Source organism: Neofelis nebulosa, chromosome 12 (assembly GCF_028018385.1).
Source record: "Neofelis nebulosa isolate mNeoNeb1 chromosome 12, mNeoNeb1.pri, whole genome shotgun sequence".
NCBI lineage: Eukaryota > Metazoa > Chordata > Mammalia > Carnivora > Felidae > Neofelis > Neofelis nebulosa.
This window is the reverse complement of record NC_080793.1, coordinates 12,974,495-13,046,583: the sequence shown is the minus strand read 5'-3', so window position 1 is coordinate 13,046,583 and position 72,089 is coordinate 12,974,495. Positions and strand designations below refer to the sequence as shown.

Below are 72,089 nucleotides of genomic sequence, written 5' to 3'. Positions count from 1 at the left end.
TTGTGAATTATCCATCCAGGAGAAAGAAATGGAAAATCTGAAGATGCCGGACACTGATCCATGCTCTCACAGGTGAGAATCTACAAGGGGCAGGACACACACACACACACACACACACACACACACACTTCCCAACACAACAACTAAGCAGAAGTTTCCTGGGTAGATGAGCTGACTCTCCACCTAAGATCAGAAGTCACTCTACGAACCAAAGAACAAATACAGGATTAATTATTCACAGAAACGTCTAAGGCCGTAGTTTTTACAAGGCCAATATGGAATGAGCTCTCACACCAGCTCTCTCTAAATCCCAGGGGAGCAGAACAGAGTGGCTACTTTTCAAGCCCAGAGAACCAGAGCCTGATTCCTTCCATCTTCCTTCCTCTGATGAAAAGTAAATATTGGAGAAATATGGTACAATTGTAGGGGTAAAGGCACAGGCTCTGGAGTCAGGCACACCTGCATTTGAATGTCATTTACTAGCTATCTGATCTTGAATACATCAAATATCTCTGAAGCTCAGTGTCATCATTTACAAGGATAGTGGCACCTATGTCATGGCCCTATGAAGAATAAAAGAATGCCATGAAGATGTCTGGTATTTAACCAGTCTCTACAAATAGGAGCTGATCATGATGAGAGGCCAGGAGAACTGAAATATCAGTTCCTAGAGTGAATACAGGTACAAAGAAGCAGAAGAGGAAGAGGACAGTGACAAAGAAGAGACAGTGATCATGGGGTGGGTGTGGCCCCCTTCCTGTTTGTGGAGAGGAGGAGATGCGGTAGATGGGACATCACAGATACTCACTGCCCTTAGCCCACATACCCTGTGGCCCCAGTTAGGGAAGGGCATAGGGAGGGGAGCTAAATGGTGCAGTCAAGTTCTAGGGATTGGGGAGGCTAGTAGAGAGGCGGCCATTTTGTCTAATTGGTGAGTGTGTGTGTGTGTGTGTGTGTGTGTGTGTGTGTGTGTGTGTGTTGGGGGAGAGGCATCAAAGGAAATTATCAATCACTAAACATTAATGACTTTCCCAATCATGCCTTCAAGGATATGCTCAATTCTTAGCTCCTCCAATAGCCTACACTGACTTCTTTAGTCAAACTGATCTCTTCCCTGGACACCATTTAAACCAAAAGCACAATCTGCATTTGTATGGATATTATCTTGCCTGTTTCTATGTCTTGTGGGTATTTTCTTACATGTCCAATGAGATCCAAGATTCTCATTGTCAAGGTCCATTTATCCTCCTTTTTTCCCCAATATAGTTCTGGCTACACAGATACATCTGTGGTTGATCTAATAATTAAATACTAACAGAGGGAATATCTGAACAGATAACAAGAACTACAGGGATGGGAAAACCAAGCAGAGTGAACCAAACTGCTATTTCAGACTTCTTCCCTCTAGGACTCTCTGAGCAGCCAGGGGAGCAACCTCTCCTATTTGGCATTTTTCTGGGTGTGTACCTGTTCACCATGACAGGGAACCTCATCATCCTGGTCATCATCCTGGTCATCAGCTCTGACGCACACCTTCATACTCCCATGTACTTCTTCCTGGCAAACTTATCATTAACTGATGCCTGTTTCACCTCTGCTTCAATACCCAAAATGCTGGCCAACATTCATACCCAGAGTTGGACCATCTCCCATTCTGGTTGCCTTGCACAGCTGTATCTCCTCCTTGTGTTTGGTGGCCTCGACAACTGCCTTCTGGCTGTGATGGCATATGACCACTATGTGGTCTACTGTCAGCTACTCCATTACAGCACAGCTATGAGTCCCCAACTTTGTTCACTAATGCTGGGTGCTAACCAACTGCCCATGTGCTGGGTGCTAACCAACTGCCCTGCCCTGGTGAACACACTGCCTCTGACCCGTGTGGCCTTCTGTGCCCACAAAGCCATCCCTCACTTCTACTGTGATCCCAGTGCTCTACTGAAGCTTGCCTGCTCAGATACCCGCATTAATGAGCTGATGATCATCACCATGGGCCTGATGTTCCTCACAGTTCCCCTCATGCTGATTGTCCTCTCCTATGTCCACATTTCCTGGGCTATGTTTGGCATCTCATCTCCTGGAGGGTGCTAGAAAGCCTTCTCTACCTGTGGTTCTCACCTCACAGTGGTTCTGCTGTTCTATGGATCTCTTATGGGTGTTTATTTATTTCCTCCATCAACTCACTCTGCAGAGAGTCAAAGCAGGGATGCCATTCTCTATGGTGATTATCCCCATGCTAAATCCATTCATCTATAGCTTGAGGAACAGAGACATGAAGGAGGCCTTGTGTAAACTATTTGGCAATTGAAAAACATTCCTCTCACCATGACGGTGATGCCTGGTCCTGGTATCCTGAGCAACCCTGCCCTCCATCATTTTGGTAATTTCACCACTCTCAGACTGATTTTTAAGGGAAGGTTATCAGGTAACTCCGGGCTAGGGATACAACAAAAAGGAGATTCTCACTCATTTATTTGGCTTTAGAATGAGATGTTCTGTCTCAGGCTCTCTCTGGATCTCAGTGCTAAGGGAAGGCAAGACACCATTCTCCCTTCTCATCTCTAAAACCAGAGTATTGGGGCGCCTGGGTGGCGCAGCCGGTTAAGCGTCCGACTTCAGCCAGGTCACGATCTCGCGGTCCGTGAGTTCGAGCCCCGCGTCGGGCTCTGGGCAGATGGCTCGGAGCCTGGAGCCTGTTTCCGATTCTGTGTCTCCCTCTCTCTCTGCCCCTCCCCCGTTCATGCTCTGTCTCTCTCTGTCCCAAAAATAAATAAAAAACGTTGAAAAAAAAATTAAAAAAAAAAAAATAAATAAATAAAACCAGAGTATTAGCCAGAGTGAACTAAAGTATATGACATATGCTCTGGATTCAAGTACCCCTACTCCTGGGTACTATGGCACAGGGTGAAGGTATGAGAATACAAACATGTATTGAGTATTTACAAGGTTCCTCATTGTTCTTCACATCAGTTCTTTGAGGCAGGGTTGTGAAAAGTATGACTCAGAATGTAAATAACTTCCCCAAACCAGGTAAGTTTGATTCTAATACTCATCCTCTTTCTACTATACCACATTGTGGAGATCATGATAAATATTGAAGGATTGTCATAGGAGATGAAGAATTAAATTAATATATATTTTATGGTATTTCCTTAGTATTTCATTTCTTTAACTCAAGAACACTCCTTTCTGTTATTTTAATGGCTGATGAAACAGAGTCAATATTTATGTATTCCTACTGTGTGCCAACTTTGTACTAAAGTATCCAGTTTATTTTCTGGGTTCTTTAATAAAATATCCAAAATGCAAACACAAAACTATAAATCATGTGTGCTGGAAATTTTAGAGCAATAATTTGAGGAAAGGTAGTCTGGTGGAAATGGGTGTCCTGAGAAGTCACAAGCTTGACAGAGGTTATATTTTTGCAGTGGGGTTACAGGTTACTATTTTTTTTTATATCCACATGTTTCAAATGAGGGTATTTTTAGAACTAGGAATGAAATTTGAGAGTTGGCAAAAAAAAAATATTACAATGATTAGAAAGTCACCCCAGAGAGATAAAGAAGCACCTAAAAACAGGGCTCTCCAAAGACTCAAAGTCCAGTTCATCCTTGATCAAGTTTTTTAAAAAGGAGGGTGTGACTTTTTGATGTCTTCTACAACAGATCGTGCTTTGAAAGGAAGACGATTATACAAGAAGATTGCACCTCTGTGCGTTTCCCTTTGGCCATCCTCCCTTCTCTCCATCCCTTCTTCTTAGATAGAAGAGGTGGAAATAACATGACAACCAGGGAAACCAGACCAGACCATCCTGGCCTTGAAGTAGGTTACGTGCCCTGACCACAGCAATCTACTACTGCAATTTCTAGTAGGAAAGCAGAGGTTTAAAAAATCAACCTTTGGGGCACCTGGGTGGCTCAGTCGGTTGAGTGTCCGACTTCGGCTCAGGTCATGATATCACAGCTGTTGAGTTCCAGCCCCGCGTCAGGCTCTGTGCTGACAGCTTGGAGCCTGGGGCCTGCTTCTGATTCTGTATCTCCCTCTCTCTCTCTGCCCCTGACACACTCACATTCTGTCTCCGTCTCTCTCAAGAGTGAATAAACATTAAAAAAAAATTTTTTTTAATCAACCTTTGTGTTTGTCGGTAATATCCCTTTTTTTCTGAGCCAATTTCTTACCTGTAATATCACCACCTCTGCCCTCCAGGCACCCAAATACACCATACTGTTTACTATCTATTCAGTCTGTTCTCTGCCCTGTATTAATAGGCTATCCTAGCAATCAAACTCCCATTCCTGGAGAGTTAAACCAAATATCATTATATCTCTTAAAAGACATGCACTCAATTGGCGAGTAAGGTTCACTCTTCCACAGGACCATTTACACTTTTGAAGGTGATCTTCTTAAACCAAAAGGACTCAAATGGATAGGATATTTCTGGAGATATTTCTGAGTCCAGAAATTTTAGGTGCAGGTATATAGGTGAATATATATGGTTATAACTTATCTGTTTCTCCCAGTCTCATGTTCTCAACTGTATTTGCCCCTTATAAGACTCAGAAAATAACCAGAATATTGTTTAGGCAGGGGTAGTGACTTGGTAAAGGACAGCATAAATATTGTAAATAAAGACTCCATAAATTAAAAAGTCACTGGTGCTTTACTTTTTTTCAGAAGGTATATTTGCTTTATTTGTCATTTTAAAACCTATATTCAAACTTTAATATATTTTAATTAGGTAAAGTATTTCTTTTGTATACAAAAATTTAGAGATTTTATGTCATATCTAAGAATCCCACTATATATCCTGTGGGATATAGATAGCTAATTACAACTAATAAAATTCTGAGAATGGAAATAGTCCTTTACATAGTACAGAATCACAATGTAAAAATTTTAGAAATAATGTCATCCCAAATTTATATTGTAAAATACTGTTAGATATTATAATTGTGTTGTTTTAATGACAATAATTGATGCTGTATAAAAGCAGGTGAGGGAGATATATTCTGAAATGCTACTGGTAATTGGAATACAAATTGGTATAGACTTCCAGGAAATAAGTTGATAATATATATTTAGAGCATAATAAATATTTGTACCAGGGCACCTGGGTGGCTCAGTAAGTTAAGCATCTGACTTCAGCTCAGGTCATGATCTCACAGTCTGTGAGTTCAAGCCCCGTGTTGGGCTCTGTGCTAACAGCTCAGAGCCTGGAGCCTGCTTTGGATTCTGTGCCTCCCTCTCTCTCTGCCCCTCCCCTGCTCATGCTCTGTCTCTCTCTGTCTCAAAAATAAATAAAACATTAAAAAAAATTTGTACCTTATGACCTACTCTTTCACTTCCAGGAGTTTGATCAAGGAAATAGTAAAACAATATTATTTATAACTTTGCTCTTAGTATTCAAGAGTCTCTTATGGTTTGCCTCCCTCCCTCTCTGTAACTTTGTTTTCCCCTTCCCCTCCCCTGTGGTCTTCTGTTAAGTTTCTGAAGACCCACATATGAGTGAAAACATATGGTATCTGTCTTTCTCTGACTGACTTATTTCACTTAGCATAATACCTTCCAGTTCCATCCATGTTGCTGCAAATGGCCAGATTTCATTCTTTCCCATTGCCAAGTAGTACTCCATTGTATATATAAACCACATCTTCTTTACCCATTCATCAGTAATAACTTTGATATAAAGATATTACTCATAAGAGAAACAGAAAGCTCTCAAATTTTAGTCATTGTGGCTAATTATGCTATGTTGATATGATGGAGTAGTGTGTGAGCTTTCCAATATTTGATAACACATCACTATACTGAACTCATTATGAATTCATTATTCATAATACTTGTCTAAAAAAAACTTGAATATACCAAAATATTAAAAGGTACTATCCCAAGGTGATGGAGTTATGTATGATTGTTCTTGTCTCTCTTCCATATCCACTTTCCACTTGTATTTTCCATAGTAAAATCTTACTTTGATAAACATAAATAGAAATATCTTTAAAATTTTATATCAATTCTTCTTGGCCAATATGTATACTCTGGTTGTCTGGAGTTTGCTGTGGAAATAAAATTAATATTTCTCTTGTTTAAGAGAGAATTTCTAGAAAATTCTGTTTTCCACAAAGAGATGCTAGATGAGGTTATTATATACAGATCTTCCTTGACTCACAATGGAATATGTCCTGATGAACCCACCATAAGTTGACAATATCCTGAAGTGAGAATGCATTTCATACACCTCACCTACTGAACATCACAGCATAGCCCAGCCTACCTTACATGTGCTCAGGATGCTTACATTAGCCTACAGGTGCACAAAATCATCTAACACAAAGTCTATTTTATAACTGTTGGATAACTCATGCACTTTATTGAATACCATACGGAAAGTGACAATGGAGATGGGTGTATGGGACAGAATGGTTGCAAGTGTATTGGTTTTTTACCCCCCCTGATCACATGGCTGACTGGAAGCTGTTGCTGTTGCTGCCGGCATCCCAAGAGAGCATCATGATATGTGCCATATATTGCTAGCTCAGGAAAAGATCAAAATTCAAAGTACTGTTTGTACTGAATGCATATCACTTTTGCACTATTATACAGTTGAAAATTCATTAAGTCGAATCATCAACCATCTGTATTCTGCTACAAGGGAGAGAGACAGAGGCTTTTTTAAAGAAAATTAAGTATTTTAAAAAATAGAAGAAAAGGTTCATCTGTCTTAAAAATAAGTTATGATGTCATTTTCATTTGAGACTGAAAGGGTTTTCTGTCTATCCACATAAGCATCAGGGGCCCGACATCACAATTACCCTAGGGTTAAGTCTACATTTCTTTATCTATTTTATTCATCAACATTCCGGGTAGGCAAAAGAAACCACCATTGGTATTTTAAGCAAAAATTAAGTTAATTCAAGGAATTGGGTCCTTACAAAGTCACTTACAGTGTCATAGAATCACAGGCTCTAGAGTGAGTCGCTAGGAACAAATGTGAGGACAAGAATAATGAGACCAACATGGAGTACTTCTACCTCTTATGTCATCAGGAAGGTGGGGAATCAGAAGGTCGCCATTGGAACTATGAATTCAGGAGCATATCCGTGCAGCTATAACCCAGATATCAGGGATTAACATAAAGAATACATGTTTATTCCCCCTAAACTGATGACTGGACCCAGAAAAGTGGAATCCAACTGCCATTCTCAATGCAACTGCCTGTCAGCATCTATGTACCTGCTGATTGGACGCTGAAATTCCACTACGGAAAAAAAATGCTCCATTAATACATCTGACAGTAGAAAAGGCAAAAATAAACAAAAACAAAAACCCCAAATGCGCTTCATCTCATTTCACTATTCCAAATTTCACAAAAGTACATCTATTCAATAGAACCTAATTCATATCCAGGACCTGACCCGCAAAGGAGTCTGGGGAAAGTATTCCTTTCTTCTTTCCAGCTTTTCAAGTGTAGGAAGGTACAGTAGAACAAAGTCAGAATGGATGGAGAGTGCCAACTGATCATTTCTCAAACAGTTACTAATAAAACCATTGAATGATAACTTTTTTCTTTTCCTAAATTGATATGCCTGATTTACAGTAATTTAAGTTCCCATATTGTCAAGGCAGAGGAACAACAGTACTAAAATATTTAGTATGGTCTGGATCTTTCAGGGAATATAGATTAATGCTGAAGATCATAGAATGCCAGGGGCACTCACAAGAATTATGGAAAAGGAATTCTCAGAAAAAGGGTAAATGTTTCAATGGCCAAGCTAATGACCATGCTCTGAGTGTGCTGATTTAAGTATGTCATAAAAGTATATGAAAAGATGCTCAACATCATTAGTCATTAGAGAAATACACTTCAAAACCACAGAGAGATTTCACTCTACATCCACTAAGACGACTAAAATAAAACAACAGCAACAACAACAACAACAACAGACAATAGCAAGTGTTGATGAGAATGTGGATAAACTGGTGGGATAAACTAGTGGGATAAACTGGTGGGATAACTTTGCCAGTAGGAAGGTGAAATGGCACAGGCACCTTGGGAACTAGTTTTCAGTTTCTCTGAAATTAAGCATAACTTTGCTGTATGATCCAGCAATCCCACTCTGAAGTATATATACAAAAGAACCGAACACATGTCCACACAAAAACTTGTACATTCATGTTCATAGCAGCATTATTCACAACAGCCAAAAAGTGGAAACAACTCAAATGTCCATCAACGGATGAGTGGATAAACAAAAGTGGTAGATCCATATAATGGAATATTATTCAGCAATAAAAAGGAATGAAGTACTAATTCATGCCGCAAAATGAACAGATCTTGAAAATATTAAGCAAAATTCAAGCCAATCAAAAAGGGCTTCATATTATATCAGTCCATTTATATGAAATGTCCAGAATAGGAAAATCCAGAGAGAGAAGGTAGGTTGGTGGTTTCTAAGGGCTAGGAGAAAGGGGAAATAAGGACTGAATGCTAGGGATACAATAACACAGTTTATAACTGTACAAAAATTAAGAAATATATAGATATGATCTTAACAAAATACGTGTATACTAGTACATTAAAAACTCTAAAACATTCATGAGTAAAATTAAAGCAGACTCAAATACATAGAGATCTACCATGCACATGGACTGAATAACTCAGTATTGTTATGGTGCCAGGTTTCCTCCCAAAATGATCTATAGATTCAATGTGGTTAAAGCACATTGACTACTAAAGCAGACTACTTTTAGAAGCTAATGCTTAATTTTATATAGAAATAAAAAGAAATCAGAATAGCCAAAACAATTTAAAAATGAGAAACCTGGCAGACTTACTCTGTGTAATTTCAACACTTTTTATAAATCCATAGCAATGAAAATAATAATTGCATGAAAATAGGAATATAGATCAATGAACAGAGTAAATAATCCTGAAATAGACCAATATGTATATGATCAATTAATATTTTATGACTGTGCCAACATAACTCAATGTAGAAAAGATATTGTTTCCACAAATTGTGCCAGCATCATTCAATATCTATCTACATACCTATCTATCTTTATATGTATTTCAATATATATTAAATGAACAAAGACTCTTATGTTGTACCATATACAAAACGGAGCCTGAAATGGGTCAAATGTGTAAGAACTATAACTATAAAACCTTGAGCAGAAAACACTGAACAAAATCCTGGTAAACATGGGGTAGGCAAAAGTTTCTTAGGTGGGACACAGAAGTCTAGAAAAATTTATAATTTAGATTTCTTAAAAATAAAATGTATTTGCTCTTTAAAAGAGACTCTTTATAAAATATAATTAAAAACCCACAAGCCTCACACTGGCAGAAAATATTTGCAGAACATATTTCTAATAACGACTTGAATCCAGAATACATACAGAGGACAAGCAACCCAATTATTTGAAAAAAGCACACACAAAAGACTTGAAAAGATATTTCACCAAAGGCGATACATAGCAAATCAGCTTGTGTAAAGAAACTCAACATCGTTAGTCTTTAGATAACAGGAAATGAAAGGCACAAGAAGATACTACGATGAACTCGCTAAAATGGCTAAAATTCAAAGAACTGACCACACCTCGTGGTACTGAGGATGTTAGAAAGTAGAATTTTCTCATACATTGTTGGTAGTAATGCAGAGTGCAGAGCCATGTGGGGAAACGGTTGGGCAGCTTCACATAAAGTTTAAACATACACTTGACCCAACAATTCCACTTGCAAGTACTTACCTGAGAGAAAGGAAAACTTCATACAGGGATCTGTATGCATGGCTATCCATGTATACACATGTATGGGGCAAAGGTGATCCTGCAGTGAGTGACAGTGATATGCAGTGAAGAAAGGATGGCCCATCCAACAAATGGTGCCAAAGTAACTGAATGTCTCTTCAGAAGAAAGATGAAGTGCAACTCATGGTAATAAAAAAAATTACTTCCGGAAGGATGATAGATCTAACTATAAAAGGTAAAAACAAACAAACAAACAAACAAACAAACAAAAGCTGTTTGGAAATAACATGGAGAGTATCTCTATATATTTGGCCAGATTACAACAAAACACAAAAAGTACTCATCATACAGGAACAAATAGATTAACTGAACTACATTAAATTTATGATTTGTTATTCATCAAAATATATTATTTATACCATTTAGATAATGTAAAGGCAACGCAGAGATTATTGATTGATCAATCGATTGATCAGTCGATCTATCAATCCATATATCCATCTATCTTCACCAGATAAGTCAAATTCAGAATATATGAAAGGTTCTTCAATACAATAAGAAAAAAGAAAAAAAATGCAGTATAAAAATAAGCACAAGATTTAACTAGCTACTTCACACAAGAAGATACCCAAATGAAAAATGCCTATATTAAAAGGTGTTTGGGGCCCCTGGGTGGCTCAGTCGGTTGAGTGTCCAACTTTGGCTCAGGTCACGGTTTCTCAGTTTGTGAGTTTGAGTCCTGCGTCCGGCTCTGTGCTGGCAGCTCAGAGCCTGGAACTGTTTCAGATTCTTGTCTCCCTCTCTCTGCCCTCCCCCTTCACTCTCTGTCTCTGTATCTCTCTCTCAAATATAAACATTAAAAAAATGTTAAAAGATGCTCAAATTAAGTTAATATCAAATACAAATTAAAACCACAATAAGGTACTATTACACACCCATCAGCACTGCTAACACTCAAAAGACTAGCAATCTGGGTCTTACTAGAGCAACTAAAACCTTGTGCTACAAATGGAGGTTTATATTAGTATAAACCCCTGGAGTGCCATTAGGTATTACCTATAAATGTACGCCCCATGACACAGCATTTCCATTCCTATGTACATACTCCAGCAAACTGCATGTATATGCTTATTTATAAGATATTTACAAGATATCCATGGCAGCTCTATTCATAATAGTCTCAAACTAGAAAAAACCTAATTGCCCATCTACATTATAATTGACTAAAAATGGCAGTATAATCACATACTGGAATTCTCAACAAAATCAGAATAAACCAAAAACACACTAAATGTTGATGTAGCTCACAAATGGTAAATGAAATAAATCATTGCAAACTGAAAAATTGGTCTACATTATCAATTTCTCAATTTATCAATTTCTGCTCTACAAAAGACACCTTAGTTGCACTTTATGAGGAGAATAAGACACAGAAGGGTCAGAATACTGGCCATGATACTTGGGTCAAGACGATCTCAAGTTGGGATGAAAAACCAGATGCCTGCACCTTTTACCCAAGCTTCCTTCTGTGTTACAGATTGCAGTGACTGGGGTGACAGTAGCAAGCCCAGAGCAGTGCCTCTCAAGTAGATGGATGGGGGAACACCCTCTAAGGGTGCGCAGGTAGAACAGGAATCCCACTTGAAAGCAGCGATGCACCTTCTCCCCTTCGGGATTCAGAGGTAATTAGTCCTCTGTTCCCACTAATGAGAATGCTGGAGCCTCCAAATCTGATAAATATTCCCACCATGGGCCCCCTCAGGCCCTCTCAGTTCCATTAATTGAGACTCCACAAATCTACCCTGCAGTTACCCACCACACTAGATTTCCTTTCCACTCCATAAGGGGTACAGGCTGAGTCTCCAGATGGGGCTGTGATGCGACTTTGCATTGTCCAAGGAGAAAGTGTTTTGGCCACAGAACCCCGCTGTTCAAAAACGTGTGAGATTGGCTGAGTGATGGTTAAGTGATGAATCAGACAGACCAGAGTTCAAGTCTGGGTTTTACTACTTACCAGCTGCTTCATTTGGGACAAATTCCTTCACCTCAGTTTCCTTATCTGAAAAACAGAGAATTCATCTTATAAGATAGTGAAAACGCAGTGAGGTAAGTAAAGTCATTTTAGCACAGTGTGTCGCAGATAAGCCAATTCTCATTAATTCTTCATACTATTGTGATCACTGAGACGTTTTGTAATTTACCCATAACTAAGAGATGACCCAGGTAGTTTTTTACACCCAGATCCATACTCTTAAGCACTGAGTCATTCTGCCCCCTGTTATGGGGAAAAAGACTCTAGAGAATGAATTGCACGAGAAAATTGGGAGGCAGCTACTCTATGTCTTTCTGAAATGCTATGCCTCCTGACTGCTCTTTTCTCCAAGTTTGTTCCAATGTTCCCTCTGCAGATCCATCTCCATTTCTGGTCCACTGTAACAAAGGTTTGTTTGCACACGGTGCGGTGGCCAGGATGCTGCTTCTTTTCCTAATTCTACAGGAACTTCAATTTCTGTATGTATTTATGTCTTCAGATCCCAAACTAACTGGCTAAACTCTATACCACTAACTCCAAGTTTTTGAAAAGACAACTCAATTGACTCTGCTTGATTCAGGGGACTCCATGGTTCCATCATCCGTGGCCAGAGAGCCTGGGACATGTATTATGTAACTCTTCTTGCTCACTCTTCTCCTGCCACGTGGGTTCTCCCACACTCAGGCCCTTTACCACCTTTGGACTTTCACATGTGCTAGGAGGTTTACTATCCTCCTGTTCTTTCTTCTGCCCCTGATAGAGCTCATTACTAGTTCAGGTCCCCAATTATACTTAACTTTCTTAAAGCAATTCTCCCTGACCTCTTATCTAAATTAGGTCCTCCAATTATACTTTCCCAGTGATATTACCACACTTCTCCTTTTCAGTACTAATCAGAGTTTCTAACTACATATTCACTTGTTTAATTATTTATTGTCAGTCTCTCCAATTAGCCTGCAAGGCCAGGGACTGTGCCTATTCTGATTAACCTTAAATATCCAGTGCCCACAGGCATTTCTGGCATAAGGTAGGCAACCAGGAGGTATTTGAATAGATGAAATATTGCAAACATGGCTCCCTAGACCCACTGTAGAGGCACTCTAAAGGATGAGTCTACTCCACATGGTTACACTCCCAAAGTAGTGGGAAAACCCAAAGTACTCCCAAAGTTGACAAATATCTGTAGTGCCCATGAGAAAGTAAAGATCTTCCTATCTTAGGAAGCAGAGTTGTATAATGGACTGACTTCCAGGTTTGGCAGAAAAGAGATCTTGGTTTGAATACTCACTTGTCCTCTTAGTAGCCATATGATCTTAGGCTGGTCAGTTAGCCTCTCTGATCTGAAAATGTAAGGTAAACATACTTAGTACATGGGTGGTATAGATTAAAGGATAGAAGTCATTGGCACACAGTAAACATATCATAAATAGCTTTTATACCTATGATTTTGTGAACGGGCCCTGAAAGCCTTTGCCTTTTTCATTCTCTCCCCTTCTGGGAATAACAGAGTTAGCCACATCTCTGGCACCTCCCTCCTAGTTTTCTGATGTTTCCAGGACATTACAGGGATTCTGCCTAATTTAAGAAATATTTTAGAGGAAAAAAAAAAAAGAGGTTAGAGTGGGAGAGAGCCAAAGCATAAGAGACTGTTAAAAACTGAGAACAAACTGAGGGTTGATGGGGGGTGGGAGGGAGGGGAGGGTGGGTGATGGGTATTGAGGAGGGCACCTTTTGGGATGAGCACTGGGTGTTGTATGGAAACCAATTTGACAATAAATTTCATATATTAAAAAAAATAATAAAAATTAAAAAAAAAGAAATATTTTAGAAATCATTTCTCTGATTCTTCTGGCTGTACAGTTTTTAAATAGCCCCTGAGGGTAAAAGAAATCAGCTTCATTCTTTTCTGTTCATTTTAGATACTTTTACTATTTGTACCTCTAGGGTACAGGTGCAGCCAGAGAAGTGAAAAGCCTTTTGCTACACATCAGATCCATCACTTGTGGTTCCTTGAGAAAAGTCCCCTAAACTTTCTAAAGTGGAGCCCAAATCCATCCACTTCACTCTATTTCCCCAGCTACTTTTCTGGGTCCCTCATGTGTTTCCTTACAGGCCTCCCCATTGGCATTCTGGCCCCTACAATCTTCTGCACAGCAGTGGAATACTCTTTCCATATTGTAGGTCAGATTATGGCTTCTGCTGCTTAAACACCCCCCATGCCCATGGCTCTCTGATGGTTCTGAGAATCTGCACTCTCTGGTCATTCCTGATCGTGCCCACCTCCTCACCCACCTCTCCTGCCACTTGCCTTGGCTCACTACACTTGACCCCACTTGCCTTCTTCCTGCGTCCCCAAATACATGTGCTCTTCCCACGTTTGCACTTATTGTTTCTTATCGGAAATACACTTCCCCCAATTCTTCACTTGGCCGGGCCTTTCTTATCCATTCCGCCTTGAGCCTTTTGTTGACATGAAATTTAAAGGGATCTGATAGTCATTGCTACATTTTGTTTTCACTTTAACACCTATTTTCTTTTTTTAAAAAATTTTAACATTTATTTATTATGGAGAGACAGAGAGAGACAGAGCATGAGCAGGGGAGGGACAGAGAGAGCGGGAGACACAGAATCCTAAGCAGACTCCAGGTTCTGAGCTGTCAGCACAGAGCCTGACGCGGGGCTCGCACTCACAAACCGCGAGATCATGACCTGAGCTGAAGACGGACGTTTAAACCGACTGAGCCACCCAGGCGCCCCAACACCTATTTTCTTGTTTACTTAAGTGTTTGTTACATGGCTCCTCTGACTAGAATACTAACTACAAGAGGGCAGGAACCCTGCTGGATTCCTTACCATTGTTTTTCTGGTACTTGAGAGCAGGGACTGACACACAGTAAGTACTTGTTGAATGTGGAATGAATAAATAAGTTAGTCCTGGGTGCCTTATCAAAGGCAGACTGGTAAAGAGGTTTTTTTGTGTTTGTTTTTTTTATAAATTAAATTGAAGTTAGTTAACGTACAGTGTTGTCTTGGCTTCAGGAGTAGAACTCAGTGATTCATCTCTTACATATGACATTCAGTGCTCATCAGGAAAAGTGCTCTCCTTAATGCCCATCACACATTTTTTTTATTTTTTTTATTTTTTTTCAATATATGAAATTTATTGTCAAATTGGTTTCCATACAACACCCAGTGCTCATCCCAAAAGGTGCCCTCCTCAATATCCATCACCCCCCCTCCCCTCCCTCCCACCCCCCATCAACCCTCAGTTTGTTCTCAGTTTTTAACAGTCTCTTATGCTTTGGCTCTCTCCCACTCTAACCTCTTTTTTTTTTCCTTCCCCTCCTCCATGGGTTTCTGTTAAGTTTCTCAGGATCCACATATGAGTGAAAACATATGGTATCTGTCTTTCTCTGTATGGCTTATTTCACTTAGCATCACACTCTCCAGTTCCATCCACGTTGCTACAAAGGGCCATATTTCGTTCTTTCTCATTGCCATGTAGTACTCCATTGTGTATGTAACCACAATTTCTTCATCCATTCATCAGTTGATGGACATTTAGGCTCTTTCCATAATTTGGCTATTGTTGAGAGTGCTGCTATAAACATTGGGGTACAAGTGCCCCTATGCATCAGTACTCCTGTATCCCTTGGGTAAATTCCTAGCAGTGCTATTCCTGGGTCATGGGGTAGGTCTATTTTTAATTTTCTGAGGAACCTCCACACTGCTTTCCAGAGTGGCTGCACCAATTTGCATTCCCACCAACAGTGCAAGAGGGTTCCCGTTTCTCCACATCCTCGCCAGCATCTATAGTCTCCTGATTTGTTCATTTTGGCCACTCTGACTGGCGTGAGGTGATATCTGAGTGTGGTTTTGATTTGTATTTCCCTGATGAGGAGCGACGTTGAGCATCTTTTCATGTGCCTGTTGGCCATCCGGATGTCTTCTTTAGAGAAGTGTCTATTCATGCTTTCTGCCCATTTCTTCACTGGGTTATTTGTTTTTCGGGTGTGGAGTTTGGGGAGTTCTTATAGATTTTGGATACTAGCCCTTTGTCCGATATGTCATTTGCAAATATCTTTTCCCATTCCATTGGTTGCCTTTTAGTTTTGTTGGTTGTTTCCTTTGCTGTGCAGAAGCTTTTTATCTTCATAAGGTCCCAGTAGTTCATTTTTGCTTTTAATTCCCTTGCCTTTGGGGATGTGTCGAGTAAGAGATTGCTACGGCTGAGGTCAGAGAGGTTCTTTTCCTACTTTCTCCTCTAGGGTTTTGATGGTTTCCTGTCTCACATTCAGGTCCTTTATCCATTTTGAGTTTATTTTTGTGAATGGTGTGAGAAAATGGTCTAGTTTCAACCTTCTGCATGTTGCTGTCCAGTTCTCCCAGCACCATTTGTTAAAGAGACTGTCTTTTTTCCATTGGATGTTCTTTCCTGCTTTGTCAAAGATGAGTTGGCCATACGTTTGTGGGTCTAGTTCTGGGGTTTCTATTCTATTCCATTGGTCTATGTGTCTGTTTTTTTGTCAATACCATGCTGTCTTGATGATTACAGCTTTGTAGTAGAGGCTAAAGTCTGGGATTGTGATGCCTCCTGCTTTGGTCTTCTTCAAAATTACTTTGGCTATTCGGGGCCTTTTGTGGTTCCATATGAATTTTAGGATTGCTTGTTCTAGTTTCGAGAAGAATGCTGGTGAAATTTTGATTGGGATTGCATTGAATGTGTAGATAGCTTTGGGTAGTATTGACATTTTGACAATATTTATTCTTCCAATCCATGAGCAGGGAATGTCTTTCCATTTCTTTATATCTTCTTCAATTTCCTTCATAAGCTTTCTATAGTTTTCAGCATACAGATCTTTTACATCTTTGGTTAGATTTATTCCTAGGTATTTTATGCTTCTTGGTGCAATTGTGAATGGGATCAGTTTCTTTATTTGTCTTTCTGTTGCTTCATTGTTAGTGTATAAGAATGCAACTGATTTCTGTACATTGAGTTTGTATCCTGCAACTTTGCTGAATTCATGTATCAGTTCTAGCAGACTTTTGGTGGAGTCTATCGGATTTTCCATGTATAATATCATGTCATCTGCAAAAAGTGAAAGCTTGACTTCATCTTTGCCAATTTTGATGGCTTTGATTTCCTTTTGTTGTCTGATTGCTGATGCTAGAACTTCCAACACAATGTTAAACAATAGCGGTGAGAGTGGGCATCCCTGTCGTGTTCCTGATCTCAGGGAAAAAGCTCTCAGTTTTTCCCCATTGAGGATGATGTTAGCTGTGGGCTTTTCATAAATGGCTTCGATGATGTTTAAGTATGTTCCTTCTATCCCGACTTTCTCAAGGGTTTTTATTAAGAAAGGTGCTGGATATTGTCAAAGGCCTTTTCTGCATCGATTGACAGGATCATATGGTTCTTATCTTTTATTAATGTGATGCATCACGTTGATTGATTTGCAAATGTTGAACCAGCCCTGCATCCCAGGAATGAATCCCACTTGATCATGGTGAATAATTCTTTTTATATGCTGTTGAATTTGATTTGCTAGTATCTTATTGAGAATTTTTGCATCCATATTCATCAGGGATATTGGTCTGTAGTTCTCTTTTTTACTGGGTCTCTGTCTGGTTTAGGAACCAAAGTAATACTGGCTTCATAGAATGAGTCTGGAAGTTTTCCTTCCCTTTCTATTTCTTGGAATAGCTTGAGAAGGATAGGTATTATCTCTGCTTTAAACGTCTGGTAGAACTCCCCTGGGAAGCCATCTGGTCCTGGACTCTTATTTGTTGGGAGATTTTTGATAACCGATTCAATTTCTTCGCTGGTTATGGGTCTGTTCAAGCTTTCTATTTCCTCCTGATTGAGTTTTGGAAGAGTGTGGGTGTTTAGGAATTTGTCCATTTCTTCCAGGCTGTCCAATTTGTTGGCATATAATTTTTCATAGTATTCCCTGATAATTGTTTGTATCTCTGAGGGATTGGTTGTAATAATTCCATTTTCATTCATGATTTTATCTATTTGGGTCATCTCCCTTTTCTTTTTTGAGAAGCCTGGCTAGAGGTTTGTCACTTTTGTTAATTTTTTCAAAAAAACAACTCTTGGTTTCATTGATCTGCTCTCCAGTTTTTTTAGATTCTATATTGTTTATTTCTGCTCTGATCTTTATTATTTCTCTTCTTCTGCTGGGTTTAGACTGCCTTTGCTGTTCTGCTTCTATTTCCTTTAGGTGTGCTGTTAGATTTTGTATTTGGGATTTTTCTTGTTTCTTGAGATAGGCCTGGATTGCGATGTATTTTCCTCTCAGGACTGCCTTCGCTGCATCCCAAAGCGTTTGGATTGTTGTATTTTCATTTTCGTTTGTTTCCATATATTTTTTAATTTCTTCTCTAATTGCCTGGTTGACCCATTCATTCTTTAGTAGGGTGTTCTTTAACCTCCATGCTTTTGGAGGTTTTCCAGACTTTTTCCTGTGGTTGATTTCAAGCTTCATAGCATTGTGGTCTGAAAGTATGCATGGTATAATTTCAATTCTTGTATACTTATGAGGGGCTGTTTTGTGACCCAGTATATGATCTATCTTGGAGAATGTTCCATGTGCACTCAAGAAGAAAGTATATTCTGTTGCTTTGGGAAGCAGAGTTCTAAATATATCTGTCAAGTCCATCTGATCCAATGTGTCATTCAGGGCCCTTGTTTCTTTATTGACCATGTGTCTAGATGATCTATCCATTTCTGTAAGTGGAGTGTTAAAGTCCCCTGTAATGACCACATTCTTATCAATAAGGTTGCTTATGTTTATGAGTAATTGTTTTATATATTTGGGGGCTCCGGTATTCGGCGCATAGACATTTATAATTGTTAGCTCTTCCTGATGGATAGATCCTGTAATTATTATATAATTCCCTTCTTCATCTCTTGTTACAGCCTTTAATTTAAAGTCTAGTTTGTCTGATATAAGTATGGCTACTCCAGCTTTCTTTTGGCTTCCAGTAGCATGATAAATAGTTCTCCATCCCCTCACTCTCAATCTAAAGGTGTCCTCAGATCTAAAATGAGTCTCTTGTAGACAGCAAATAGATGGGTCTTGTTTTTTTATCCATTCTGATACCCTATGTCTTTTGGTTGGCGCATTTAATCCATTTACATTCACTGTTATTATAGAAAGATACGGGTTTAGAGTCATTGTGATGTCTGTATGTTTTATGCTTGTAGCGATGTCTCTGGTACTTTGTCTCAAAGGATCCCCCTTAGGATCTCTTGTAGGGCTGGTTTAGTGGTGACAAATTCCTTCAGTTTTTGTTTGTTTGGGAAGACCTTTATCTCTCCTTCTATTCTAAATGACAGACTTGCTGGATAAAGGATTCTCGGCTGCATATTTTTCCTGTTCAGCACATTAAAGATTTCGTGCCAATTCTTTCTGGCCCGCCAAGTTTCAAAAGAGAGATCAGTCACGAGTCTTATAGGTCTCCCTTTATATGTGAGGGCACGTTTACCCCTTGCTGCTTTCAGAATTTTCTCTTTATCCTTGTATTTTGCCAGTTTCACGATGATATGTTGTGCAGAAGATCGATTCAAGTTACGTCTGAAGGGAGTTCTCTGTGCCTCTTGGATTTCAATGCCTTTTTCCTTCCCCAGTTCAGGGAAGTTCTCAGCTATTATTTCTTCAAGTACCCCTTCAGCACCTTTCCCTCTCTCTTCCTCCTCTGGGGTACCAATTATGCATATATTATTTCTTTTTAGTGTATCACTTAGTTCTCTAATTTTCCCCTCATACTCCTGGATTTTTTTTATCTCTCTTTTTCTCAGCTTCCTCTTTTTCCATAACTTTATCTTCTAGTTCACCTATTCTCTCCTCTGCCTCTTCAATCCGAGCCGTGGTCGTTTCCATTTTGTTTTGCATTTCGTTGAAAGCGTTTTTCAGCTCCTCCTGACTGTTCCTTAGTCCCTTGATCTCTGTAGCAAGAGATTCTCTGCTGTCCTCTATACTGTTTTCAAGCCCAGTGATTAATTTTATGACTATTATTCTAAATTCACTTTCTGTTATATTATTTAAATCCTTTTTGATCAGTTCATTGGCTATTGTTATTTCCTGGAGATTCTTCTGAGGGGAATTCTTTCGTTTGGTCATTTTGGATAGTCCCTGGAGTGGTGCGGACCTGCAGGGCACTTCCCCTGTGCTGTGGTGTATAACTGGAGTTGGTGGGCGGGGCAGCAGTCAGCCCTGATGTCTGCCCCCAGCCCACCACTGGGGCCACAGTCAGACTGGTGTGTGCCTTCTCTTCCCCTCTCCTAGGGGTGGGATTCACTGTGGGGTGGCGTGGCCCGTCTGGGCTACTTGTACACTGCCAGGCTTGTGGTGCTGTGGATCTGGCGTATTAGCTGGGATGGGTAGGCAAGGTGCACAGGGGCAGGAGGGGCAGGCTTAGCTCGCTTCTCCTTAGGTGATCCACCTCAGGAGGGAACCTGTGGCAGCGGTAGGGAGTCAGACCCGCTGCCGGAGGTATGGCTCCGCAGAAGCACAGCGTTGGGTATTTGTGCGGAGCAAGCAAGTTCCCTGGCAGGAACTGGTTCCCTTTGGGATTTTGGCTGGGGGATGGGCGAGGAAGATGGGGCTGGCGAGCGCCTTTGTTCCCCGCCAAATAGCTCTGTTGTCTCCGGACTCAGCAACTCTCCCTCCCTTTGTCCTCCGGCCTTCCCGCTTTCCGAGCAGAGCTGTTAACTTATGACCTCCCAGATGCTAAGTCGCGCTTGCTGTCGGAACACACTCCAACTGTCCCCTCTGCTTTTGCAAGCCAGACTCAGGGGCTCTGCTTGGCCGGCAGGCTGCCCCTCCGCCCCGGCTCCCTCCCGCCAGTCCGTGTAGCGCGCACCACCTCTCCGCCCTTCCTACCCTCTTCCGTGGGCCTCTCGTCTGCACTTGGCTCTGGAGAATCCATCCTGCTAGTCTTCTGGCAGTTTTCTGGGTTATTTAGGCAGGTGTAGGTGGAATGTGAGTGATCAGCAGGATGCGCGGTGAGCCCAGCGTCCTCTTATGCCGCCATCTTCCTCTCCGCCCATTACCCATTTAATGCCCATCACCCACCTCCCCTCCAGCAACCCTCAGTTTGCTCTCTGTATTGAGTCTCTTATGGTTTGCCCCCCCCCCCGTTTTTACGTTATTTTCCCTTCTCTTTCCCTATGTTCATCTGTTGTGTTTCTCAAATTCCACATATGAGTGAAATTATATGTTATCTGTCTTTCTCTAACTTATTTTACTAAGCATAATACCCTATAGCTCCATCCATGTTGTTGCAAATGGCAAGATTTCATTCTTTTTGATCGTCTAGTAGTATTCCATTGTATATACACATACCACATCTTCTGGATCCATTGATTAGTCGATGGACATTTTGGGCTCTTTCCATATTTTGGCTATTATTGATAGCACTGCTACAAAAATTGGGGTGCATGTGCCCCTTTGAATCAGCAGTTTTGTATTCTTTGGATACATTCCTGGCAGTGTAATTGCTGGGTTGTAGTGTAGTTTTATTTTAAATTTTTTGAGGAAACTCCATATTGTTTTCTAGAGTGGCCACACCAGTTTGCATTCCCACCAGCAGTGCAAAAGGATTCCCCTTTCTCCACATCCTCATCAACATCTGTCCTTTCCTGAGTTGTTAATTTTAGCCATTCTGACAGGTGCAAGGTGGTATCTCGTAGTGGTTTTGATTTGTATTTCCCTGATGATGAGTGATGTAGAGCATCTTTTCACGTGTCTGTTAGCCATCTGAATGTCTTCTTTGGAAAAGGGTCTATTCATGTCTTCTGCCCATTTCTTAAGTGGATTATTTGGTTTTTGAGTGTTGAGTTTGGTAAGTTCTTTTTTTTTTCCAGTGAAGCAATGATATTTTTATTTTTATTATTTATTTTTATTCTTATTATTTTTAAATTTAAATTCAAGTTAGTTAAATACAGTGTAGCCTTGGCTTCAGAAATAGTACCCAGTGATTCATCTCTTACATATGATAGCCAGTGCACCTTCCCAAAAGTGCCCTCCTTAATATCCATCACCCGTTTGACCCATCCCTTCACCCACCTGCCCTCAATTTGTTCTCTGTATTTAAGAGTCTCTTAGTTCTTTATAGATTTTGGATATTGACCCTTTATTGGATATGTCATTTGCAAATGTCTTCTCCCATTCTGTTGGTTGCCTTTTAGCTTTGTTGTTTTCCTTCACTGTGCAGAAGCTTTTTATCCTGATGAGGATAGTTCATTTTTGCTTTTTTTTCCCTTGCCTCTGGAGACATGTCAAGGAAGAAGTTGCTGTGGCCGAGATCAAAGAGGCTGCTACCTGTTTTCTCCCATAGGATTTTGATGGTTTCCTCTCTCATATTTAGGTCTTTCATCCATTTTGAATTAACTTTTGTGTATGGTGTAAATAAGTGGTCCAATTTCATTCTTCTGCATGTCACTGTCCAGTTTTTCCAACATCATCTGCTGAAAAGACTGCCTTTTTCCCATTGGATACTCTTTCCTGCTTTGTCAAATATTAGTTGGCCAGATATTCGTGGATCCATTCTGGGTTCTCTGTCCTACTCCATTGATCTGTGTGTGTGTGTGTGTGTGTGTGTGTGTGTGTGTGTGTGTGTATGCCAGTACCATACTGTCTTTGATGATTACAGCTTTGTAATACAGCTTAAAGTCTGGAATTGTGATGCCTCCAGCTTTGGTTTTCTTTTCTGACATTGTTTTGTCTACTTATGGTCTTTTGGGTTCCATACAAATTTTAGGACTGCTTTGATCAGAGACTCTAAAGTCAGAATTACCAGATTTAAACTTTAAACCTCCATCTTTTTCTAGGTGACTCAATTTCTTAATCAATAAAATGGGCCTAACCATGACTTTCTCATAGAGCTCTTTTGGATCTCAGTGAGATACTGCACGTCTATTAATATTCTGATTCCATCTTTATTTATGTCTTTGTTTCCACCTAGACAATCTCAGGGCAGGAAAAGTTTCTGAAGTGTCATCCTCCATTTTCTCCTTAGTTACACCAACAACATGAAACCAGGAAACCACACATTGAGTGCTTCTGAATTCCTCCTCCTGGGCCTGTGTGAGCAGCAGGAACAGCAGCCTCTCGTCTTTGGCATTTTCCTGAGCATGTACCTGCTCACTGTGCTGGGGAACACTGTCATCATATTGGCCATTGTCTCTGATCCACACCTCCACACCCCCATGTACTTCTTCCTGGCCAACTTCTCCCTCACTGATCTGTGTTTAGCATCTACCACAGTCCCCAGGATGCTGGTGAACATCCATGCCCATAGGAATACCATCACCTATGCTGGATGCCTATCTCAGATCTACTTCTTCCTATGGTTCATCGGTCTAGATGTTTTCCTCCTGGCAGTGATGGCATATGACCGGCTTGTGGCTATCTGTCATCCCCTTCGCTACACCTTGGTCATGACTCCCAGATATTGTACTGGTCTGTTGGTCATGTCCCTAACCCTCACTCAGTCATACTCTCTGACCCACACCAGTCTCCTGACTCAGTTATCCTTCTGCACTGACAACATCATTCCCCACTTCTTTTGTGAACTTCTCCCCCTGATGAAGCTCTCTTGTTCCAATACTTATGCCAACCAGTGTGTGCTGATGTACTGGGGAGGGGCATTGACCATCTTGATCCCCTTGCTAATTATCATCTCTTATGTCCGCATTGTGGCTGCTATTGTGAGAGTCCCATCAGCTAGTGGGAAGTGGAAGGCCTTCTCCACCTGTGGCTCTCACCTCTCAGCAGTTTGCTTGTTCTATGTGTCTGCTATTGGGGTGTACTTCATTCCCTCCTCTGCTGATTCAGCCAGCAAGGACAGGGTTGCAGCAGTGATGTATGCTGTGGTGACCCCCATGCTGAACCCATTCATCTATAGCCTGAGAAACAAAGACATGAAGAGTGCCTTGGGGAGACTCCTGAGCGGAAGGGCACTGCGATCTCCATGAGGCCAAGGATGTCATTCTGGGAATGCAGGGGAGATCAACTTAGAGAGTTATCCAAATTCTGCATCGGCCTCTTGCTAATTTTTCAACCTATGGCAAATTAAGTAACCTCAGTGAGCCACAGTTTGCCTGCTCATAAAAGGAGGTAATTAAATATTCTCTATCATGTTAACTACACTAAAATAAAAAATAATTTAAAATATATTCTCTATCATGCAGTGTTTCTGGAAGAATTAGGAGAAAAATATGTAAATTTTCTCATTCTGGGTCTTATGCTTAGATTTTTATTACTTTTAATAATATTCAACATATTCCCTTGAGGTAAATATTTGCATTTTACAGAAAAGAAAACAAAGGCTCAAAAACAGTGTGTGTGTGTGTGTGGGGGGGGTTAAGTTAAATTACTTATTTGAAGTTACACAGCTAATATATGGCAGAGCCAGAATTTGAACCCAGATATCTGATTCCAAAATGCATACCTTAATGGTTACATGATGGCTAAATGGACATGAAATCCACATATTTCTCTCAATTACTAGTTTGCTTTCTTTTCTTGCTTCCCTCACATCATTCACATACACAGTTCCAATCAACAACTTCTCTCTATACTAGCAAATGACTTGAGGTTGGGGCAAGGCAAATCAGAAACTAGGATGGAAGAATGAACACTCTCAGAGATCCTGATACTTCGCCAAGGGAGCACACCCCCTGCTGGAGCATAAGTCTCTAGTTAGATATTCTGAAATAATCTATGAATAAAGCCACATGATCAGAGAGAAGGGTACTTGGACCACATTATGTGGGGCTGTCACCGAGTTTCTTTTATGGGGCCATTATTCTTCTGCACAGTACCAACAATCTATGTTCAGATCTATTTTAAAATATATCAGTTTTATTATTGTATCTCCCTTAGGGATGCTGCTAAGGATTTATCCTCACAAGGGGATAAAGATTTTTCAATAATCCACAGGATAAATTTTGGAAACTTCAATACATTCCATCCATTTCTTCCATGCATAATTGGAACTCTGAGATCCCACTGACAAACTCAGATTTTTAAAATAATTTTTAAGTGAAAATAAGACTTACACTAGAATCAGAAATACCTGGTTTATGTATCAGTTCCACTATTCACTGCTTGTATGTCTTCTAGTTACCAACGCCCCTCTGTCTCAGTTTCCAAACATAAACAAGTGAGTAGTAATAGTAACTATAGTAACTATCATCTAAGGCTGTTGTGAGAAATAAAAAAGATAACACATGTAAACTGCTTAGCACAGTGCTTGACACATATGCTACAATCTTCAAGTTCTGCTTAAAACACAGCTCAAATGCAATTTTCTCTTCTCCCTCTGGATAGGTGAATCTAGAGGACTTCACTGAGGATGTAACATTTGTGATGGGTCTTAAAGTATGGGTATGTCATTGCAAAATAGAAAAGAGAAGTTTTTCAAGGCAGGAGGAACAGAATACAGAAAGGTATAAATTTATATAAAGAAAGGAAAACGAGAAGCTATAGCTCTGTAGGTGAGTTGAGATGGGGATGTAATGCTCCCAATCTTGGGATGTCCAATCATTTCCTGATGTAGTCAACTTTACAATGTATGCAGACTGGGTACTGCCACCTAAAATGGTCTCTGGCCATTAGTTCATTGGTCAGTGTATGCTTATGATTCAACTGATCTTCAAACACTAGAAGGCAAGAAGGATGGTGACATCAATATCTGGCTAGACGTCAGGTAGCAGGAAAAGTCAGGGATTTGCTGCTGGTATTGTAACCCTAGTTGGCATCACTAGAATGCGTGGGTAGTAGCAGAGAATTGCAGGAGCATACCTCATTTAAGGAGAAGGTGGTCCAGAGCCATGAGATAGCCTTATTACTGAGACATATCTCCAATATCTTTTTAAAGCTGGAGGCTATTTTTCCTGTACCAGAAATTCACTCACTACGACTAGCTGCCAATCTCCTGAAGTTGCCTCGCCCAGTTGATGGGCTGCTGACTACAGACACATTAGTGAGCCTACCCAAAACCACTAAAAGTATTACCCAGCTGAGCCAAATCTGAAGTGTTAACCCAAAGAAATGTAAACAAAGTAAATGGTTGTTGCTCTAAACACTAAGTCTGGGGAGCCTTTGTTACGTAGCACTTGGTAATTGATAAAGCTCTGCTTGAGGAAGATGATATACAAGATGGAAGTTGCTTTCTTTAGAATGTCTGCCTCCCTCATTTTCTCTAGACTAATAACTTGGAACAGATTTCAGCACAGCCCCAACATGAAATAACAGTCCCGGTTACAGGAACATTTACTTGATTCATCAAAAGGGGAGTAGGATTTAGCAACACATACCACTCATAAGTGGAGGGATACAAATCGCTGGACAAGAAAGTTATGAAACATTTTCCTGGGTGGGGTCAAAGTGCACAATGCATGAGGACTCTCCTATGACCCAGGAGACAGGAACACCTGGAACAAGTTCTCACAGGCTGTTGGGATCATTGATAGGCTTGGACATGATGGCACTCACAGCAAATGGAATGTAGATGCTAGTACACCTTGTTAAAATACTGAGGGAGAGGTCTGAATCTCAAAGATATGGCCATGTTAGAACGTATTTATAAGACCAGAGAACACACCAGGCAACTATGTGCCCAAGACAGGACAGGAGATACTCCTTTCACTAAAGCAAGAAAGAACACACTAGTGAGGAGGACAACAGAATCACTGAGAAGTTGATTGGGGGCTCTTTCTCTTGGGACAGAATGAATAGAAAATGCTAACATGGAGCTTGGCTCCCTGGTATCAACAGGTCCAGGTGGCAGCACTTAACCATAAGAAGTAATATGAATGAAAATACCAAATATCAAAATCCATGGCAAGGCCATATCTCCTATAGGGATTTGTTGAAGTAGCTAATAAATGGCTCTGTTTTTAGGGCTGAAGTAGAGGGGAAGCCAAAGAGGGTATTGCTTAAATTATAAATAAATAAATAAATAAATAAATAAATAAATAAATAAATCTATGTAGACACTGATGGTAGTTTTACAATAAAGAATCATAGTCCCTCACCCAGTTATAAGACTTAAGACAGGGTGCAAGGGTCCAGCAGCAAGCCATCATACACGGGAAATGCTCTATTTGGGATTAGGGGCAAGCAGGTCCAGAAAGCACAAGCAAACAGGGATGGTCAGCACAGATCCCCATGTTCTCCACCTTTTTTTCAGTTTCTTTTCACTCCATACACATCATTAGTCACTGGGGTGGAAAACACTTGAACCTGGTTCATGGACAAAATCATAATACATTGTAATGAGCTGAAAATGGATGGATGTATACTGCCTGGAATGTACACTGTCATAGACAACCCCACCCAGGAGTGACTCTAAGGAAGGGAGGCAAGGAAAAATCCAGTGGGCACAGCATCCACTTGCTTATCATTTTTGCACAAGAATAGAAGCCAAAGATAAGAATATAAACAGCCTCTTTGGAAGTGATGAATCCCTTACTCTGATAATATTGTTAGTATAATTTAAAATCATGTGTCAAAGTAAACTAAACATTATTCAGAGATAGAACTATACATAGTATGTAGCAGGTCCAGAAGGACTTTTATGGAAAGGTAGCAAATTACAGCAAATAATAAAAAAAAAATGAGTAAGGTATACAAGGATTCAACCAGGGATAAGTATTCAGGAACTTCTTGCTGCTGTCAATATGCTCGATACCTCAATGATTTTTACCTTGATAGGGTAAATAATGAACTAAGTATTTTTATACCTTATTTTATCTGTCCTTTTGCTGCCATGAAGGATGTTCCACAATGGTATTCGCAAATTCGGTTGCACTAGGATCACCTGTTTTGTTTTGTTTTGTGTTGTGTTGTTTTGTTTTTACAAAAAATATGAGGGTCCCTTCTCTAGAGAGTTCTAAAGCTCCAGGAAATACTAATTTGCAGCTAGAATTCAAAAGCACTGACAATGACAGAAAGCTACAAAGAGTAGAAGTGAGCAAGAGATGTTATGGAAACAGAACTGGGAAAGAAAAGTCAAGACCCATATTTAGAGAGACCACTACGAAACATTACCAAGGTTGGGCTGGCTTGGTTCCAACTACTTGCATGACCTCTATTCTAAATAGCCTGTCCCTGTAGAATCTTCACTTTTCTTTCTCCACCAGTTCAAGTGAGCTCACACATTAAGGCTCAATAAAATGTCATATGATGGGTAAAACTACCTGACCACCGTTGTGCAGATTATTTTTCTTCCTTCTGTGGTCCAACATTTGTCATGGCAGCTATCACCATCTTATTTGATTAATGCTAACTTGAACACATGACTCTGCCATGTATAGACAATATGGACAATATCTTATTTATTTTTACATTTTACCAATAGTGCATAGCACAGTACCTGGCACATGGTAGGTATCAACATATACATTCTAGCTTAATGTGACCATGTTTCTTGCCACAACCATTAGCATTAAAATCAGGATACAAAAGCATGCAACAGTTTGGACTCCAGAGTCAGACTAGAAATAAATTTCAATCCTTCTTTCCCCACTTACTAGCTATAGTCTCAATCTGTAAAAGGTGATAATTATAGTATTTAACCCAAGATCTTTACAATTGGAGAACTAAATGGCATAATACATTTAGAGTGTTAAGAACATGGAATAAAATAGATATTAAGCTTTATGGAGAAATCATGATGACTGGACCTGTGTTACAGTTAATTGCATATATGTGCAACTACATACCATATGGAATTCTCTAAGATGAATTCCATAAAGGCATGGAATCAGTACCTCCTCTCCCTCACACAGTATCTGGCAAATGGAAGATTAATGAATTTGGTTGAATTGTAGGTTAAAAAAAGATTCACACCTTAGAATGACAGCAAACAAAAGAAGTTCTAATTGACCTTGCCCCTGTGTGGCTTAGCATCACCCTACACAAACACCAGGGAAATATTCACATTTATAGGACAGGACAACTTCTTTCTGAAATACACCAACCACATACATTATTAGATCTAAAGCTTAAGAGAATGATTCTGGGTCATTTTTTTAAAACCTAAGCAAATATGATAAGGGATGATATTGCTTCATAAACACATGGGTTCTCCAGGGCGTAACTTCAAAATATGAATATAGGATCAAATTCTGTGAGAAGAGAATGTATGAATTCCAAAAATCTTACTGAGTGCAGTCTTCATATCATTGTTCCTGAGGCTGTATATGAAGGGGTTCAACATAGGAGTCACAACAGTGTAAAATACAGCTGCAATCCTGTCTTTAACCCCAGAGTGTGATGAAGGGGGAAACAGATAGACACCAATAGCTGTGCCATAAAACAAGAAGACAATGGTGAGATGGGAGCCACAAGTGGAGAAGGCCTTCTGCCTGCCAGGGGCAGATGAGACTCCAAGGATGGTGGAGATGATGTATGCATATGACAAAATGATCAGGGAGAGAGGACCAGTGAGTATCATGGAGCCCACAGTGAACAGGGTTACCTGGTTGGTGCTGGTGTCTGAGCATGACAGCTGCAGCAGAGGGACCACATCACAGAAGAAGTGATGGATGCTGTTGCCTGCACAGAAAGAAAGTCTAGCCATAAGCAAGGTATGTAGGAGGGCAGCAAGGTTGGTGAGGACCCAGCATGCTGCCAGAAGGACCACACAGACAAGAGGACTCATGAGCTTGGAGTAGTGAAGAGGCCTGCAGATGGCCACATAGCGGTCATAGGCCATCACCCCCAAGAGGAAGTCATCCAGTGCTCCAAACGTCATGAAGAAATGCATCTGGGCCAAACACCCTTCATACGGTATGGTGTGACTATGTGTCTGGATGTTCACCAACATCTTGGGGACTGTAGTGGAAGAAAAGCAGGCATCAGCAAAAGAGAGGTTGGCCAGGAAGAAATACATGGGGGTGTGGAGGTGTGAGTCAAAGCCAATGGCCAGGATGATGAGCAGGTTTCCCATGACAGTGACCAGGTACATGCCCATGAAGATGCCAAATAGGAGAGGCTGCTGCTCTGGCCTCTCGGAAAGACCCAACAGAAGAAACTCAGTGACACTGGACTGGTTGATTCTGTCCATGCCACTACTCTTCCTGGAGGAAGAGAAGAGATAAGTCAAAAAGTGTTTTAAAAAAAAAGTTGGTGCTTCTGTCCTTCTCTAAAAGAAACACCCTCACCCAATTCACATATGTCTTTACTCCAAGTTCCTGGACCTTCCCTCCAAGGTCTGCACATCATTCCTTACTCCTCAATCCACCCAAGAAAGGAGGGCAAGCAGGCAGAGAGATTAAAATTCAAAAGAAAGGTGGAAATATGAGTTTCACGATACTTCCATCAATGCTACATGTTCACTAAGATCCAAATACCCCGGCTTCCATGTCCTAAGCCCATCTAATTTGCAAGCAGTAAGAGCTGACACTTTGAACTGTAAGCACTACACAATGTGGCATCTAATTGAAAACCCATACATTTTATTACATATACTTCACAAATGAGTTTTTGAAATTCAGTGAAATTAAGTCACTTGCATAATATCACAAAGAAGGTAGTAGATACAGCATGGGGGGGGGCCTGAAGCCATTTCTGGTGCCCTTAAACACCCTGAATCAAGGCTACCTTTACTTAAACTCTTCCTCTGCAGGAGGCAGACATAGGGGACTCTCTCTAAGGGAGTAGTTTCTACTGCCCATCTCAGGACTGGCAGAAACAGGAGGCAGGGGCTCCACCTGGGATCTTTTGTGGATCTCAGAGGGAAAAACATAACTGCCTTTTTTTGGGAGCACTCACCTCATTTATCTAGCTCAGACAGAATTCACCATCAGAGATAAAACTCCCTGCACCTGTGTTCTCCCTTTTGGTGTCACAGGACCTTGATTTAGCCATGCAGGCTCTTCTTAGCCATAGCAAATGATAAATCAGAGGCCCCAGGGCTGTTAGGTATGTTGGGCCAGCCAGAGAGCAGCAACCTAGACTACAGCAGTGGAGGTGGGATGAGCCTTGTGCATGCTGTCACAAAAGTATTTCTGGGTTCTGGGTCCCAGGAGTAGGATTTTCCAGGCTGATCCCCAGGGACAAATATGAAGTAATTGCTCTACCTTCATGCTTCATCTCCCTAGGCCAACACTCACCAAGGAGTGTGGGCAGAGAGAATGCACAGCACATAGATAGATGGTTTTGCATGTGATAAGCTTTGTCCCCAGGGATATGTGTGGATCCCTATTCTTCATGCACATATACCCACAGAAAATAACAATGACAAATCCCAGAGAAAAAGGAAATTTTAATTTCCAGAGTTACCATACCACAATATTCAAAATATCCGCTTTTTAGCAAAAAGGTTCAGGCATGCAAAGAAACAAAGATGTATTGCTGATTCAAGGGAAGACAGAAATGAACAGACACTGTCCCTCAGTTAAGTGCAGACTTTGGAGTTTCTAGACAAAGATTTTAAATCAACTGCCTTTAAAGAAATATACTCAAAGAGCTAAAGGGATGCAGGAAGCAATATCTCAACAAATAGAGAATGTCTAAAGAATGATGAAAGTTTAAAAAGAAACCAAACAGAAATGATAAAGCTGGAAAGCACAGGAATCAAAGTGATCAATTTATGAGAGGGGTTCAAGATCAGAGTAAAGCAAGCAGAAGAAAGAATCAGCAAACTTGAAGATAGATCACATGAAATCATCCAGTCTGAGGATCAGAAAGAGAAAAGACTGAAAAATAAATAAGCAGACCCTAAAAGACCTATAAGACACCAGCAAGCATGCTGACATATGAATATTGGGAGTTCAAGGACAGAAGACAGAGAAAAAGGAATAAAGAATATTTCAAGAAATAAAGTTCAAAAACATCCCAGACATGATAAAAGTCATAAATCTACACATCTAAGAAGTTCAATAATCTTCAGTTGGATAAACTCAGAGAAAGCCACATTGAGACACATTATAATCAAACTGTTGAAATACAAAGACAAAGAGAAAATCTTAAAAGTGGGAAGAGAGAAGCTAACCAGTATGTAAAATCAATCCTTGATAAAATTAACAGTTGATTTCTCATCAGAAACCATGGAGACCAGAAAGCACTGAGATAATACATCTAAAGTGCTGAAAGAAAAAAATTATCAACCAAGACTTCTATATCTGGCAAAAAAAAAAGTGAAGGAGAAATTTAAATATTTTCAAATAAAAAAAATAAGGAATTTGTTCAGATAGAACTTCCCTATATGAAATGCTAAAAGGAGTCCTCCAGGCTGAAATAAAATGATCAAGAAAAACATCATATGATTTCACTCATATGTGGAACTTAAGACACAAAACAAATGATCATAGGGGGGAAAGGTGGGGAAGGGATGGTTTAAATAGGTGATAAGTACTGGGTTTTGTATGGAAGTGTTGAATCACTAAACTGTACAACTGAAGCTAATATTACATTATATGTTTACTATTTGGAATTTAAATAAAAACAAAATGAAAATAAAATTTTAAATGACTCAAAAAATAAAATAAAATAAAATAATACCAAAAAAATAAAGAGTAATTAGAAAAGAAAGATAGAAAGATAGAATGAATGGATGAACAAATGAAAGAAAGAAAGAAAGAAAGAAAGAAAGAAAGAAAGAAAGAAAGAAAGAAAGAAAGAAAGAAAAAGAAAGAGGAAGGAAGGAAGGAAAAAAGAAAGGAAGAGATATTTTCCAAAGAAAACATCCAAATGGCCAATTAACACAGGAAAAGATGCTCATTAGTCATTAGGAAAAGGCAGATGAGAAGGAAGGAAGGAGAGGAGAAAGGGAGGAAGGGGGAAGAAGAAAGGAAAAAAGAAAGATCCTAGATGGTAACTCACCACCATATAAAGACATAAAGGCCACTGGTAAACGCAACTACATAGGTAAATATAAAAGCAAGTATTCTTGAACTTTTTTGCAACTCTTCTTTTAGTTTGCTATATGATTGAAAAACAGATTCATACAACAATAACTATAAATCTATGTCAATGGGCATATGATGTATAAAGATGTCATTTGTGAAGATAACAATATAAAGGGGGAGGGATAAAGATATATAAGACCAGAATTTTTGTATGCTATTGATACCAATTCAAACTAGATTGAGTTTAAGATGATAATTGTAATCTTCAAGGTAACTACTGAGAAAATGAGTGATATATACAGAAAAAAGAAATTAAAGGAAAATCAAAAAGATAACACTAAAAAAATTAAACACAAAGAAAGGCAGTAATGGAAATTTTAGGAATAAAAAAATATATAAAGCATATACAAACCAAACTGTAAAATGGTAGAAATGAGTTCTTCCTTACCAGTAACTATTATAAGTGTAAATGGATTACAATCTTGAATTAAAAGGTAGAGGTTGGCAATTTAGACGTAAAATAAAGCATGATCCATCTGTATACTGTCTATGAAACTAACTTTAAATCCAATGACACAAGGGAAAATAAAAGAATGGAAATAGATATTCCATACAAACAGTAGCCAAGCAAAATTTGACAGAACTACAAGACAAACTACCCCAATTAAAAAATGGCCAAAAGACTTGAATAGATATTTTGCAAAGAAGACATTCAAATGGCCAATTAACACATGAAAAGATGCTCAACATCATTAGTGTTTAGAAAAACACAGATCAGAAACTACTATGAAAATACAAATCAAAATCATCATTTCATAACCACTAGGATGGCCATAATTTTTTTTTTAATGGAAGGTGACAAGTGTTGAAAGGGACATGGAGAAACTGGGACCCTCGTATATTGCTGGTGGGATGCAACTGGAGTGGTCACTGCGGAAAATAGTTTGGTTCTTCCTCAATGACTTAAACAGAGGATTACCATATGATCTATCAGTTCCACTTCTAGGTATATATCCAAAATAATTTAAAACAGATAATAGAACAAATATTTGTACAAAAATGTAGCAACTCCATTCACAGTGGTCATACTGTGGAAATAATCTCAATGTCCACCAACAGATAAATGGATAAACAAAATGTAGTATATATGTACAGTGGAATATTATATGGCCACATAAGGGAATGAAGTACTGATTCATGCTATACAACATAGATGAACCTTGAAAATATCATGCCTGGTGAAAGAAGGCAGACACAGAAGGCCACATATCGTATGATTCTGCTTATATTAAATATCCTGAATAAGCAAATCTATGGTGATGGAAGAAGATTAATGGTTGTCATAGACTGTGGAGAGGAGGGAATGGGGAATGACTTCTTAATGAGCACATGGTTTCTGTTTGGGGGGGTGAAAAAGTTCTGGGACCAGACAGTCATGATGGCTGCACAACATAATGAATGTACATAACATCACTAAATGGTATACTTTAAAATAATAAAAATGGTAACCATTTTATGTGTATATTTCAGCTATAAGTAAAATAAAACGAAGAGGAAATAATAAAATGTACATAGATATCTGCTCATTTGAACATAAAGAACTACAAGAATAATAAATCAGAAATAAATGAGTTTGAAATTGACTCCCCACCCCATTCTTTTCAGTAGGTTCCCTAATCTCTTGACTCAATGATGACTGAGGAACCTCTCCTAACCTTCCTACTCTTTCCTTGTCCATCAGGCGTTTAGTTACAAATCAGAGAAGCTGATTCTAGCAGATGTGGGCATTTCTTCAAATATAGAAAGTATTTAAAAGATGATGGGTCTAAACCTCTGGGACACAGCAAAGGCAGTCATAAGAGGGAAGCATATAGCAATCCAGGCCTTCCTAAAGAAGGAAGAAAGGTCTCAGATACACAACATAACATTATACCTCAAAGAGCTGGAAAAAGAACAGCAAATAAAATCCCAAACCAGCAGAAGACAGAAAATAATAACAATTAGAGCATAAATCAATGCTATCAAAACCAAACCAAACAAAACAAAACAAAAAAAAAAAACAGAATAGGTCAACGAAACTAGGAGCTGGTTCTCTGAAAAAATTAACAAAATTGATAAACACCTACCCAGTTTGATCAACAAGAAAAAGGAAAGGACCCAAAGAAATAAAATCAAGAATGAAAGAGGAGAGATCACAACCAACACTGCAGAAATACAAACAATAATAAGAGAATATTATGAGCAGTTATATGCCAATAAAATGGGCAATCTGGATGAAATGGACAAATTCCTAGAAACATATACACTACCAAAACTGAAACAGGAAGAAATAGAAAATTTGAACAGACCCATAACCAGTAAAGAAATCAAATTAGTAATCAGAAATCTCCCAAGAAAACAAAAGTCCAGGGGCAGATAACTTTACAGGGGAATTCTACTACACATTTAAAGGAAGAGTTAACACCTATTCTTTTGAAGCTGTTCCAAAATATAGATATGGAAGGAAAACTTCCAAACTCTTTCTATGAAGCCAATGTTATCTTGATTCCAAAACAAGACAAAGACCCCACTTAAAAGGAGAACTATAAACCAATTTCCCTGATGAACATGTATGCAAAAATCCTCAACAAGATACTAGCCAACCGGATCCAACAATACATTAAAAAAATTATTCACCACGACCAAGTGGGATTTATATCTGGGATGCAGGGCTGGTTCAATATCCACAAAACAATCCATGTGATTTCATCACATCAGTAAAAGAAAGGACAAGAACCACATGATCCTCTCAATAGACGCAGAGAAAGCATTTGACAAAATACAGCATCTTTCTTGATAGAACCCTTAAGAAGGTAGGGATAGAAGGATCATATCTCAAGATCATAAAAGCATATATGAAAGACCCACTGCTAATATCATTCTCAATGGGGAAAAACTGAGAGCTTTCCCCCTAAGGTCAGGAACATGACAGGGATGTCCACTCTCACCACTGCTACTCAACATAGTATCAGAAGTCCTCAGCAATCAGACAACACAAAGAAATAAAAGGCATCCAAATCAGCCAGGAGGAAGTCAAACTTTCACTCTTCACAGATGACATGATACTCTATATGGAAAACCCAAAAGATTCCAGCAAAAAACTGTAAGAACTAATACATGAATATGACAAATATCATATGACTTCACTTATATGAAGAAATCAAGATACAAAACAGATAAACATAAGGGAAGCAAAAATAATATAAAAACAGGGAGGGGGACAAGACATAAAAGACTCTTAAATATAGAGAAAAAACAGCGTTTCTGGAGGGGTTGTGGGAGGGGGATGGTCTACAAGGGGCATTAAGGAATCTACTCCTGAAATCATTGTTGTACCATATCTAACTAACTTGGATGTAAATTAAACAAATTTCAAAAAAAAAGATGATGCATCTAAACTCAATGTGCTATCCTGAATTGGATCCTAGAACAAAAAAAGGGCATTAATGGAAAAACTGGTAAATTTATCAATGTTAATGTCTTAGTTGTGCTGATGTACCATGGATGTGTAAGATATTAACAACAGGAGAAGCTGGGAAAAGCACATAGGAAGTCTCTGTACTACTTCTGTAACTTTTCTGGTATCTAAGATTATTCCGCAACAAAATGTTTACTAAAAATAACAAACTAATGAGTTTGGTTAGCTACAATGGGTGGGTGGGAATGAGGTGGGAAAGTTGAGAAGATGAGCACACCTATTTGTATAGTTTTTACTGTGTTATCTTTCAATTTCTCAAATAAATAAGCAGGAATGAACAAAGCAAAGCGGAGTGAAAATAAAACAATCTAACATTTCAAATGACATGATCAGACAGAAAGGGAAGATCAAATAACTCAGGTAATTCTAGATACAAGCCCATTGGGTGGTTGCTCATGAATGAGCCATCATTTTTAAAGACAGGGAGAGAGGGAGAGAGGGAGAGAGGGAGAGAGGGGGAGAGAGAGAGAGAGAGAGAGAGAGAGAGAGAGAGAGAGAGAGAGAGAGAGAGAGAGAGAGAAATAACAGCCATTGTATGGTGTATGAGGTCTGCATTCCCAAGAACAGTCAGGATATCTCACCAGATCCTTATATACCACTGCCACTGCTGCTTTCCATGCCTCGGTGGCAACATCGTGTCCTGTGGCACAAATAATTACAAAAAGTGGTCCTGAAGGCTTCTTACCTATGCCCAGATCTCGTTTCTCAAAATACATGCCAGGCCATTATTGAAAGGGCAATGGACGCCTAACGTAAGGATGCATGCAACAAGTCTCTCTGGAATTATTTTATCTCCAAATGATGCCAATACAGTAGCATCTTTTCTGGATCATTGAGTCCCTCATCTTTCAACTATATTTATACATTTCTGTGAATCCCCAACCAACAAGGTTTTATGCCTTGAAGTTCTAACGTCAGCCCAAGATTATTGTAAACCTAGTGATATCCATGATCTCACCCTCAACCAACACCATGACAGCCTGAAGGACCATCAGGTGACATCAGACCCACAACTGGACTCATTACTGATGATGGCATCAGACATACAGCTGGGCTTACCTGTGATGGTGACCTTGATCTACCCACTGGACTCATCCAGTTCTCATGTCCCTTGTAAATCTCCTATCCAATGTTCCCTTCACCTTCTAAACACTCTCCTGCTTTTCATATCCTTTCTTTCCCAGTTCAACCCCAACCATCACAGGCTACTCCCTTCCCCTTCCATCTTTGCATTTTCTGCTCCTTCCTCAGATGTCTGCACTTCTAGCCCCCATCTCTGATATACAACCAGCACTGAAGGATGCGTTATAAAATAATTGTTATGTAAACCTTACTGAGCAAATAGCCATGTTTTAAAGGATATGAATTGTTGGGTATGCCATAAGGCACCCTCTCAACTGCCTGGCCATGCTGTAGCCTATCAAAATGATCTTAAAGAAACCTTCACAATAACACAACCCAGCCCCTATATATCTGATGGTCCACATCTCTGAAACTAAACCTTGTTTTTCTCCTGGTCTTTCCTTTAAAATACTAACTCCAACTATCCAGAATAGCCCCATATTATGTCTTGATTAAAATGCTTACTGGAAATTTAGTAGTTCTTCATTGCCCATGCCAAATTCTCAGTCTAAGCTTCTAGTCCATGAGGGATATTCTCTTCTTCTCCACTATCCCTTACTCCTGCGCTAATTTATTCCTCTCTAACCCTGGCTTCTCTTCATAATTTGACTTGTACTGTCTGCATTTTGGACTCATACTCCAAAACAAAACCCACCAATTTTATTCTCACCACCAAGTATGTTATATTCTTGTCAACTGCCCTCATTCTGCTGACCACAATGGAAGTCACTGGTGCTGCCTTGGAGGCCACCATATTATGCAACATAATGAAAGAATTATGCCAGTTAGGAAATGTCTAAAATAATATCCATATATATGATTCAAGCTGCCACAGCCCTGGGAGCGCTGAATGAAACACAATGATCCCTGGCAACAATGATTGCTAATAATTGCCTGGCCTTAGATTATCTGATGACCAGCCAAGGGGACATTTTTTCCCATAAGGGCACTTATTGTTGAATGCTGACAAATAATACAGGCAAAATTTCTCAGATAGCACAATACATAGTCTGTTTCTTCAGCAGAAACTTTTCTCCACTCCCACCCCTTTACCACTACAAATTCCCAAATCCATTCTCTCTGCTTTGTCCAAGCCAACTTGTAGCTTGTACCCACCCAGATTCCTCAAGAATCCTTTGTGCCTCATTCTTTCTTTTAAATTCTCTTCCTATGTGAAGTGTCATCAGCCTTGACTTCTGAACCAAAGCATATGCCTCCTGATAATATGCACTGTCGTAGGCTTATGAAAGATCTATAGTTAGAATCTTCAATATGCACACACATACACACACATGCACACACGTGTGTGCACACACAAACATGGTAAAATGTTAGCTTTTGTAAAAGAGTATGGGTCAAGGGCATAAGAGAATTTATTCTATCATCTTTACAACTTTTTTCTAAGCATTAAGTCATTTTTAAAAATAAATTTTAAAAAGTTGAATCCCAGCTGGAACCAAGCCCCAAAAATATTTGAGCTTGGAACTGTGCCCAAGAAGAAACAAGTCCAAGACATCCCTGGCATTGGAGACACTGTCCCTTGTGACTCCAGTCCCCTCTGGCTCCTGGACATGATGTTCTCCCTATGGCAGGAAGAAATTGGCCAGTTAACCCACAGTGGCTCCTCCTTTACTATGAAGAGAAGCTGAGAATTTGGCAACAGTCTGGAAGAAGTGTCTGAACTCACGGATGACGAACACAGGTCAGAAGGAGCTGGAAATCTGCATGTGGCAATGGATCTGCCTATATACTTGTGGGTTTGTGTATGAGCATCTCTGTGTTCATGAGTGTGTGTGTGTGTGTGTGTGTGTGTGTGTGTGTGTGTGTCTGCATGCATTGTATATGCTTGTATACCTGTTGTTTGGTAGTTGGCTGTGTGTGTACTACGTAACTGATTCACAGCCTGATTTTTTTCTTCAGTTAGTTAGACCCAATCTGGGCTGTGTTTTAGTGCGTAAGTTATCAGCCTCCAACATGTGATTAGGGACTTCTGATTCATATCTGTGATCTTCAATATTTGCCTCTATTGTTATGACAGTGGCATTCTCCCAATGGGGTGATGGGCATCACAGCTGAGTGATGAGAACTCAGCATTAGGAGTAAGACTGTTGTCTCCACTGCTGGGGAAAGGATATCCAACCTCTTCAAGGAACCAAGGTTAGAAGGGGCCCAAATCTGTCCTCAGCAGCATGTGCTAGTGTGCATGCAAGATGTTTGTGAGTGACAACTTGTATGTAAGAGCAGGAATGTGTATTGTTTCCTTTTGTCTGTGTGTCTGTTACCATGTGTATGTTGCCATGTGTATGGGTTGTTGGTGGTGGTTTAATGATGGTGCCTGCCACTGAATAGACTTAATTTCCCCATGATGACTGACTGCCTTCACTGGGAAGGGGCCATCACTTCAGTGATGGGCGTGGGCATGCTGCTGGTAGAGAGTGACTAAGTGTGCATGTGTTGTTGGTGCATGTTTCTCGTGAGATTTTGAAATTGTGTATGGCCTTGTGTGTTTTTGGTGATGTGTATGTATAGTGATGAGTTATGCATCTCATCTCAGTGAGTTGTGTATTTTACCAGGTATGACATGTTTGTATGTTAATGGTGCATTGTGAATGTATTTGTGGGTGATACATAATTGCATATTATGTACATCCTGCCTTGTGTGTTATTCGTGACTTGTATGTATATTAGTATTTATGAAATAAACCACATACTGGCTATCTTTCTCTTACAATGGGACTCAGACATAGGTGACTGAAATCTTCAAATCAGCAGTGTGTGTGTCTGTGTATCTGTGTGTGTGTGCGTGTGGTGTTTGTATGTGTGTTTGGGGACTTCTGATTTGCACTCATGACTTCAATTAGTTCCTTAAGTGACCTCCTTCTCATGGACGTAACCACTGCTCTAAGTGACTATTTCCTAAAAAGGGTCTGTTATCATTTTCATATACCTGTGTGAGTCAGTGGCTCAGAGGTTTGTAACCCTTGCACATTCACTTAATGTCCCAGGCAAAGGAATGTTAGGCGTGTTGCTGAGTGAAGTTAGAGCACAGAGTCTCACCAAATGGCGGCAAGACCTTGGGAGAATCACTCAACTATTTGGCCTCGGTTTACATATCTAGAAAATGGAGGCTTACAGGCCTTCTGTAAGTATTTATGGCTTGAATAGAAGTTAATGTATGTGAGAGTCTTTTGTCAACTGGAAAATATATAAATATAAATGACAGACAGGCACCAAGAAAATTTTGGACAACTTCAGTCTCCTTGCAACCCTAAAATAACATACTGTCTCTGGCACTCACAACCAGTGAAAAGAGAGATTTCCATGTTAAAAGCATAAGTGATGATCACACAATATTAAGTTGAACTATATGAGGTAACCAATATTTGATCTATAGAAAATGGCAATTATAGAAGTAGAACAATAGTTCAATATATATATTTATTTATAGGGATATATATATGTACTGTATTCATATATATCCATACATATGGTGTGTATACATATATATATATATATACATATATAAACACACACACATACATATATATATATATATATATATATATATATATATATACATACACACACACACACATAGAGTTGACCTTTAAACAACATGGGTTTGAACTGCACAAGTTCACTTACACATGGATTTTTTTGATAAATACAGTACAATACTATAAATGTGCTTTCTCTTCCTTATGATTTTCTTAATAACATTTTCTTTTCTCTAGCTTACTTTATTGTAAGAATACAGTATATAATACACATACAAAGTATGTGTTAATCAACTATTTGTTATTGGTAAGGCTTCTGGTCAACAGTAGGCTATCTATTAGTAATTAAGTTTGGGGGGAGTCAAAAGTTATATGACTGTGCATGGGAGTCAGCACCCCAACCCTCATGTTATTTAAGGGTTGACTATATATCTCATATATATGTGTATGTGTGTGCGTGTGTGTGTGTATGTGTATATATATATTCCCATATGTATGTCTACATATATTCCATCTGAGTATATGTATATGCATAGATGGAATGTAGAGATAGATGGAATATATATGTATACAAACACTCCCATCTGTGTGTGTGTGTGTGTGTGTGTGTGTGTGTGTGTGTGTATGTATCCCCTTATGTATATATGGACATACATGTATCCTATTTCTAACAGCAACTTGTTGCCTATGGAACAATTTCTTAATGGCTTAAATGAGAAAATTACCCTAATTTTTAGTGAAACAGCAAAGATTTTATCTGATAATGGAAGGCTGATGTGTGTATTTAATTAGGAAACATGAGTAAAGCCTTTAAGTATAGTGCCTGGCACATAGTATAACCCCCCAAATGTTCACCATTATTATGGAAGATTGTTTGAGAGGCATTCTGGTTTAGGAGTTGTTCTGGCATTCAGGTGGGGTTTGAATGATCCCCCATTTCTAGAGTGCTGGTGAGCTTACAGCTGTAGATGAGTGTGATCCAGCCAGGTTCACAGGAGAAATGTGACAACACTCCAACAAGGCCACCTCAGTGATGGCATCGCATGTCACTTTAAGGCAGAAACAACTGATACTAGTTTGCCAAGGACCATCTACTACTTCTGCCACAGTGAACTGTTTTTGTTTGGCTCTGTCTCGGTGTCATAAATTAACCCAGTATATGGGACCTTGCTTTTCTTGTCCACCACTACATTCTCAGTACTTAGTAGAGGGCCAGGTTCAATCTCAACGTTCAGTAAATAATGGTCAAATGAAACAGTGAATGCTCTCTTGTTGCTGTGCAATGAGGTCTTGTTGGCTGCTTTTGGTTATAATGTTTTCCTAGAGCCAGACCAGGACAGAGTGAAGATGCATGCATCCACAGGTGTGAGAAATTAATAGGAATGTAGTTTAAAATGCATTGTCTTCTCAGAATATTACAGTATGGAATGTGTCCCCATCATTCTTCCTGATATTTCCAACCCTCCTTTATCCCCAGCATGTAAAAGCACAGCATGAGGCCTGAGAACCAGAGCAGTGAGTTCCTCCTCCTGGGGCTCCCCATCCAGCCAGAGCAGCAGGCCATGTTCTTCACCCTGTTCCTGGGCATGTACCTGACCACAGTGCTGGGGAACCTGCTCATCATCCTGCTCATCAGGCTGGACTCTCGCCTTCACACCCCCATGTACTTCTTCCTCAGCCACTTGGCCTTCTCTGACATTTCCCTTTCATCTGTCACAGTTCCAAAGATGCTCATGAACATGCAGACTCAGCAACAATCCATCCCCTATATGGGGTGCATTTCACAGGTGTATTTCTTTATATTTTTTGGTTGCCTTGACAACTTTCTTCTCACAGTGATGGCATATGACAGGTATGTGGCCATTTGTCACCCTCTCCACTACACCACCACCATGAGGGAGGAGCTGTGTATCATCCTAGTGGCTGGATCCTGGTTCTTCTCTTGCATCCAAGCTCTTTTGCACACCCTCCTCGTGGACCAGTTGTCCTTCTGTGCAGGGACTGTCATCCCACACTTCTTTTGTGATCTTGCTGCTGTGCTCAAGTCTTCCTGCTCAGACACCTCTTTCAATGAGCTGCTTATCCTCACTGAAGGAGGATTGATCCTCATTCTACCATTGAGTGGTATCTTGGGCTCGTATATCCATATGGCAGGTATCGTTCTGAAGGTCCCTTCCTTCAAAAGAATCTCCAAAGCCTTGTCTACATGTGGCTCCCATCTCTTTGTGGTGTGTTTATATTATGGGACAATTGCAGGTGTTTACTTTTTCTCTTCATCAGGCAACTCCAAAGACAAGGACATAATTGCTTCTGTAATGTACATGGTGGTCACCCCTATGCTGAACCCCTGCATCTACAGCCTGAGGAATAAGGACATGAAACATGCTCTTCAGAAAATTTTTAGAGTCAAGGACCCTCTTTGGTATGGTTAATTTAACCCCGTTGTCATGAGCACTCATTGGGCTATAAACATGTCTCCTTTAAAAGTTGTGACTTGGACAGTTCTTACTGCTGACACCATTCTTCAACTGATCTCATTTTATGTTTCCTCTCATCTTTTTCTTCACCTGATTTTTCCCTTACCTGTTCTCTGAATTCTGTGTATTAATGTTTCTATAGGGAAATCCCAAGTCCTCCTATGATGTTCACTGCAAGGTTGTGAGACTTTTGAGCCCACTTCACTGGGCTTTAAGAGCTTTTCTTATCTCCCATCTTTTTCTTCAATAACTCTCTTTATCTGGTACTGATATTAACATATATTTATGTGAATTTTCTTAATACCACCAAACTTCATTTATTTCATGTGTGAAGAATTCAGAAGTTACCAAACTGTTTTGCCTATTGAATGGTGTCCATCACAGCTGGCGTTAATTAAGCATTTAAATGTATATTTTATTTAATCCTCAGTACAAGCCTCTTATGAGGGTACTAATATTTTATGTAGAGAGCAAACCAAAACCTAGAAAGATCAAGTAAATTGCTGCCCTAAGACCTAATCTCAGACATGCATGGCTTTAAAACCATGTCTTTAGCCAGATTACTTTATTGCCATTATCTCGGTCTGTACCACTGACCAGTTTGGACATTTTTGATCCTTATATATAGCATACAATAAGTACTGTTTTGTATTCCACTTTTTATTCAGTATAGTTATGGTTAAATCATTCTCAAGAATTTATAATTTTCAAATGTGTCTACACATCTTAATATATTCATCCATTCTAGTTTTGACTGACATTTGGGCTGTTTCCAGTTTGGGACCTCTATATACTAGAGAATGGGATTTGGGGGCCACAATGTATGTGTATTTTCAGCATTAATAGATAATACCAGAAAGTTAGATAAAGTGCTTACACCAGTTACACTCATTTCTGTAACATATGGAAAAATGTGGTCCACTTCCTCACCAACACTTATACTATCCATCTTTTCCACTGTACACATTTTTATGGGTTTATAGAAACAGTGTGCTGTGGCTTTAATTTGCACTTGTCTGGTAACTCGTGTAGTTTATCCCTTTTGCCTATACTTACTGATCACTCTGATAGTTTCTCTTGTAAAGGACCTGTTCCCAATCCTTTGCTGCTGTTTTATTGGGTAGTCTGCTTTTTAACATTAATTTGTAAAAAATCTTTGTATATTCTACATTTTAGTCCTTTGCCAAATATACATATTGAGGATTTTTTTTCATTATGTGGCTTCCTTTTTCAATATATTAATGGTCTATTTTGAGTTAATTTTGTGTGACTAATGCACAAAAAGGCTTCAATGTCATTCTTCTGCATGTAGATATCCAGTTTTCCCAGAGTCATTTATTTAAAAGATATTTCTTTCCCCCATTGATTTGTCTTGGCACCTTATAAAAATTCAGCTGGATACAAATTTGAGGGATTACTTCTGGACTTTCGGCTCTGTTCTATTGGCCTATATCTATCTTCATGACTATATCACACTAGCTTGATTACTGTAGTTTTGTAGTAAGATTTGAAATCAGGACATATGGATCCTGAAACTTTGTTCTATTCCTTTGAGATTACTTTTGTTAGTTGGGATCCCTTGAATTTATATAGGTAGTTTAAAATCAGCTTGTTAACGTCCGACTTCAGCCAGGTCACGATCTCGCGGTCCGTGAGTTCGAGCCCCGCGTCAGGCTCTGGGCTGATGGCTCGGAGCCTGGAGCCTGTTTCCGATTCTGTGTCTCCCTCTCTCTCTGCCCCTCCCCCGTTCATGCTCTGTCTCTCTCTGTCCCAAAAATAAATAAAAAACATTAAAAAAAAAATTTAAAATCAGCTTGTTAATTTCTGCAAAGAAAACAGCTTGGATTTTGGTAGTAATTATGCTGAATATATAAATCAATTTGGAAAGTACTGTTATCTTAACAGTATGAAGTATCTCAAGCCATGAACATGGGACGTATTTCCATTCATTTACATCTGTAATTTCTTTCAACAATATTTTGTTGTTTCAGACTATGAATTTTCCACTTATTTAGATGAATTTATTCTTAAGTATGCTATTCTTCTTGATGTTATTGTAAGTAGAATTGTTCATTTCATTTTCAGATTGTTCCTTCCTAGTGGGTAGAAATGCCATTGATTTTTGTGTATTGACCTTGTACTTTGCCATCTTTGAACCCATTTGTTCATTCTAGTAGTTTATTTTTTTATTCCTTAGTATCTTTTACAGTGGATCCTTGAACAATGCAGATGTTAGGGGGCACTGACCCCCCCACACACACATGCAGTTGAAAATCCATGTATAACTTTTGATTCCCCCAAAACTTAACATACTAATAGCCTATTGTCAGGCTTAGGTTATTGTTACTGTTACCAATGACATAAACAGTTGATTAAAACGTATTTTGGGGGGCATCTGGGTAGCTCAGTGGGTTAAGCGTCTGACTTTGGCTCAGGTCATGATCTCGCAGTTCATGAGTTCGAGCCCGGCTCCAGGCTCTGTCACTGACAGCTCGTGAGTCCGGAGCCTGCTTTGGATTCTGTGTCTGCCTCTCTCTCTACCCCCCTTCTGCTTGCTCTCTGTCTCTCTGTCTCTCTGTCTCTCTCTCTCAACAATAATAAACATTAAAAAAAATTTAAACGTATTTTGCATGTTATATGTATTATATATTGTATTCTTACGATAATGTAAGCTAGAGAGAAAAAATGTTAAGAAAATCATAAGGAAGAGAAAATACATTTACAGTACCATGTTGTACTTACAAAAAAAAAAAAATCCACATACAAGTGGACCCATGCAGCTCAAACTTGTGTTGTTCAAGGGTTAACTGTATATACAAAATCATCAGAAAATAAATACAGTTTTGCTCCTTCCTTTCCAATCTAGATGCCTATTATTTTATTTTCTTTCTTGACTGCCCTGACTAGAACCTTCAGTAAACCTTGAAGAGAAGTGATATTGTTCCTGAACAATCTATCTAGGTAAAGCCTAGATAGAGATGATGGTTGCACAACGCTGTAAATATACTTAATGCCACTAAATTGTGCACTTTAAAATGGTTATCCAATAGACACAGGAGAGCTGATTCATAGGGACACAGTACCCCAATGTTTATAGCAGCGCTTTCAACAATAGCCAAATTATGGAAAGAGCCTAAATGTCCACCAACTGACGAATGGATAAAGATGTGGTTTGTATATACAATGGAATACTACTTGGCAATGAGAAAGAATAAAATCATGCCATTTGCAGCAGCATTGATGGAACTGGAAGGTATTATGCTGAATGAAGTAAGTCAGTCAGAGAAGGACAGATATCATATGTTTTCACTCATATGTGGATCTTGAGAAACTTAACAGAGATCATGGGGGAAGGGAAGGGGAAAAAATAGTTACAGAGAGAGGGAGGCAAGCCATAAGAGACTCTTAAATACAGAGAACAAACTGAGGGTGGATGTGGGGGTGGGGGAGAGGGGAAGATGGGCATTGAGGAGGGCACTTGTTGGGATGAGCACTGGGTGTTGTGTATAAGTGATGAACCATGGGAATCTACCCCAAAAACCTAGAGCACACTTTATACACTGTATGTTAGCCAATTTGACAATAAATTATATTTAAACAAACAAATAAATAACATTTTAAAAATAAAATGATTAAAATGGTAAATTTTATGTTATGTGTATTTTAGCACAATAAGAAGTAATCAAATAATGTAATTTATCCCCTAAGCAAAATAAAAGAAGGATTAATGAAAAAAAGAAAGAGCCAAACCATACAACAGACTCTTGACTATACAGAACAAACTGAGGGTTGCTGGAAGGGAGGTGAGTGGGGAATTGGTTAAATGGCTAATGGGCATTAAGAGGGGCACTTGTAATGAACCCTGGGTGTTTTAAGTAAGTGATGAAACACTAAATTCTACTCCTGAAATTAATATTACGCTGTATGTTAACTAACTGGAATTTAAATAAAAACTTGAAACTACTATATACGTAATATGAATTCATAATATAATATAATAAATATTCATATTCATTAATTCAATATTCATAATACTTTTTAAATTTTTCACAATTTTGAATGCTTTCTATGTATAGAATGTGTGCTAGGCAACTTAAGATCTTCATGCATCTGTTTAATTAATTATATATAACATATATATTATACATATTATATAATTCATATTAGGTATGAGTCCCAGAAGAATAAGAAATAAAATTGAGAAGAAATATTTAGAAAAATAATGGAGACAAATTATTCAAATATAAATGACTTCATATTTCAAAACTCTATAGAGTGATAAAAAGGAGAGAAAATAAAAGGCTTACACCTCCGTAAATTTAATAAATTTCAAAATCAAAGAGAAAATTCTGACAGAAAGGGAAGTTTGCCTACACAAAAACAGTAATCTTACTCACATCAGACTTCTTAATAGCTATCCTGGATGTAAATAGACAATGAAATATTTTTAATGCATAGAAGGAATATGGTTTTAAAATCAATATTTTATATCAGGCAAAGGTACCACTCAAATGTAGAGATATATTACAAATATTCATAGATATATAAAGCCTCAGAAGGTTTGCCACACAGAGCTTTGTGGAGGAAACATTCAAATTAAAAAATAAACATTTTTAGGAAATGTTGCAAGATGTTTGGAAATTAAGGATGATTAAATATCTTGATAAAATTTGGGTTTTTTAAAGGTTTAAACTAAAGGAAAAATGAGAAAGTATATCCATTACAAATCAGAATTAAAATTCCTACAAATCATTATCAAAAGACAACCCAATAAAAATGGGCAGATTCTTCATAAAAAGATCTAAGACTGGTCAATAAGTACATGAAAATGTGCTCAACATTATTAAGAATTGGGGAAATGCAAATTAAAATCATAATGAGTTATCACTTCAAATGGTAAAAATGTTAACTCTAAGATTTTTATTGTGAGAATTTTGTTTTCTGACTTATTTACCTTAGAAAATCAAAGTCCAGAGAGAATAACTGAACTTCACAAAGTCACAGAGAAGTTCATTTCAAGTTTGAGGACTGGGCAACAGACCAAATTTTTTCCCACAATGAATACTTCAGGGACTGGTGTTCCCAGGTGTCTCAGCAACTTCCAGTAGGGAGCTCTAGGGATTATTTTAGAAACTGCAGGTGGGTAGCTTCTTTTTTTTCTGGGTTTCTAGTCAGTTTGGCTGACTTAGGATCAAGGATGGCCTGCTCTCATTTCTCCATCCTTGGAGTCAATGAGTGGGTCCATGAGCCACTTATGCCTTAAACACAGGGGAAGATGTCTTTTCTTCTGCCATCAAATATGGCTTCTCCACTCTTGATAAGTAAGATCCCAGATCAGAAGAGACAAATCTTGACCTTAACATGAAAAAATGAGGAGCTCTTCTGGGCCCAACTCAAGACTGAGAGTAAGTCATTGACCATACCTCCCCTTTTCTAGTCAGTCAAGGGAAGCAGATTAGTCCTTTGGAAATTGTTTGAGGAACCCTGTTTCTGGTATCTGTTGTAGTGCTGAACACCTGAGCTATCACCAGGTAGAGAGGAGGGGGAGGCATCCAAGAAGGTGAAATGGCTAAATATAGCAAAGGCATGCAGGCAGTACATGTGAGTTGTTTGAGGGCTGTGGGCAGTTTCATAGGTGAGCCTGGGGTGGCATAGCATGACAGGGAAGTGTCACTGGACAGACAGATGGAGACAGACTCAGGAAGGGCTAATTATGTCATGATAAGAAAAAGCCTGGATGTTGTCCTGATGGTAATAAGGAGACTCACAACAGCCTATGACATAATTCAGTTATCCTTCTTCACAGAGGGAGAAACTGAAGTCCAAGAGGTTAAATGAACTACTCAAAGCCTCATTATTGGGTTTGATACAGAAGGTGAGTCAAAATTTCCTTTGTACCAACTAAATGTTTCTTTTCGTTTACACTATGCAGCCTAAATACTTTCCCTGGAGACAAATAAATGAGTCTACTGTAGCGGTTTTTTTTTTTTTTTCAACGTTTTTTATTTATTTTTGGGACAGAGAGAGACAGAGCATGAACGGGGGAGGGGCAGAGAGAGAGGGAGACACAGAATCGGAAACAGGCTCCAGGCTCCGAGCCATCAGCCCAGAGCCCGACGCGGGGCTTGAACTCACGGACCGCGAGATCGTGACCTGGCTGAAGTCGGACGCTTAACCGACTGCGCCACCCAGGCGCCCCTGTAGCGGTTTTAAGTGCATAGATATAGTAGGGATTCCATTTTCAGAAGTACAGGAAATGCCCCCACATGGGTATGACACTCTCCTACAGCCTGGACCACTAGCCAGGGTGTTAGACCATCTGTCATAATAAAGTCAAAACCAGAGGATGTATCTTTTCCCCAAAAGTCAATTGTTTTAAGTTCTATTAGTTTATTTGCCCAGAATATCAGAAGAATTCTGAGAATATTCATTTATTTTTGTTTTTCATTTGGAATCAATGGAGCTGTTTATGATGGGCTGTATGCTCCTAAAGGTTGATTACCTTTGCAAGAAAAGTGAAAAATTGGAATATTCATTTTTCTAATTGTGACTATAACGGTGATATGACTAAATGAATACAACAAATTATATCACTGTACCTCCTTCTATTTGCTAAGCTCTTGAATCAACTTGGTTGCAGTTGGTGGTAAAAGACAGAGATACCAGAAAGAAAAGAATCTGAGCTTCTCAGAGTGATAATCATGGTCTGAGGTCGTTAGCTTTGCATGTATAGAAACTGGATCATATCCAAGCATTGGGTTAAATTAAAATGGACTGACTCACACCAGTCACACTCACAAGCCAAAAATATCAATATCTTCATTTGTCATGAAAACTGTAGCTACCAAATTGAATGGATATTTACATTCTCTAAGGTGATAGATATGTGAATTAACTTGATTGTAGTAATCATTTTACAATGTATATGTATATTAAAACATCACACTGTACACCTTACATATATACAGTTTTCATCTGCCAACTTTATCTTGATAAAGTGAAATGAATAACTGAAGGAGTTTATTTGTTAAGTCCCTAATGGTGCATTTTCTCATGAAAATATGCAGGAAGCTGAACAAGAGTCAGAAAGTGATTTAGTAAACCCTGAAAAGCAGCATAGCAGAACTAAGAACTTAGACTTTTGACTCAGATAAACTTTACGTCACACCCTAAATGTGTAGCTTTGGCAATTTTCTTCATCCTCTTGACCTCAGTTTCTACATCTTTAAAATAAAGATAAGCATAGCGTCACTGCACAGGGTTACCACAAGAAAATCCAGTGGCTGGCACATGGCTAGTGCTCAGCCAGTGTTAGCTATTGTTAGACTGACTTTTTCATTGAGTTAGAGACAGGAGTATGGATTGGATAAATTCAAAACCCATAATTATCTAGTAATGAGATTCCTCGTGTAGCCTCACTGTGGCTGCTGTGGAACAGAAAGATATTCAAGTCTCAAATCAAGATAGTCTCTTCTCAGAACTCTGCGAGAAACAAACTGAGGTGTAGTTTGGGGTGGGGTGCAAACTAAAGACTTGACTCTTTCCAATTAGGTTTGCCACATATGAATCTAAAAAAAAATATATATATATATAAGAGGCCTACTTATAGCAAAAAAAAATCGGTAAGTGAGGGACATCAAGGTTTCAGAGGAAAGGCACAAATAGTTCCTGGACATGCTGGGGGGAATTGGAACAGAATGCACTTCTACAGCCTCTTCTGTAAAAAAAAAGCTGGGAACTTTAGGTGTGCCTGGGTGATTCAGTCAGTTAAGCATCCAGCTTCGGTTCAGGTCATGATCTCGTGGTTTGTGAGCCTGAGCCCTGTGTCGGGCTCTGTGCTGACAGCTCAGAGCCTGGAGCCTGCTTCAGATTCTGTGTCTCCCTCTCCTTCTGTCCCTCCCTCACTCATGCTCTCTCTCTCTCTGTCTCTCTGTCTCTCAAAATTGAATAAACATTAAAAAAAATTTTTTTTAAGCTGGGAACTTTAAAAAGGGCCTGAATTGAATAAACTAAAACATAAGACATTTATTAAGATAGAATTATAAATATACATGCTGTTCTGAAATTTTACCTTTAAAAAATCTTAAATTGATTATATAATTATTTATAATTATAATTATTATATATAATATTAATTGATTTCATTTCATTTTAATTAACTTTTAAATGTAAGTAAAACATTATTTACTTAATTATATTATATTATTCTTCAGTGAGAAAAATAGTATATGCTGATGGGATCTGTGTAATCAGAGCACACTTTGTTTTTCACATTGTACAACCATGTTTCATGGAGACTGCCGGAATAGTTTGAAGGTGCCCTGGATAGCTGGTCAAGTGCTCTCACCAATCTGTAAATTTACAAATAGTTTGATACAAACTATCTTTTTAACATGCATAATTATAAATTCGAGCTTTGCCAAAACAGAATTGTCTAAACCACATGATTTTTCTAATAGGAATATGAAATACTTTCTACAGCATTATTTTACTTTTTTGCTATTTATAATAAAATTTGTTTCATACAGAATTCCAGACATGAATAGAAGAAACCATACCAACATCTATGAATTTCTTCTCGTGGGCCTCTCTGAGTGGCCACAGCAGAAGCCTCTCCTATTTGGACTCTTCCTGGGCATGTACCTGGTCACCATGGTGGGGAATCTGCTCATCATCCTGGCCATTGCCTCAGACCTCCACCTCCACACCCCCATGTACCTCTTTCTAGCCAACCTGTCCTTTTCTGACATTGGTTTCATCTCTACAGTAATTCCCAAGATGCTAGATAATATTGGCTCAGGAAGTAAAAGGATTTCTTATGGTGGGTGTCTGACACAGCTTTATTTCTTTGGCCTGTTTGCAGATCTGGACAACTTTCTCCTGGCTGTGATGGCACTTGACCGCTATATGGCCATCAGCCACCCCCTCCATTATGCCATGATCATGAACTACCAACGCTGTGTCCTACTAGTGGCTGGGTCATGGGTGGTTACTACCTTCCACGCCCTAGTGCATACCTTCCTGGTAACTAGGCTTTCTTTCTGTGGCCCCAATATCATCCCCCATTTCTTCTGTGATCTTGTCCCACTCCTGAATCTGGCCTGCTCCAGTACTTATGTCAATGACCTGGTGCTCATCCTTGTGGCAGGAACACTGCTAATTGGACCCTTCATCTGCATCCTTACATCTTACTTTTATATTGCATTGGCTATCCTAAGAATCAGTTCCCCAAAGGGTAAGCAAAGGGCCTTCTCCAACTGCACCTCCCACCTCTCTGTGGTCTCTCTGTTTTATAGCACAGCTATTGGTGTCTATTTACGTCCTCCATCATCCCCCTCAGGTGGAAAGAATAGAGTCTTCTCAATAATGTACACAGTGGTGACCCCCATGCTGAACCCCTTCATCTACAGCCTAAGAAACAGGGATATGAAGGGGGCTCTAGGAAAACTACTCAGAAGAAAAACACTCTAACATTCTTTCTCAGGATCTCAGGGTCCTGAATCCAAGACTCAGAACTGGGAGTTGAAATTGGCCGCCTGAGAGTCTAACCACTGTAGCTTCCCTGAACCTGAAACTTCTTTGTTTCTTATGTTTATATTTCAAAGTACTGATTAACACTGAGGACAGGGAGGGACCAGTGATATCAGTAACCTTAGATCATCTTTGTGAAGTTCCCAGTCTCTGAGAAGCTTATTATCCACTATCAAAATGGCTCTTGTTATTTTTACTGGTGGCTAAGAGAAGCCTGTGGGTGGAGGGACTTGTACACTTATAAAATGAGACTGAAAGCCCAAAATTTTGTTTAGTTCAACTTAGAACTATGGAAGACCCCTTTAGCTCAAGAATATAGGATTCATTATTTCTGGTAACAAGAAATACAAAGGAAATAATCTGGTACTTTATATTTAAACAGACAGTGTTCTATAGAAATGCCATAATGGGGCGTTAGTTTAAGTCCTGGGTTCCAAGGATGGCTTTGCCATAAATGAACTGTGTGACAGCTGGATAATCGCTTGATGTCTCTGATAAAATAAAGTGATTGAATTGTGTTGGTCTAAGACTCTACAGGCATATACTCCACTTCCAATAATATTTAATGTTATTGTGACAAGAACTAAAGATTTGAAGTCAGAAGTTTCTAGTCAGGACCAAAAGTCCTCCACTTTCACACTCTGTAACTTGGGGAACATTCTTCCTCTTTGAGTTCTGGTTTTCTTATCTTTAAAGCTGGTAAAACACCTATATCATAAGAGTAACAAATAATAAATAATAAATAATACATAAGCTTACTTGGATCACAGTAAATACTCAATAAATGTTTATGGAATCTAAATCTTCAGTTCTTTTATTTACCTTGATCAATCTTAGGACCTCCCTCTGTCTGTTAGGACAACCTTCAATCATTCACACTCTGGAAGCCCTGTTTCCAATCTTCATGTCATTCATGAAGGATCTTCTAGATAACTGCTTTCTTGCATAAATATTTGGGAGGTCTTTGAAGATGGAGGTGGAAAATGAATTAAGGAGAATTCTTCCAGTAATTATGTAATTCCTATTTGCTTCACTAGGATTACCAAAGGTTGGCTTAATATACACGGAACGGTGCACTAGTGTTGGGAGGAATATTTCTTCACCTGGCTTGACCTGTACCTCCATATGGATGAGATTCAATTTGCACAACAACTGCCCAGTTTCTTCCTTTATTCATCCTTCCCCAGAACATAAATTTGGGCACACTCAGTTCAGACCATCCCTTTTCTTATTGAGAACCAGCCCTGTTTACAGGGAGCATGCGCTCTGCTATGTATCTCTAAGAGCAAAGCAGCCACTTATACACCTGGGAATTCTCCCTAATCCAGCAATACCTGCTTCTGGAGTTGGCCAGAAAAGCATGCAGATTCTCACCTCAAGTCATGTCTTCAACCTAGACATCATCTGTAGTAAAGTGGTGATTTGGCTCCTGTCTGTTCTTTGTCCTTGTCTTATTCATTAATTGATTTAGAACCCAACTGGGAAAGTAGTAGCCCATTTATTGGGCTCCCCCAAACACCTCCAACAATCTGAAAATCATAGCCCCAGCATGTAGGAGCTGGGTGAGTCTACAGTAAGTTATTTAACACCTCTGGATCTCCTTGTTTGAAATAATGAGGTGATAATATGAATTTTTATAATTTTTAAAAATAGAAAATAAATGAAAAAATGTAATTAAAGTGCTTAGCATGATATCTAACAGACAGAAGGGACTCAAAAAATAGCTGTTGCCCCTGTTGTCACACAGCTGCTGCTGTTTTCATAGCTGCTTTTGGCATTGTTGTAGGTCTTGTCAGCTTGACCCCTCCCCTGCTGATTAATCAGTCAGCCAATTGAATCATATACTTTATAATAGTTGTTGCTCTGGGGGGAGGAGCCAAGATGGCAGAACAGCATTAAAGTTTTTTTTTTTGTTTTTTTTTTTTTTTTTGCATCTCGCATTCATGAAATACAGCCAGAGCAACACTAAACCATCCTGCACAGCTAGAAAACTGATTTGAGGTTTAACACAACAATCTGCACAACCTGAACCACAGAACTCAGCAGGTATGTGGCACAGAGAGGTGAATGGGGGGAGAGAGAAGCCACAGAGGGCAGGGAGCTGTTTTTGCTTGTGGAGAGAGGACTGAGATGGGGGGAGAATATGGGAAAAGCGCCCCCCCCCCAAAAGCAGCTGGAGAGAAAGTGGAAAAGTGAAAACAGCCACAGGGACTGAACTAAAAAGGAGGAAGGAGAAATGAGAGGGCTTAAATTCCATTAAGACTCTACAAACAGGGGGAGTGCAGAGTCTGAAACTCCACAGCTCCATACCTAGCAGTGCTCTGGTGAGAAGGGCAAATCCCCAGGAGCTGAGTGAGATGTGGGGGTCCTTGGGCCACACAGGAAGAGGCTGTTCCCCTGCTGGGAGGACATTTGGTAGAGGCATGTGTTCCCCCCCAACACACAGGCAAAGGTGCCAGCAGACCCTGGAGAACAACCACATTTGCTGGTGCTGAAACAAGGTCATTAAGAGTGAAGACTGGTGCCAGATGTGTGTTGTGATTTTCCATAATCCCTGAAACGCTGCTGCTACACAATCATGTGAACTTTTTCTGGGGCGGGCTGGCACCCAGTTGTAGCCTCTGGGCATCAGCAGCAGTACAGTCCCACAAATGTTCCTGGGTGTGGCTGGCACCCAGCCATTGCTTGGTGAGACTCTCCCCCAGAAGATCTGAGCAGATCAAAGCCACAATCCCTCAGAAGTGAGGGGTTGGGAAACACAGCTGCATCTGAGATAAAACTCAGGAGGGAGGTGCCACCTGGCAACCTGACAACTTGGTCATGGACAGTGTAAAAGCGGGGAGTGGATGGAAGCCAGAGACAAAGGACAGGTGCACGACTGCTGATCAGGGAGAACAGAGTTCTGATACTAGAGACTGGGTAGCTGGGTGATGCCATTTTCACCCCTCCCGTGCATGCGCATACACACCTACAAGTGCCACAGCAATCCACCCCAGTAAGCTCAGCAGTGCCATCTAGTGGAGAATGGAGACTTTACACTAAGCCCCGCCCAATTGGGCCAACCTTGCTCTTCAGGAACACCATAAGTCTCTCTGCCTACTTAGTTTATGGACTATAAGGTGCTTCATAATTTGACTTATAGGGGAAAACAATGCAATTTCCATTGTATTTCACTCTGTTCGCTGGTCCATCTATACAATTTTCTTTTTTTTCTCTTTTTCATTTCTTTTTTTTACTTCCATCATTTCGTTTTATTCTATTTCATTGTATTCATTTTTAAAAATTTTCAAACGTTTTCCTTTTTCTTGTTTTTCTCATTTTTTCTTTTTTCCCCCTTTTTTCACTAATCTATCAAGCTCCTTTCAAAAACCAGACCAAAACACACCTAGGATCTAGCATCATTTATTTGATTTTTATATGGGGGGGTGTTGTTTTTAATTTTTTAATTTTAATTATTTTTTACCTTATTAATTCCTTTTCTTCCTTCAAAATGACGAAACAAGGAATTCATCCCAAAAGAAGGAGCAGGAAGAAATGACAGCCAGGGACTTAGTCAACACAGATACAAGCAAGATGTCTGAACCAGAATTTAGAATCATGATAATAAGAATACTAACTGGGGTTGAAAATAGATTCAAATCCCTTTCTGCAGAGTTAAAAGAAGTAAAAGCTACTCAGGATGAAATAAAAAATGGCATCCATCTTCAATGGATGCCACAGCAGAAAGGATAGATGAGGCAGACCAGTGAATCAGTGATATATTGGACAAACTTATGGAGAATAATGAAGCAGAAAAACGAGGGAGACTACGACAAAAGAGCACGATTTAAGAATTAGTGAAATCAGTGACTCATTAAAAAGGAACAACATCAGAATCACAGGGGTTCCAGAAGAGGAAGAGAGAGAAAAGTGGGTAAAAGAGTTATGTGAGCAAATCATAATGGGAAACGTTCCTAATCTGGGGAAAGACACAGACATCAAATTCCAAGAAGCACAGAGGACCCCCATTAGATTCAACAAAAACTGACCATCAACAAGGCATATTATAGTCAAATTCACAAAATACTCAGGCAAAGAGAGAATCATGAAAGCAGCAAGGGAAAAACAGTCCTTAACCTACAAGGGAAGACAGATGAGGTTTGCAGCAGACCTATCCACAGAAACTTGGCAGGCCAGAAAGGAGTGGCAGGATATATTCAATGTGTTGAATTGGAAAAATATGCAGCCAAGAATTCTTTATCCAGCAAGGCTGTCATTCAAAATAGAAGGAGAGATAAAAAGTTTCCCAGAAAAACAAAAAATTAAAGGAGTATGTGACCACTAAACCAACCCTGCAAATTTTAAGGGGGACTCTCTGAAGGGAGAAAAGACAGGAAAAAAAAAGACCAAAAGCAATAAAGACTAGAAAGGACCAGAGAACACCACCAGAAACTCCAACTCTAGAAGAAACATAATGGCAATAAATTCATATTTGTCAGTACTCACTCTAAACATCAATAGACTAAATGCTCCAATAAAAAGACATAGGGTTGGGGTGCCTGGGTGGCTCAGTCAGTTAAGCATCCAACTTCAGCCCAGGTCATGATCCCACACTTCGTGGGTTCAAGCCCTGCATCAGGCTCTGTGCTAACAGCTCATAGCCTGGAGCCTGCTTCAGATTCTGTTTGTTTGTGTGTGTGTGTGTGTGTGTGTGTGTGTGTGTGTGTGCACGCCCCTCCCCTGCTTGCACTAGCTCTCTCTGTCTCCCCAAAATAAATAAATATTAAAAAAAAGACATAGGGTAACAGACTGGATAATAAAACAAGATCCATCTATATGCTGTTTACAAGAGACCCATTTTAGACCTAAAGACACCTTCAGATTGAAAGTAAGGGGATGGAGAACCATCTATCATGCTAAAGGTCGACAAAAGAAAGCTGGAGTAGCCATACTTATATCATACAATCTAGACTTTAAAATGAAGACTGTAACAAGAGATGAAGAAGGGCATTATATCATATTTAAAGGGTCTATCCACCAAGAAGACCGAACAATTGTAAACATTTATGTGCCAAATGTGGTAGTACCCAAATATATAAATTAATCACAAACATAAAGAAACTCATTGATAATAATACCATAATAGTAGGAGACTTCAACACCCCACTTACAACAATGGACAGATCATCTAAACAGAAAATCAACAAAGAAACAATGGCTTTGAATGACACACTGGACCAGATGAACTTAACAGATACATTCAGAACATTTCATCCTAAAGCAACAAAATATGCATTCTTCTCCAGTACACATGGAACATTTTCTAGAATAGGTCACATACTGGGACACAAATCATCCCTCAACAAGTACAAAAAGATTGAGATCATACCATGCATATTTTCAGACCACAATGCTATGAAACTCGCAATCAACCACAAGAAAAAATTTGGAAAGATAACAAATACTTGGAGACTAAAGAATATTCTACTAAAGAATGAATGGGCCAACCAAGAAGTTAAAGAGGAAATTAAAAAGCACATGGAAGCCAATAAAAATGATAACACCACAGCCCAAAACCTCTGGGATGCAGCAAAGGCGGTCATAAGAGGGAAGTATATAGCAATCCAGGCCTTCTTAAAGAAGGAAGAAAGGTCTCAGATACACAACCTAACCTTATGCCTTAAGGAGCTGGAAAAATAACAGCAAATAAAATCCCAAACAAGCAGAAGACAGAAAATAATAACAATTAGAGCATAAATCAATGCTATCAAAACTAAAAAAAAAAAAAAAAAAGTAGAACAGATCAATGAAACCAGAAGCTGGTTCTCCAAAAGAATTAACAAAATTGATAAACACCTAGCCAGTTTGATCAAAAAGAAAAAGGAAAGTACCCAAATAAAAAAAATCAAGAATGAAAGAGGAGAGATCACAACCAACACAGCAGAAATAAAAACAATAACAAGAGAATATTATGAGCAATTATATGCCAATAAAATGGGCAATCTGTAGGAAATGGAAAAATTCCTACAAACATATACACTACCAAAACTGAAACAGGAAAAAATAGAAAATTTGAACAGACCCATAACCAGTAAGGAAATCAAATTAGTAATAAAAAATCTGCCAAAAAACAAGAGTCCAGGGTCAGATGACTTTCCAGGGGAATTCTACCAAACATTTAAGGAAGAACTAATACCTGTTTTCTTGAAGCTGTTCGAAAAATAGAAATGGAAGGAAACCTTCCAAACTCGTTCTATGAAGCCAGCATTACCTTGATTCCAAAACCAAAGACCCCACTAAAAAGGAGAACTACACACCAATTTCCCTGATGAACATGGATGCAAAAATCCTCAACAAGATACTAGCCAACCGGATCCAATAACACATTACAATAATTATTCACCATGATCAAATGGGATTTATACCTGGGATGAAGGGCTGATTCAATATCTACAAATCAATGTGATACATCACATCAATAAAAGAAAGGACAAGAACCACATGATTCTCTCAATAGATGCAGAGAAAGCATTTGACAAAATCCAGCATCCTTTCTTGATAAAAACCCTCAAGAAAGTAGAAGGATCATACCTCGAGATCATAAAAGCCATATATGAAAGTCCCACGGCTAACATCATCCTCAGTGGGGAAAAACTGAGAGCTCCCCCTAAGGTCAAGAACATGACAGGGATGTCCACTCTCGCCACTGCTATTCAACATAGTATTGGAAGTCTTAGCCTCTGCAATCAGAGAACACAAAGAAATAAAAGGCATCCAAATCAGCAAGGAGGAAGTCAAATTTTCATTCTTTGCAGACGACATGATACTCCATATGAAAAACCCAAAACATTCCATCAAAAAACTGCTAGAACTGATCCCCATTTCTCTTTCAATGCACTTATCTCAATAGTATTTCAATAAGTAATTTCCTCAGAAATTACTTACTTATTCCTCCACCCATTCTACAAATATATACTAAGTTCCTATGAGGTGTCTGACACTCCATTTGACACTGGGACTGGGTGAAGAACAAAGCACACCAAGCCCCTTCATGGCGCTTGTAGTCTAGTATATAACATCTTCTACACTTTTAAGTTCTATGAAAGGAGGAGCTCTGTCTTATTCCATTCCTGCATCCCATAGGATTTAGCTAAATAAAAGAGTGAAGAAATAAATATAGAAATTAATGAATAAGTGAGTTCTATTTGGAATGTTTATTTAAACTTTTTTGAAATTTTTAAAAATTTATTTTAATTTCTAATTTTTGTTTTTACACTTTGATGATTTCTCACAAGGCAAACCATAGGTATCTACCGCCTGTTCAGGAAATAGATCATTGCCAGCTTTCCAGAAATTGCCTTTGTGCCTCTTTCAAAGTGCTATTCTCTCTCTCCTATGAAAATACCACTATTCTTACTTTTTATGTTAATTACTTCCTTGATTTCCCTTTTAATATGACCACATACACATCTGTGCCCAAACACTATAATTTAATTGTTCCCATTAAAAGCTTTTTTATTGTTTATTTTTTCCAGACTCATTGAGATATAATTGACCTACAACTCTGTGTAAGTTTAAGGTGTAGAATTTGATAACTTGGTATACATATATATTGTGAAATGATTACCACAGTAAGGTTTATATATCCACTATTTCATATAGTTGCCTTTTGTGTGTGTGTGTGGGGGGGATACTTAAAATCTGCACTTTTAGCAACTTTAAAATACACAACAACTCTTGTGTACTGTTGTATATTTTAAACAATACAATGACAATAACAATACAGTATTGTTAGCTATAGTCACCATGCTGAACATTATATCCCTAGAACTTACTCATCTTAATAACTGGAAATGTATACATTTTGACCAACTTCTCCCCATTTCTCTCCACCACCCCTGCCACAGCCCCTGGAAACCACCAATCTACTCTTGGTTTCTATGAGTTTGGCTTTTTTAGATTCCGTATATAAGCAAGATCACATAGTAGTAGTATTCTCTGTCTTTTTTTCACTCAGCGTAATACCCTCAAGCTTAATCCATGTTGTCACAAATGGAAGGATTTCCTTCTTTTGTATGGCTCAGTAATATTCCATTTGGTGTATAGATACCATATGGTTTTTTTTTTACCCTTTCATCTGGTGACAACACTTAGGTTGTTTCCATATCTTGGCTATGGTGAATAATGCCACAATGAACATTGAGGTAACTCATATGGCCCTTGAGAGGATTAACTGACACAAAAGCATCTGAGTACTTTATTTTTTGTTTGTTTTTTTGTTTTGTTTTGGTTTGATTTGGTTTTCCATTCTATAAACTTTTTTTTTTTAATTTAAATCCCAATTAGTTAACATATACAGTAATAATGATTTCAGGAATAGAATTTAGTGATTCATCACTTGCATCTGAACACTTTAAATGCCTGACACATAGTATATACTCAACATATGTTACCTATTATGATTGCCAACTATGTGCATTCAATGATGTCTGTGTCCATGTGAATTTCAGATGTTTGAGAACAGGCTGACATGAGAGCTGATAAGAATGTCCCATTTCTGTTTCTAGGGAAATGAATGACTTGTGTTGTTCCCAGAATGGAGAGAGCATACATAAAAGGGAAAATATCTATCCAAGCTGCACACTAAGAACAGTTAGAGAGTTATGAGTTAGATCAAGAAGGAAAACATAACAGAATATTTAAGCACACTATAATCCCTACAAATTCATAATAAACTCAGAGCAACCACAGAGAAAAAAATGGGCAAGGATATAGTTGGAAAACTCAAAGAAGAGGGGCACCTGGGTGGCTCAGTCGGCTAAGCATCCGACTTCAGCTCAGGTCACGATCTCACAGTTTGTGGGTTCGAGCCCCACATCAGGTTCTGTGCTGACCGCTCAGAGCCTAGAGCCTGTTTCAAATTCTGTGTCTCCCTCTCTCTCTGACCCTCCCCCGTTCATGCTCTATCTCTCTCTGTCTCAAAAATAAATAAACGTTTAAAAAAAATTAAAAAAAAAAGAAAACTCAAAGAAGAGAAACCCTAAAACTGTCAAAAACAATACAAAAAAAGTTCCCTCAGAAATTAGAAAAATAAAAAGTAAAGCTACAATAAAGTATTGTTTCTTTTTCCATCATCAGACTGGGAGACAGTAAAGAGTTTGCATACAGTGTGTTAGGCTGTGTGGAAAAGGACACTTTCATATGCTCTTGGAGGCTGTATAAATTGGCTGAAACTTTTTGAAGGACAATCTTATAGTACCAACTGAAGTTAAAAATTCACATATACTTTCATCTAGCACTTCCATTTCTAGAAAAATATATGTACACAAAGATATCTGTAAAGGAATGTCCATGTAGCATTGCTTTTTTAATAGTGCCCCCAAAAATGAGATACATGGCATGAGTAAAGACTACAATAATTTGTGGCCCATCTAATAATGTATTAAATATTTTTTTTAAAATAACGAGGTAATGGGGTACCTGGGTGGCTCAATCAGTAAGTGTCCAACTTTGGTTTAGGTCATGATCTTGCAATCCGTGGGTTCGAGCCCCATGTGCTGTCAGCACAGAGCCTGAAGCCTGCTTCTGCTTCTGTGTCTCCCTCTCTCTCTCTGCCCCTCCCCTGCTCACACTCTGCCTGTCTCTCTCTCTCAGAAGTAAACATTTAAAAAGTCTTTTAAATAACAACAACAAGGTAGGTCCAATGGTGACATAGAACATCTAGGATATATTGATGAGAGAAACAAAGAAAGTTCAAGAACAAATGATCCCATTTTTGTAAAAACAAAATTGTACATATGTGCATAAGAAAGTGTTTGGATGGGACATGTCAAAACATTAATAGCAATTACTCCTAGACTCTCATTTTTCACCTGATACTTCATTCACTGCTAAATATTTTTGAATAAGAGTGTACCATTTAAATGAAATATAAAACAAGAGGCTACATTTTTAAGTATTCAGGGTAGTGAGACACCCCATCCACGCCTTGACCATATCTAAGTTTTTGTGGGCTTTCTTCTCAGAGTCCAATTTTGGAGTCCTTGTCAGAGAACCTCATGTCCAGGCTGATCTCTCAGGTCCTGGCCACTCTCCCAGGATCATATGCCAAACCACAGGCAGTCACTGACGCTAATATTGGAAGAACTGCCTTGTTAGCCCCATTCCCCAGAGATGGCAGCAAATTTGGACGATGACACACTTGGGGCTCTGTGCCAGTGAGAACCATGGAATCATGTAGGAGCATGGATAAAACCTTCCAGTCCCTTTCCCAGACATGCCTTCCTGCCCCTGACCAGCAGAAGAACCCCCACAAGGCTGGCTGCTCTTCCTCTTCAACTCCTTCCTGATGCCTTCCTCTCTTCTAGGTTGGGCAACTTCCTCTCTCCTCCCGGAGTGGATAGCTCTGTGCCACTGTCAGAAAAAGACATCATGACACATGCTGCCTGAGGGAGGAAGGAAGTGCCAAGCCCAACCGACTCCAGTCCAGTCAGAGGCTCCCAATAGGTGAGTCTCTGCACTCGGGACTGCATACCCAACAGCAGTTTCTGAGCAGTTCAGGCAATTCCTCTCTAGGCTCTCTGCAATTTCTGGAGGGATGAGCACCTTTCCCAAACTGGATCCTTTGCAGCAGTGTGCACATTGTGAGGTTTGTCTTTGACTCTCTTTCTTCTCTTTTTCTCTTTCTTTCCTTTCATAGTGCCTCTTCCTTATGCCACCCTCACACATGCTATGTCTTCATGGACTCTCCCTTCCCTTATGAAAACCTAGCCACAAACAAACAAACAAACAAACACAAAGAGCCCAAATGATTTACACAGTCAAGAGTATTTCCTTTCAGGGAACTTTTCCTGAGTCAAAGAGAAAATATGTGATGGAGTGCCAGAAAGTTTCAATCACTTGGGGAGGTATTCATGGGTAGTCAGGATTGGATGATCCTACAGTGAACCCCTGGACATGGTCATCATCTTTGTCTTCTCTTAAAAATGGACCAAGACTTTTCTTTCCACTTCTAGGAACTAATGATCAAACTGAGAAACTCAGAAAATAGAGTAAGTCCTGTTATCCAGGTGCTTCTTAGACTATTTATAAAGGTTACTTTGGAAAGAGGCAACTCTTATTATCAGGAAAGTTTGTGATCTGTCAGGAGTTGTGGGGACCTCTTCTGTGATAGAATTCCTACAGGAGTTTAAAAGAAACAACTCTGCACTGTTTCATAGGACTTGTTAATAGGGCTTCTATGTCCATGGTCCCTTCTGCTGGTGGTTGTTGTTGTTGTTGTTGTTGTTGTTGTTGTTGTTGTTGTTGTTGTTTTACGAAGGCTCTGTATTGAAAGCAGGTATTACTTTTTCCATTTCCCAGATGAAGAAACTGGGGAACCCAAAATGAAGTGATTTTCCTAAGGTCTCCAGAAAAATTTTCATGGCCAATTTGGGACCAAAGCCAAAATCTTTTGGTTCCTGGATTAAGACCATTCTCACACACTACACTACTTTTTCTCCATCCACATCCTTTTAAAAAGCAAGAGTCATGGGGTGCCCAAGTGGCTCCATTCATTAAGCTTCCAACTCTTGATTTTTGTTCAGGTCATGATCTCATGGTTTGTGAGATCAAACCCCACATCAGGCTCCGTGCTGACAGCAGAGAGCCTGCTTGGGATTCTCTCCCTTTCTCTTTGCCCCTCCCCCTCTTGTTCATTCTCTCTCTCTCTCTCTCTCTCTCTCTCTCTCTCTCAAAATAAATAAATAAACTAAAAAAAAAGCAAGTTTCTTCTCTAGTAGTTCCGCATTCCTGGCTTCCCACCCTTCCACACCACATTATTCTCCTCTGCCCATAGGGAGCCGATATGCTGCACTATTCATCAGGCAGGATAATCTCCAGGAGCTATAAGGAAAATGAGGAGGACTCCAAGGTTCAGGGCAGCCCACCTTCCAACTGCTTCTGGGGCTTTCTCCATTCTTATGAGCAGCTTTGCCACAGGAGCTTTATGGGCATTACCCCAGGTAGCAGCCATAGCCTGCTAACTGTCCAGTAGAGACCATTCCCTTCTTACAACCTCCCTGAGAGGAACTGAGAGGAAACATCTCACATTTCCTAAACCATAAACTCAGGGCCACCTGCTCCTATTTGGAGGGTCCAGTTACAGTGACAGACTAGTTAGGTGATGGAAGTGCAGGATGAGAATAAAACATAGATCCTAAATGGGCGAGCTGGGACAGAAAGAGCATTACTTCTGAGTTAGCTCTGTGATCCAACCCTATGTTTAGTGGCCCTGGGGACATTAATCCATCCTTCTGGTTCTTAATTTAATGATCTGAAAATGAGAATAATATCTATTCTCCAATTCTAAAATGGGAGTTAAACTAGAAAAGAAACGTGGTAGACACCCATCACTGGCCAAAGTCACAAGATAGCACAGTGGGAAAGGAAGAAACAAAGAGAAACATAGAAACTGGAATAGTTAGGGAATGTTTAAGAGATAGCATAGCCCAGTGGTTAAGAGCATGGACACTGAGGATAGATGGAACTGAATTCAAATTCCAGTTCTACCATTTATTAACTCTGTGACTTCGAGGATGTCACAGAACCCCTTTGAGCTTCAATGTTTTCATCTATAAAATGGAAATAATAATACCTACGTCACATAATTTCTGTGGTCACCAAATGAAAAGCACATAGGTAAAGCTCTTAGAACAATACCTGGTTTGTAGAAAGGGCTCAATACATGAGTGGCTACAACTTTTAGATCGCATGCATCATCATTCCATAATGAAACCAATTCAGAATAAGTCTATAGCATATTATGAATTTCCACATTTTTATAATTGAAAAGTCTTATGTTCACTCTCTTGAGTAGTATCATGGTGACATCCTTTAGTTAGAAATATAAAAGCAGATAGGCCAGCAGAGGTGAATAAATCCATTTCTAAGGGGCAAGAAGCTAAGTAAACCAAGTGGGCAGTGTGATGTAGTTGGACATTTGGAGAACTCACGGTATCCAGACATAAGGTGACCACTTAACACTGAGTTATGCTCAGCAAGTCACTTCCCTAAGCTTTGGTTCCTCGTCTGTGAGATGCAAAGAGTGACTGTAGCAGCTGAAGTGTCTCAGAATAGCTCTGATGATTATATGAGATAATGTATGTACAAGTGCCTTACAGAGAGGCTGTTCTTAATTAGTTCATACTTTTTCTCCCAATAGTCTAATTGTGAAGTTTAAGATTTCTTGGGTTTAGGCATGGACACAGCTCATTTGTGCACTGCCAGCTCTGATTTCCTCCCCAAAAGCTATGATTTATGACCAGCCCAGATCATTATGCCAACCCTGTGAGGAAAGGCCAGACACACAGCACTTTGCTTAGTTCTGGGAACCAAATTTTAATGACAGTGACAGTGTGGAGTAGGTTTGCTGTAGAGAGACCTGGATGACAGAAACACTCACTCCCAGAAAAACCTGGAGACCAGTAGAACAGGACTGAAAAATTGATAGGCTTAATTGCCAGCATTTACTGAGCACTTACCAAAAACCAGGAATTCTCACCTCATCCTCATAAACACAACTTCATGAGTGATGTGCTGTTAACACCCCCATTTTAGAGATGAGGAAACTGAGGCTCAAAGAGGATAAGTGACTTTCTCAAGATCATAAGGCTGTTAAATGAAAGAGCCGGGATCCCAGGCCAGTGTCTGGGCTTTTCACCACTGCACCGTCTGCCTTTTTTGACTGATGTTTAGTTTCTTAAGGGCTTTCATGTTGAAGAATAAACTTGTTCTGTGAGATTCCAAAGGGCCAAACACTGTCCAATAGGACTGAAACTAGTGTTGCATATTATCAAAAATTATTTTTAATGGTGTGCTGACAATTAGATTAAGTCTCCTTCAGTTTTTTTGAGAGCAAAAGATTAGAAATCCCTTATCTAAAAAAAAAAGGATTTGCTATTGGTTATTAAAGTCATTCATTTTATTCATATTCTGATTGTTCCTTCATTTGACTTCTTTGAGGTTTTCTATCTTGAGTCAGTGCATCTAGTAAGATTTGGGATGAATGAAAATATGTCTTTCATTTGTTAGACAAAAGACAGAATAATGCATAAGGTTCAAGTAATCTTGATGACAAAATGATTTCAGAAAAGAGAAACATAGAAGCTGAGAATCTGGAAACTGTTTCTCCTAAAACGTGTCTGTATATTCTTTGAGAAGTCTTTGGGTACCACCAGGGATACGCATTCCTCAAAATAGAAACTGTTGGACCAAATAACTTATGAAACCCTTTTAGTAGGTGGATTTCTCAGTTATGTAGCCCATCAAGAGGTCTTATTACCATGTATAAGGTGCCTTGGTTTTAATTTGAGGAGTCATGTTATATGGTATCACTAGCATAGTCTTTGGAGCCCAATAAACATGACTTTAAATTCAGATTTTTCCCTTTATGGGCAAAACAAAACAAAACAAACAAACAAAAAAGCTTAAACTTTCCATGCCTTAGTTTTCTAATTTTTAAAACTGGTGAATCTGTACAATTTGTAGTAGTGGTGATGTTGATGATAATGAAAAATCCACACCTCGTTATTTTGGAAAAGAATTAAGTCCTTGATCTGTCTATCAACACCGTGTGTAGTTTATATTGGAGCACAAAAGTGATAGTAACTAAGCGGGCTTCTCAAATGTTCAAATCTATAAAAATAATCCTTTTTTAGAAAACAGTACAGAGCTTCCTAAAAAAATAAGATTATAACTACCATATGGTCCAGCAATTCCACTTCTGGGTATTTATTCACAGAAAACAAAAATACTAAATTCAAAAAAATGTATGTACACTTATGTTCACTGCAGCATTATTTACAATAGCCATGACATGAAAACAGCCTAAATGTCCATGGATGAATGAATGGCTTAAGATGTGGCATGTATACACACACACACACACACACACACACACACACACACACACACACGAATGCTATCCAGCCATAAAAAAAGGAATGAAAACTTGCCATTTGCAATGACATGGATGGACCTTAAGGGCATTATTCTAAGTGAAATAAATCAGACAGAGAAAAACAAATACATATGATCTCACTTATATGAGGAATATAAAGAAGAAAAAAAACACCTCATAGATGCAGAGAACAGAGTGGTGGCTGCCAGAGGCAGAGGGCAGGAAGTGGGTGAAATGGGTGAACGGAGTTCAAAGGTACAGACTTCCAGTTAAAAAATGAATAAGTCCTGGGGCGCCTGGGTGGCGCAGTCGGTTAAGCGTCCGACTTCAGCCAGGTCACGATCTCGCGGTCCGTGAGTTCGAGCCCCGCGTCAGGCTCTGGGCTGATGGCTCGGAGCCTGGAGCCTGTTTCCGGTTCTGTGTCTCCCTCTCTCTCTGCCCCTCCCCCGTTCATGCTATGTCTCTCTCTGTCCCAAAAATAAATAAAAAACGTTGAAAAAAAAATTAAAAAAAAAAAAAATGAATAAGTCATGAAAATGTAATGTACAGCATTTTTAGCATAGTTCATAATATTGTACTGCATTATTTGAAAGTTGCTAAGAGAGTATATCTTAAAAGTCTTCATCACAAGAAAAAGAACTTATAATTATGTATGGGGATGGGCATTAACTAGAATTATTGTGGCAACCATTTTGCAATTTATACAAATATTGAATCATTATGGTGTATACCTGAAACTAATATAATATTATATGCCAATTATATACCTCAATAAAAAAATAATAATCCTGTTTGTTCTTATGGCAACAGATGGTCAATAACAGCTGGACCAGTGTATCCCATTTTGTTCTCTTGGGCATATCTACCCACCTGGAAGAGGAGATCCCACTCTTTCTTCTTTTTCTACTGATGTATGCAATCAACATTTTTGGGAACTTTGCCATCATCACATTGATTATCTCTACTCCACGTCTCCACACCCCCATGTACATCTTCCTCAGTAATTTGGCTTTGGCAGACATCTGTTTCACCTCCACCACGGTCCCCAAGATGCTACAGAACATTTTCTCGCCTACAAAGGCCATTTCCTACATGGGCTGCTTAGCCCAGACCTATTTCTTCATTTGCTTTGCAGCCATGGAAAACTTCCTTCTGGCTGTGATGGCCTATGATAGATACATAGCTATCTGCTACCCTTTCCGCTACCCTATGATCCTGACCAGAATGCTGTGTTCACAGATGGTGGCTCTGTGCCATATCCTCTCCCATCTTCATGCCCTGCTGCACACCTTTCTTATGGGCCAATTAATCTTCTGTGCAGATAACAAGATCCTCCATTTCTTCTGTGACCTCTACCCTCTGATGAAGATTTCCTGCTCCAGCCCCTACCTCAACACCCTGATGATTCACACGGAGGGTGTTATTGTCATCAATGGAGCTCTGGCTTTCATCATTGCCTCCTATGCCCGCATCATCTCAGTGGTCCTCCAGATCCCCTCGGCCAAGAGCAAATGGAGAGCTTTTTCTACCTGTGGCTCCCACCTCACTGTGGTGTCTATCTTCTATGGCACACTCACATGGGTCTACTTCCGGCCCCTTACCAGCTATTCGGTGACTGAGGGTCGCATTCTGACAGTCATGTACACAGTGGTGACCCCCATGCTGAACCCCTTCATTTACAGCCTGAGGAATGGGGATGTCAAGGGAGCCTTCAGAAAATGGGTGAGCAGAATGTGGACTTCTTCCTTTAGATAAAAACCCAAAACACAGTTCCCAGTTTTATCTATGATTCTGGGGAAACCGTTTTGCCCTTCACATATCTGTTTCCTTTAGAACTTCTCAGAAATATCTAAATTAGGAACATATTATAGATTTTCCCATTGAATATTATCCTGAGCTGTCCCTTAATTCCAAAGCACGTGAAACTATGTATTTAGTGTAAGCCACTTGTGTAACCTTAATTATAATTGAGAATGTTTTCTGGGTCTGCCATTAAACAACAAGGTTGTCACATTCTTAGATGCAGGCAACAGAAACCAATTCTGGTTGATTCATGGAGGAAATGAGTTTATTAAAAGAGTATGTGAAACTCATGAATTTCCAAGAAGGCTAAGCAACCGGGCTCAATAAAATAAACAAGACTAAGAAAGATCATATGGTCATAACCACAATCAAAATCATATCCTAGAATTGGTCTGATGAGGTCACTGCTGTAGACTCTTTTCACTGCCGCGTGTATCATCAACAACACTATCAGTACTAGCCATTTGCATAGCCCCTGGAGGCCTGACAACCAGATGTGACAACCTCCAGAAAGAACTGCCCACTTCTTGTTCTTTGTAACAACACATCTAGATTCAAAATAAGGTGGTCCATGTGGCTGGCCAAGACTTGGTCATGGCGTCCATGCTCTAGTTCTCAAGGAAACTGGGCAAGCAATATTGCTGCTTTCATTATCTGTAAGTGGGTGAGAGGTTCTACCTCCCACCAAGACAAATGAAATGGTGGAACTACTCCAGTATGGGAAGAGAGACATAATGACAAATGTCTACTATTTAGGGTCAGGAATTAAGCACTGTCACAGCTCTCCAACTTGCATTTTCTTAACCTTTATTAGCTGCACCATTCAGGGATAACTTAAACTCTTTTTGTCTCAGCATGCTCCTAATCTTCTCTGTAGCTGATTTGTGGAACTTGCCTATATTACTGGGCATTTGCCAACTAATCAGTGCTAGAAATGAGAAATGGGTCCGAGAGCTAAGATGTCTATTAAAATGTCAGTTCTTTGGTTTCATGGGTGTTTCCAGTTTCTTTCTGAAAGGAAAAGGTGAGAAGGACCTCCCAGGACATGGGGCAGAAATTACAAGGGCAGGTTGATTTATAGGCCATCAGACTGTAGAAAGTTTTATTGTAGGATATGAGCAGTTATAGCACTGAATTGAGAAGGAGCTAACATTGTGGTAATTTTGTGTAATGGGATAGAAGAATGGTTTCTTGGAACCTATATGTAAGTATTGGTCACCAATGAAACTGGTTTGAGGAGCTAAACTCCTTGAGTCTTTGACTGCATCAGGATAATAAAGTCTTCCAAGGTAAAGAAGGCCCTGACACATATAAAATGATAATAACAGAGAAAATGAAACCAACTTTTGATTACTTAACTCTGGTTCTTCACACTTTCCAGGAAGTACCTAACATATCCAATATTTTTCTTCTGGATTATACTGTTTTCTTTTACTTTGTCTTTCCTGCCTTCTTGGCCTACCTTCCTCCTTTCTGTGTCTTTAGGTGGCAATTCCATGGCTGATCTCCTTTATGCTTTACCAAATGATTTGCATCACCTGTTAGCACAGTAGCCTCTTCTAAGAAGCCCCAAATGTCCCTATGGAAAGAACTTTCTTCAGGTAAAGAAATGGACAAGAGACTAAATTAATACATTAATAATTGAAGAACTGGGAAATGCTATGGAAAAATTTTGTATTTAGATAATACACTTCCACTTCTAGGAGTTTATCTCACATAATGGATATATATAGTGAATAAATATATTTTATGTTCAATACACTTTTGTTTATGATAGTGAAAAATTAGAAATAATCTTCATGTATACTAATGGAATTCTGGTTCATTTTGTTTGGTAGTTAGATAGACAGTATTATCTGTTCACAATTCTTCCTTCCTTTTCTTTCTTTGTCATGGCTTTTCTGGGGCAGAATCCACATCTCCATCCCATTGACTTTGGGCTGGCTTTAGCTAGCAGTTTATGAATAGGCATAGCAAATGCTGCTTCTAATAAAAAGCTTTGAAAGGATTTAGATCATTTGGTTTGCCCTCTTGAGCTCTGGCATTCACCATGAGATAAAAAGCTCATCTCATGTAGCTAAAGCCCCTTAGCTTTACTCTCAGAATGTGAAACACATAGAGCAGACCTGAACTTGACCCAGGACTGATGCACGGTTGCCTCTTCTAACCTGCAAATTTTTGACCAAGGAATAAATATCTATTGATATAAGCCACTGAGGTTTGGGGAATGTCTCTTCTTCAGTACTTTGAAGGAAATTTCAACCAATACATTACACACATACCATGAACTGCTGTGCAGTCAATAAAAAGAATAAGGCAGATTAATTCCCGGCCTTACTCTCAGATCATCAATAACCTTTAGGTACATACAGATACCCAAACCATTAACCACCAGCAGTTTGTTCTTTTCTCCCATTATTTTTTTCACTTGTATGCTATTGATGATGATGATGTTGATGATGATGATGATGGTGATGATGATGTACACACATATGGTGCTCATGAGCTGGTCGTTATTATGAGTGCTTTACATATATTTTATTCATAAAATCCTTTCAACAACCCTAA

At 39.2% G+C, this 72,089-nt stretch overlaps 5 protein-coding genes across 5 annotated transcripts; 4 read left to right on the top strand and 1 right to left on the bottom strand.

Annotated features, from left to right (window-relative positions):
* The first annotated feature begins 1,353 nt into the window (after positions 1-1,353).
* Positions 1,354-2,571, top strand: LOC131491380 (olfactory receptor 1N2-like). The gene is given in 2 exon segments (XM_058694236.1): positions 1,354-2,219; positions 2,221-2,571. Coding segments are annotated over 2 exon segments (954 nt in total). The 3' UTR covers positions 2,309-2,571.
* Positions 2,572-22,826: 20,255 nt separating this feature from the next.
* LOC131490960 (olfactory receptor 1J4-like) lies at positions 22,827-43,225 on the top strand. Its single transcript, XM_058693357.1, has 3 exons — positions 22,827-23,323; positions 25,000-25,002; positions 42,286-43,225. Exons 1-3 carry the CDS (start codon positions 22,827-22,829, stop codon positions 43,223-43,225), a joined length of 1,440 nt encoding a protein of 479 aa, XP_058549340.1.
* LOC131491377 (olfactory receptor 1N2-like) lies at positions 28,925-36,659 on the bottom strand. Its single transcript, XM_058694234.1, has 2 exons — positions 36,614-36,659; positions 28,925-29,892 (listed from the first exon to the last, which is right to left on the bottom strand). The coding sequence occupies exon 2, from the start codon at positions 29,870-29,872 to the stop codon at positions 28,925-28,927; it is 948 nt and encodes a 315-aa protein (XP_058550217.1). The 5' UTR covers positions 29,873-29,892; positions 36,614-36,659.
* An 8,583-nt stretch (positions 43,226-51,808) lies between the features above and the next one.
* Positions 51,809-52,741, top strand: LOC131490958 (olfactory receptor 1361-like). Its single transcript, XM_058693356.1, has one exon. The coding sequence runs from the start codon at positions 51,809-51,811 to the stop codon at positions 52,739-52,741; it is 933 nt and encodes a 310-aa protein (XP_058549339.1).
* A 10,276-nt stretch (positions 52,742-63,017) lies between these two features.
* Positions 63,018-69,473, top strand: LOC131491379 (olfactory receptor 1Q1-like). The gene is given in 2 exon segments (XM_058694235.1): positions 63,018-63,290; positions 68,529-69,473. Coding segments are annotated over 2 exon segments (1,017 nt in total). The 5' UTR covers positions 63,018-63,218.
* Positions 69,474-72,089: the final 2,616 nt, after the last annotated feature.

Coding starts and splice junctions, on each gene's coding strand:
- LOC131490960 (XM_058693357.1), top strand. CDS start 22,827: ATGAAACCAGGAAACCACACATTGAGTGCTTCTGAATTCCTCCTCCTG.
- LOC131490958 (XM_058693356.1), top strand. CDS start 51,809: ATGAATAGAAGAAACCATACCAACATCTATGAATTTCTTCTCGTGGGC.
- LOC131491377 (XM_058694234.1), bottom strand. CDS start 29,872: ATGGACAGAATCAACCAGTCCAGTGTCACTGAGTTTCTTCTGTTGGGT.